Source organism: Glycine soja, chromosome 1 (assembly GCF_004193775.1).
Source record: "Glycine soja cultivar W05 chromosome 1, ASM419377v2, whole genome shotgun sequence".
NCBI lineage: Eukaryota > Viridiplantae > Streptophyta > Magnoliopsida > Fabales > Fabaceae > Glycine > Glycine soja.
The window spans coordinates 34,021,251-34,088,242 of record NC_041002.1 but is presented as its reverse complement, the minus strand read 5'-3'; the positions used below and the strand labels follow the sequence as shown (position 1 = coordinate 34,088,242).

At 34.4% G+C, this 66,992-nt stretch overlaps 1 protein-coding gene and 1 pseudogene across 1 annotated transcript; both read right to left on the bottom strand.

Moving 5' to 3' along the window:
* Positions 1–9,992: 9,992 nt before the first annotated feature.
* Positions 9,993–32,697, bottom strand: LOC114425472 (annotated as a pseudogene).
* Positions 32,698–41,740: 9,043 nt separating this feature from the next.
* Positions 41,741–44,975, bottom strand: LOC114415001 (NADPH-dependent aldo-keto reductase, chloroplastic-like). Its single transcript, XM_028379494.1, has 7 exons — positions 44,695–44,975; positions 44,292–44,342; positions 43,918–43,994; positions 43,727–43,814; positions 43,012–43,287; positions 42,550–42,792; positions 41,741–42,092 (listed from the first exon to the last, which is right to left on the bottom strand). Exons 1-7 carry the CDS (start codon positions 44,812–44,814, stop codon positions 42,006–42,008), a joined length of 942 nt encoding a protein of 313 aa, XP_028235295.1. The 5' UTR covers positions 44,815–44,975; the 3' UTR covers positions 41,741–42,005.
* Between the last annotated feature and the right edge of the window lie 22,017 nt (positions 44,976–66,992).

The window sequence follows — 66,992 nt, the reverse complement described above, 5'->3', positions numbered from 1 at the left end:
TAATGTATTCCAATTAAAAGCGAGAAGGTTACAATAATGTGCAACTCTGTCTCACAATGTTCAATTCCAATGATTTGCCAAAGAAGGTTGATGATAATTAATGTCTTTTTTTAATGCTCTCTCACATAAGATCAACATCTGAAAATGAATTGTTAAATTTACAAATTTCTGAATTGATATTGATTCTTAAATTAGAAAACATGTAACAATTTTTTAAGAGATAAAAAGAAAATTTAAAATTAGTATGATAGCTTATAAATATAAAATTAAAAAATAGCAGTTTTAAATAACAACGATTTTTGTAACATTCCATTTTTTCTAAATAAATTTAAAAAGCTTTTTAGTAAAAATAAATAAATATAGAGTAAATAATAGGCTGAGTACCCTAGGTATAAATAGCAATGTTAAGTCAGATGTCTCCTCTTCGCCTCATTTTCATTCTTCTTTTTTCTCCTCTCAAAACCCTTTCTTTTTCCCGCTGACCACCAAACCTGTCTCAGAAAAATGATGATCTCAGATTCATTCACCGTTGGATCTTCGTGAAATTTAAGCACCAGGTTCGCAACCCGGAGAATTCTCACCATTGGGAATTTAGATATCATGTTTGAGCAGTGAGAAATATCTTTCGCATTGTAGCCTTTTCCATTTCAGCAGAAACCCAAAACGGTCTCAGTAAAACTATGATCCTGACTTTGTTAACCGTTAGATTTTCATGAAATTTTGATATGTGGTTCGCTATCCCGTTCCGCACACCTTTACCGTTGGGATTTGCGAGATAATTTTCACGGAGAGAGAAAAAGGAATCTCACAAAGACAGTACAAGTGGAGGCTTCAATCCCTTCTCTGTATCTCTGACGTTTGGGAACTCTATCGGAGCAGTCAGAGAAAACAATTGGAGGAATCTCAGGGAACCGCTAGAGATGCTATTATCGCTGTTTGAAGACACGTGAGCCCACTTAGAGGTAAGGGATGAGTTATTGACAATTGGAGATTAGTGAGAACATATGTAGGGATCTTAGAGTATCAATTGGAATGAGTTTTGGGGTGTTTCCGTTATTTTTTATTATATCCTTATAATTATAATTGTGAATTATATATGTTTGACAAACCAATTGTTGTGAAATTAATATGCTATTGTGTTGAGTGTGAACCCTATAAATTGAGCATTTTTCTAATTAGTATGAATTGATGAAATAAAGTAAGGAGAAATTTAGAGTGAGATATTGATTTTGTATTTTCTCTTTTTTCATGTTTTTTAGGTTTTTTTATATAGTTTAAAATTAATATCATAATTGAAATTGACCAAAGTGTTCATATAATTATTTAGAATTTGTGCATTGAAAGCTTACTTTGAAATTTGTGATCCAATATGAAGTATGCTAGTTTATATATATAGAATTAGTTATATATTTATTTATATTAATATTTTATGTAAATAATATTGTAGAGTTGTTATACTATAATTCCAAAAATTATTAAGGGTTGGAGTTTGAGAATATTATGGTTAGATTTGATGAACATGTGTATGTTGTACCTTATGAATATCATTAAGAATGTTATGAGATGTTAAATTGTGGGTGTGATATTTGGTTGTGAATAAGTGAATGTGTTTAACACTTGATGTTACAATAATGGTATTGTGAGCTGTGAATTATACAATAACCCGACCAATGTTTATGCGCAGTGTTAAAGAGAAAGTGTAGGTTCCTAGTCAGGAACCAGTGTTAAATTGTAGCGCAATGTGTTAAACGTGTTTGAAACATGAGTGTGAGGTCATGGTATTGTGTAATTCATGAGCAGTGTTTATAAATGGAATATGTGATGAATTGTGAAATAACATGTTGCTTTGAGATTATAATATTGTTATTGAGATTGAGTATAAGAGTAAAGTTGAACATCTGTTAATTTGTGAGATACGTGTAAACATGTGATGGTGGATTGTGACACTATGAGATGTGAAATTGTGAATGAGTTTTGGTTGTGGATAAGTGTGTAGTTAACACTTGATGTGACATTACTTGTGTTGTAAGGTATGAATTGTACAATAACCTGACCAGTGTTATCTTAAGAAAAGCGTTGATGCGCAATGTTAAAGAGAAAGTGTAGGTTCCTAATTAGGAATCAGTGTTAAAGAGAAAGTGTAGGTTTCTTATTTAGGAACCAGTGTTAAATTGTAGCGCAATTGTGTTGAACGTGTTTAAAACACGAGTGTGAGGTCGATGGTATTGTATAATTCATTAGCAGTGTCTGCATGCAAAATTATTTTAGGGGTTGGACCTGAATTAGGAGGGAGAGGCCCTGACGGACTCTTCGGAGTGTAGGCCTCGGGGGTCACTGGGTTTGAGTGCTCCTTTAAGCCTTTGCTGATCCCATATGATTGAAACATTTTCGCAAAACATCGTGACCCTGACTGGTCTCCCTATGATCTTACTTAGTGAGAGTGACCTGACAAACCCATTGTGTGGTGTGCCTTGTTAGGTACTCCTAAGCGCCCCATGGTAGTTTTTCACTGACATGGTACCACATTGCATATAGGCTTGAGTCTTACTTAGCATAACTGTCTCATGTGCTTGCTAATTGTTTATTATGAAATTGATGTGTTATTATGTCTTGATCAGAGCGTGTGATTCTTGTGTAATGTGATTGATGATTGAAAAGTGTGATTGATGGATGAAAAGTGAACTTTGAATGACAAAGTGACGGAATTACGTGAGTTATGTGTAAGTAAGTTTTATTTGGTTTATATGATATGTATATCTAGTTGTCTTGCTTCTCTATTAGTTAGGAATGTGATAACTTACTCCCCGTGTGTTGTTTGTGTTTGGATCTTGTGATGATCTTGAACTTTGTGTTTGAGGGAGCAAACGACTAGGTAAATTGCTTTAAGGAACCTTGTGCTGAAGGACGTCGAGACACAACGCTCTGATAGGATGTGGCATTGGGGTATAGGGTTTTATATCAATTGTATGAAGTCTTAGACGACCTTGTTTGAGCCGAGATGACTTTATTATTTATTTGAACAAGTTTAAATATGATGTAAAAGAAAGTGAATATGAGTTTTTTATCCCTTTGAAAGGCTTGTATTTAAAAATATACAAAAAAATACTTTTAATTAATATTTGAATTTTTATTCCTTTATTAGTGTATATGTGAGAGGTAAAGGGTGTCACAGTTTTAGATCTTTATAATTCAAAAAGAATGAACAGCCTATTGATCCTTAATAGGTGAAAATAGAAACATAATTTATTATTCTAACGTTCTAATATTTTTTTATCGTTAACAACGGTGAGATCTTAAAATTTAAAGAACTGAGTTGTTTAAAAAAGCCTAGAAGAAAGTAGTGGTTTGGTTTGTAATTTTAAAATTTTAAAAATGGAAATTATGTATCATTTTTTTATGGCAATTTTTAAATTACAAATCGTTCTAAAAATATCTTCATCGCTAATACCTGTGAGGTTCTTAAATTAAAAAAAAAAAAACTGGGCATTTTAGAGAAAACATAGAAGCAAGTAATGAAGTATTTTGTAATTTTAAAATTAGAAAAAAAAGATGGCAGCTCTCTTAAATGCAGTGTTTTTCTTTATTGCTCCTAAAAAGCTAGAACAAATTCAAACAATTAGCAAATATCAAATGATGCCCCAAGAAATTATAGATAAAGTATGAAAACAAACTAAAATTAAAGAAAGGAAAGAAACACAACGTTAACAACCACTGAGAGAAGGTAAAGTCTTTGTTAATTCATCGGTGCAGCAGGAAGGTTGCAACATGTGCGCAAGAGAAATTCCTGAAATCAAAATATCATTTTTTTCTCTTCATAAGAATATCAACTCGATAAAAAAAAATTGGAAAAAATAATTACACAAATACAGCAATCTGAGTGGGTGCAAGCGTACTGTATTTATAAAAAAAGTAACTGCAATTAAACTTTTCTAATAATAACAACAAATGTAGAAGTGAAAATTAAGAATGAAGATTAAGATTTTGAATTTTACTGGCAGAACAGAGCAAACTAAATTGGATGTAGTGTGAAATACAACGTAACAATATCTCGAATTCCAATGAATCGATGAAGAGAAGAGAAACGGTAAATGCATACGAATGCTAAAATTAAGAATTTCATTCTTCGTGTGTAATCATATGAGAGAAAGGAGTGAAGCCAGAAGGCTGAATGAATGGAAAAGTTGTGTTGGCCAGAAATTTAAGGGACGGAAAAAATTGAACCACGATTTGGAAGAGTGAGTAGCTTTTGGATCATTTTAATTAATATGTATGTAATATTTAATATTATCAAGAATAAAATGTTCTTAAAAAAGTATAGACCAAAAAATAGTTAAAACTAATGGTATCACTTTTATATATTATTATAGATATTATAAGAAATGGAAACATATTTAAGTCTTAATTTTTTTATATTTAAGTGGATTGATCCACGAACCCATCACAAAACAAAATAAGGGCGTTTATTATTAGCATTCTCAGATGAAATGGTTTGAGGAAAAAATGCAAGTGGCACCAACAAATTGAAGTCATACATCATAGATTTCTGAGTAGAGAAGAGTGTCATGGAATAGCATTGGATAAAAAGGATTGATTTGAAAAGATGATTTACAGTAGGTAAGTGCACTATATATAGAGGTTATTTATAATAAGACAATATTACTATTGTTGGATCTAGAACATTAATCTAGCACACATCAAGCAATGGAAACTTGAATCACACACACAAACTCACCAAGAAACTCACCAAGAAAAATGGAGAAGATGAGCAAGAAAGAGATGGAAGAAAAACAGAATAACGAAAATTGCGTATTTTGCGGAAACGAAAAGTGTTTATCTCATAACAAAATGCTTCCCTTATTGTGAAATTACACTTATTCCCCTACTTATATCAGTAAAGATAGAATTACCCCTTTCTCTGATACTCTCCTTTAATTCTGTATCTATCCTTTAAACTCAACATTACAATAACAGTAAAAGAAAACAGCAAATCACTGATACAACACCCTCACAGCACTTAACAGAGATCTTCACTGCACTTCAATCACTCCCAATCTGCTCCTTAACTCTTTGAACTGATCAATCTTCAATGGTTTAGTGAATATGTCTGCTACTTGCACAGTAGTTGGACAACACTTAACACTTAGCTTGCCTTTTGTCACTTGCTCTCTAAGGAAATGAAATCGTGTTTCAATGTGTTTGCTCCTCCCATGAGCAACTGGGTGTTTAGCTAGATTGATGGCAGATTTGTTGTCCACCATCATTGTAATAGCACCCTTTTCCTTCATCTTCAGTTCACCAAAAATATTATCAAGCCATTGAGCTTGACATGCTGCCATAGCAGCTGCAATGTATTCTGCCTCATGAGGAGAGAGCCACCACTTGTTCCTTCTTTGAGCTCCACGAGATTGGGGCATCACCATAGAAGAACACATAACCTGTTGTGCTCTTCCTATCACTCTTATCTCCACACCTATCAGAATCACTATATCCCAGAACATTACATTTTTTGGCAGCACTGGGAAACAGAGTACCATAATCGAGAGTACCTTTCACATACCTCATTATTCTCTTGGCAGCAGGAAGTGAGAAAGTTTAGGATTCTCCATATATCTACTAATTAAGCCAACAACATACAATAAGTCAGGTCTAGTACAGCAAAGATACCTCAGTGAGCCCACCATTTGTCTATACAAAGTTACATCTACTTCTTCTTCATTAGGATCTTTCACCAAGTTCACACCAGTGGCAATGGGTGTGTCTGCAGAATTGCAGTCAACCATTCTGAACTTCTTCAGTACATCTCTTGCATACCTCCCTTGATACATGATCACTGCCTCATCAGTTCTCTTGAATTCAATTCCAAGAAAATAAGAAATAAGGTCCAAATCAGTCATTTCGAATTCTCTCGTCATCTCTCCTTTAAAGTTGGCAATTTCAGTCTCATTATTTCCTGTCACAAGCAAGTCATCTACATACAGGAACACTACAATCAAGTTAGTAGTATTGTTGCCCTTTATATAAACACCATGCTCAGTTGTACATTTGAGGAATCCAAGCTTCATTAGAAAGCCATCAATGCGCCTGTTCCAAGCTCTAGGCGCCTGCTTTAAGCCATACAAAGCCTTGTTCAATTTGTACACCTTTTCTTCACTTCCTTTTATTTCAAACCCAGGTGGTTGACTCACATAAACCTCCTCCTCTAGAGGACCATTCAAGAAGGCTGATTTCACATCCATATGGTGCATATGCCACCCTTTTTTACTTGCTATAGCAGTAATAATTCTCACTGTCTCTATTCTTGCAACAGGTGCAAACACCTCCTTAAAATCAATGTCAGCCTTTTGCAAGAATCCCTTTGCCACTAGCCTGGCCTTATACTTGGAAATCTCTCTTTTTGGATTCTTTTTTACCTTATAAACCCACTTTACTGCAATAGGTTTTTTCTTAGCAGGCAGAGGCACAAGTTGCCATGTATTATTCTTTTCAATAGCTTTCAGCTCTTCTTTCATAGCATCAGTCCACTTTGTGTCATTCATTGCTTCCTCCAAGCTCACTGATTCAGATTCAGCAAATAGAGCTAAGTGTACTAGCTCACCTTCCTCCCCTATTGCTGAATCATGTATCAATTCATAATCCTGTAACCTGCTAGAGGGTTGTCTAGCTCTCTGTGATTTCCTTACTCCTCCTTGGTCACTGTCATCAATTACTGCAGCAGAAGAATCACTTGGCTCATCAATAGAAGCTTCAATCACAACTTTTGTAGGCTCCTCTACCATCTCTTTATCCCAATTCCAGTCCTTGGATTCATCAACTACCGCATCTTTACTCACAAGCACTTCTTTGGTTACTAGATTAAACAATTTGTAACCACCAGTGGCATGATAACCCAGCAGTATCATTATCTCACTTTTTCTATCTAACTTCTTTCTCAACTGATCAGGCACATGTTTATAACAAATAGAGCCAAAAATTTTAAAATGACTAACAACTGGTTTGCGTCCAAACCATGCTTCTCCAGGTGTGATTTTATTGAGCCTTTTTGTTGGGCTTCGGTTTAGCACATACATTGTAGTGGAGACAGCCTCTGCCCAAAGAAATTTTGGTAGCTTCTTTCCATTAAGCATGCATCTGACCATATTCATCACTGTTCGTTTTCTTCTTTCTACTGCACCGTTATGTTGGGGAGTGTAGGGAGGTGTCACATCATGCGCAATACCTTCCAGTTCACAAAATTCATCAAATTCATTGCTAGTATACTCTCCTCCTTCATCAGTGACTATAGTTTTTATCAAGAAACCAGTTTGTCTCTCCACCATTCTCTTGAACTTCTTGAATACTCCTAGCACTTCACTCTTTCTCTTCAAGATATACACCCACATCTTCCTAGTGAAATCATCTAGGAATGATACAAAGTATCTACTCTCACCAAGAGATTCACACTGCATTGGGCCACACACATCAGAGTATATCACTTCAAGCTTTTCTCTTGCCTTAGTTTCAACAAATTTCTTAAAAGACTCTCTATGTTGTTTAGACTCAACACAATTTTTGCATAATTCTTTTGGTACATTTATCAATGGCAGCCCCCCAACCATGTTGTGAGTACTCAAGTCATGCAAGTATCTAAAATTCAAGTGACCATATCTGTAATGCCACACCCAATCATCTTCACTCACTATTGCAGCTAGGCATTTATGGCAAAGTGCTTCCAGATTGGCTCTAAATGTCCTGTTTCTAGACATAGAAACATCAAATATCAAACTGTTTTTACCACCTGAATCAAACAGTTTAAGTTTTTTATCTTCCATAATCACCTTATGGCCTTTCTCCACTAATTGTCCTAGACTGAGCAAATTGCTCTCTAGTCCAGGTACATAAAATACACCTGATATGCAGTACTGTGTACCATTCGGCATCTTGATCATCACATTTCCAACTCCTTCTGCTAGCATAGCTCTACCATCAGCAAACTTGATTCTATTTTTCTTGCTTGCATCAAAGTTGACAAGCCATTCTTTATGACCAGTCATATGTGTAGAACATCCTGTGTCAAGGTACCATTCATCAATGGTGCACATTTCATCTGCAGTAGTCACCATGAGCATCACTAGCTCATTTTCTTCATCATCACCTTTGGCAAGATTTGCCTCATCACCTTGGGAATCCTTCTTCGCATAACACTCATCTGCAAAGTGTCCCCACCTATCACAATTATAACATTGGATGTTCTGTTTATCAAACCTTTTCCTACCACCTCTTCCTCTACCATTGCTACCACCTCGATAGTAGCCTCTGCCCCTGCCTCTCTGCGACTGATCAGGTTTATTTTCAACATTATTCTGGCCTCTTCCACTACTAGAAACATAGCCACTTCTTCCTCTATTGTTCCTACCACGACCTCTTCCTCTAAAACCACTTCTTCCTCTGTTACTGTCGCCAGAATTCTTGTTACTAGATTGAGCCAATAAGGCTTGCTCAGCAATTTTCTTCTTATTTCTCTCTAGCAATCTAAGTTCTCTAGCTTCTAGTGAACTTTGCAATTCTTCTAAACTCATTTCACTTACTTCCTTGGATTCCTCAATTGCACATACTATATAATCATATTTTTCCAGTAGAGATCGAGTAATTTTCTCACAAATTTTTCCATCAGTTAGAGTCTCACCTTGTGTAGCCATCTGATTGGTGACTACCTTTACTCGTGCAAAGAAGTCAGCAATCTTCTCATTCTCTTCCATCGTCATTGAGTCAAACTGTCGCTGCAAAACTTGAAGTTTCACCTTCTTGATTCGATCTCCACCAGCATAACATTTCTCAAGTTTATCCCAGGCCTGCTTCGCTAAGGTCGCCTTCGAGATCAGATTGAAATTCGCATCATCTACACTCTGATGCAGAAAGAATATTTCCTTCGCATCCTTCTTCTTGCTATCCTTGTATGCATTCCTCACCGCCTCAGTAGCGGGTTCTGTTGGTTCCGCCGCTACGCCATTCTTCACTACCTCCATCACGTCTTGAAATTCAAACAATGCCTTCATTTGAATATGCCACCGTTCCCAATTTTTTCCATCAAGAACCAGCAATTGCGCAGGGACATTTCCTCCATTTGTGCTCAACTTCATTTTCACTCAATTCGTGTTCAATTCACTAAATCGATGAAGAACACTCACTCACACTCGTGTTTCCCAAATTGCAAATTGAAACCTCACTGATTTCACTCGTGTTTCCCGATCCCAGGCTCGATTAGGCTCTGATACCAAAATGTTGGATCTAAAACATTAATCTAGCACACATCAAGCAATGGAAACTTGAATCACACACACAAACTCACCAAGAAACTCACCAAGAAAAATGGAGAAGATGAGCAAGAAAGAGATGGAAGAAAGACAGAATAACGAAAATTGCGTATTTTGCGGAAACGAAAAGTGTTTATCTCATAACAAATTGTTTCCCTTATTGTGAAATTACACTTATTCCCCTACTTATATCAGTAAAGACAGAATTACCCCTTTCTCTAATAACTATAGCATTTATTTTCCAAACCCAAGTGTTGGCCGAACATACCTAGCTAGTTTATCAACTTTGAGTTTATACCAACTTCTCAACTTTTACTTAACTGTTTAGTATTCAGTTAATTTATCTGATAGTTTTGTCAACACTAAGGTCAAGACTCAAACAACTATGAGTTGTTTCCAACACGTCTATAGGGAAGGAAATACTATTGCAGATTGCCTCGCGAAAGAAGGATCATCTTCTCCACAGGATTTAATTATCTTGCAACAGTGTCCTAGTGCTCTTTTTCCTGTTTATGTTGCTGATGTTATAGGACACTCCTATGTGAGGTCCTAGTTTAGTTGTTCTTTCTTTGTCTGTATTTTCCCACTCAAAAAAAAGACTCAAACAACTGAATTCCAAAATGTCACGTTATTAATGTAAACTAAACTCGACATCTCCCATTACACATCTTAATTCCCAAATAATAAATGCATTGTAAATTATTACAATAATCCGATACGCTCATTTTGCATTAAGAGGGGAGAAAATGGCCTATATGGAAACTCTCCAATACTCATCCAAGAGTTCTTCAATTGTTTTGTACCCAGGAGATGTCTTGCTAACAAAACCATCTCCAGTAACTTCTCTCCTGCATCAGTAAAACATAAAGTAGAAATGAGAACTTGTCTGCATGTATATATTCACTGAATTTTTCTAACATGGATTGGCCTTAGCAGTTAGTATATAAACTGATTTTTAAATATCATACTTGTATAGCAAGTAAAATGCTACATGAAACAAACAAAAAAATCTTTTGCAAGATTTGGAACTTAAAATAACTTAATTTCAAAAAACAATAATTTTTCTTAGCTTGAGAAAACTTTATTTCCTTAATTAAGCTCTTCCCAAACGAGTAAACAGAAGATTGCCTGAAATAACTTGCCTGCTTAATGTCGGAGAAGTTGGCAAGCAAATCAGCAGGAATAGACCAATCAAACAGATCAAATTTTTCCTTGAGCCTTGCATCATTTGTGCTCTTGGGAAGTACACTGTGACCCATTTATAGTTCCCATCTAAGGGCTATTTGTGCTGGAGTCTTCCCTAACTTCCCTGCAGTTGTGTGCAGAACTGGATTTTTAAGTATATTACTTTCACTGTATCCTTTTCCCAGTGGTGAATAACCCTGAATAAAAACATTGATAGTGGTAAGTAGTAAGCAAAATTGCAGCTCAGAATCACAAAACTTTTCTATATGTTAACACTGAAATTGCTACAAGATGTCTACTATACTATTCCTTCAAGTTCTTTATATTCAGAGATATGTACTTATGGTAGAATTCATAATTGTTCTAAACGGATGTAAATTTGCACTCACTGATAAGTGCACTCCCTTGGATTTACAGAAAGCATGTAATTTTGGCTGCTGTAATGAAGGGTGCAATTCCACTTGGTTAACAACTGGAGGCACATTTGCTGACCCCTATATCTCGAGCCTTGCCAGAATTGTAGAGTGCCTCCATTGCTCTCCATGTGCTAGCTATGTCAGGTTTGGTAAGCTGCCAATTATTCGCACTGACTGGCCAATGAATCTATATAAGAAAATAGTCATGAAAAATCAAATTTTGAATTCAGTGACACTAATAGAAATTGATGTAGGAAGGAACGAATTTCTTATGATTTACATACAAGGTAGAGATCCAAATAGTCCAGCTGCAAATCCCGTAAAGTTTTATCAGATGCCTTTGGGACGTCTTGCGGCAAGTCATCAGTACACCTAAAACATGTGCAAATTAAATTGGGTATAAAGAATGTAATTACAGCATCAGAATGATAAAGTATGCAATTAGGTTTAAGAACACATTAGCAAGAACAGTTTGAATAAATGCCAGAAATCTGTAGACTTTGTTATTGAGGAAGTCCTTTGCTTTTCATAAAATTGTTCCAAGTTTTTGAACAACAATGTATGATCACAATAGTCCTTTGTCAGAAAAAGATGAAAAGCTATAAGGCTTTTAGAGTAAGAGAATGCTTATTTGGTGGACACAAAGATAATGAAGAAATAATGTTAAGATCCAAAGAAAAGAAAATCAGTATTTGTTGAAAGTTTGAAGAATTCAAAAACATCAATTTTTTGAGATTTTCAATAGATATTCTCCATAGGTGGCAATCCTACTCAAGGCATGGTTAAACACTAACGTAGGTGCTTCTCCTAGTATGGATTTAAACATGGATGGCCACTCTATGGTCAACGCCCTCCGCTAGCCCAACCGCCATTGGTTAGAACATTGAAAAAATGAAAAACAAACTGGCAACTGTAAAGATCATTAATGATGCTAATCTCAGAATTTCACATCTTTCTGTCCACCAATAAACTTATCAATGAGTTATTGTTACGGCAGAAACCAAGGAGGTGCAAGTAGGAGAGGATGGGCCAGAAGAAGTTACAAATGACAGGCCCAAGAGGAAGCATTGTTGCCCTTTGTACTTGAAGGATTATGAATAGATAGACTCAATTAACAAGAGAAAATATTATAGTTAGTTAAGGGAATAATTCTGTTATAGCATTGTTGGTTTGCTAGCATTTTTCTGTTATGCTTGTCGAGAGCTTGTCGGGCCATGGTCTGTGCAGTAGAATAGGCTATATATGTAAGAACACTCCTTGAACGAAAAGTAAGAAATAATATCAGAATTCCCTTACCTTCTCCCATTTCTGGAGGTGACCTTAGTCCTCGAGTTCTAAGGAAAGGTTCTGGTTCAGAACCTTAACAATTATCTTCCAAAGTTAGCATGAAAATACTTTGGAAAATACTTTAGAACCTTAACATCTTGGTGCATTCATTGCAATTTCCATGGCGGAGTCAACTTGCTCGAAGTCCAACATGGACCAAATCGAAGACAACATTGCTAGACTCACCTCCTCCCAGATCAACATGTCTACAAAGATCAACGACCTTCTCCACCGCATGGCACAATTGGAGACGAATCAACCTTCCCCTGTTTCTTCCGCCACAACCCCATACACTCAATCACCAACCTCGGCCCAACACCGAATGAAATTAGAAGTACCTCGCTTCGACGACACTGACCCCATGGGTTGGATCTTTAAGATCACCCAGTTTTTTTACTATCACTCTACTTCGGACCATGAACGATTGACCATCACCTCCTTCTACATGGATGGCCCGACATTGGCTTGGTTTCAATGGATGTCTCATAACACCCAACTTTCTTCATGGTCCGCTCTTATCCAAGCCCTCGAAGCCCGTTTTGCACTGTCCTCTTATGAGGACCCTACTGGTCTGCTTTTCAAGTTAACTCAGCAAGGTACAGTTACTGAGTACTTATCTGAGTTTGAATCCTTGGCCAATTGCATTGTAGGGTTGCCAGCCCAATTTCTACTTAGTTGCTTCATCTCCAGGCTCACCGTTGAGATTCGCCACGAGGTACAAGCCTTGCAACCTCTAATGCTAACTCAGGAGGCTTCCCTGGCTCGTCTCTAGGAGGAGAAGCTCATCAACTCTCGTTGTCCCCTTCGTCCCAAACGTCCTCTTTTGTTTTCGGGACAGTCACTGTCTTAATTTTCCTCACCCACGGGACCCCTGTTGCCTCGCGTAAACACAACTTATTCCTTGTCCCTTTGGAACTCTCCCTTTATTTTTCCTAGCAAACCACCCCTCATCCCCATCAAGCACTTGTCACCGAAGGAAATTACGACTCAAAGGGAAAAGGGGTTTTGCTTTAATTGTGACGAGAAATTTTCACGGGGTCGTCGCTGCTCCTTTAAGCTTTTTTTGCTAATTTCTAAGGATAAGGATGAAGACCTTCCCAAAGGCTCATTTCCCTCTTTAGTGCCTGATCCACTAGCGGACCCGGATACCTAGCCTCAAGCCTAAATCAGCCTACATTCTCTTTCGGGCCATGTAGCACTTGAGACGTTACGCTTATTAGGCCAGATTTCACGACAGTCGATGCTCATAATAATAGATAGAGGTAGCACCCATAATTTTCTTCAACAACAATTGGCATCAACCTAGGGCCTATGCACTCAACCCACAACCCTGTTAGACATCATTGTTGGCAATGGCAATGAACTCCAATGTCACTAGGTCTACAAGGACATTCCGGTGCATATCTAGGGCCACGTTTTTTTGGTCAATTTCCATGTCTTGGCATTATGTGGGGCTGATGTGTAGAAGCAATGACATTTTGATGTTTTGATGATGCCAAAGGATCACACGCTTCTCAAGTTTTATTCAAGACAAGAATCCAAGAATCCAAGAAATTCAAGATAATGATCAAGAAAATCTCTAGAGTCTTAGGAAGGGAATTCCAAGTTGAAACTGCAAAAGGTTTGGCCAAAGAATTCAAGTTAAAATGTTTTTAAAAAGAGATTTACTCTCTGATCATCGATTACCAGAGGATGTAATCGATTACCAGTGACCAAAATGCTTCCTGAAATGTTTTAAAATGATTTTAAATATTTTTGACAATATGTAATTGATTACACAAAGCATGTAATCGATTACCAGCAGTTGAAACTGTTTATAACAGCTATTAGAAATTTAAATTCAAATTTTACAATATGTAATCGATTACATCTGGATGGTAATCGATTACCAGCAGTTATTGAACGTTTTATAGCAGTTAGAATTCAAATTTTAAAGCTTGTAATCGATTACACAAATCTTGTAATTGATTAACAGAAGGGATTTTCAAAAATAATTTTCAAAAGTCACATCTGTTCAAATGGTTTTTGAATGGCCATCAAAGGCCTATATATATGTGACTTGGAACACGAATTTGCTCAGATTTTTTCTGCACAAAAGGTCTTATCCTCTCAAGAGCAAAATTATCTTATCCTCTAAAATATCCCTTGGCCAAAACACTTGCAATTCAATAAGGAATTATTTAAGTGCTTCATTGTATAATCTATCTCTTTCAAGAGAGATTTCTTCTTCTCTTCTTCTTACTTCTGAAAAGGGATAAAGAGATCGAGGGTCTCTTGTTGTAAAGCAATCTGAACACAAAGGAAAGGTTGTCCTTGTGTGGGTCAGAATTTGTAAAGGATTTTGCGAGATAGTGGAACTCCCAAGAGGGCTTCTTGGGGACTGGACGTAGGCAACGGACTTTATCGAACTAGTATAAAAACTGTGTTTGCACTTTCTCTTCCCTTAAACTCTTTTATTTTTTGTTGCTTAACATTTATATTCAGATTATTTAATTTGAATTATCTTTTAGATATTCATCTTTAAGGGAACTTGGAACTTGCATTAAAATCAAAGTAGAATTTTTAATTGAGGAAATAGTTTGTGATATCTTAATTCAACCCCCGCCCCTTCTTAAGATATCTGAGGCCACTTGTCTAACATGACATTGTCTTAGGAGCGCAATGGTTGAAGTTGTTGGGTCCAATCCTTATGGACTACAACGATCTGACCATGAAATTCTGCCATGAAGACAGGTTAGTGGAGCTTTGTGGTGATCGTGAAAGTGAGCTCACACTTGTAACCCCTCGCCAACTACGGCGCATGGTTCGTTCCAACACTGCTAGTGCATTCTTCCACTTATGCATAGAGCCTCTTCCAACTCAAACAACCCTTTCCTCAAATTCTACCCACAATCAATCACCTGCCATCTCCAACCTCATTAACCAATATCGCCACCTGTTCCAACCACTTACTACACTACCTCCACCACGTACCACTAATCATTTCATCACCCTCATTCCTAATGCCTCTCTAATTAATGTTTGATCGTATTGATACCATACTACCAAAAGCAAGAAATCAAAACCCAGGTTGATTCTATGCTGAAATAGGGGCTCATCCAACGAAGCACAAGTCTTTTTTCATCTCCGGTCCTTCTCGTGAAGAAACAAGATGGTTCTTGGTGATTTTGTGTTGACTACCGTGCCTTGAACTCCATCACGGTCAAGGATCGTTTTCCAATTCTAACGGTGGAAAAATTATTGGATGAGTTAGGAGGCGCTCGATGGTCCTCAAAATTGGACATACTCCAAGGTTATCACCAGATATTGATGAAGGAGGACAATGTGAGCAAAACGGCATTCCACACACACCATGGCCACTACGAATTTCGTGTGATGCCTTTTGGCTCGTGCCTTTCGTTCCAAGCTACAATGAATCAAATATTCAAACCTTATATGTGCAAATTCATCATCGTTTTCTTCAATGACATTTTAATTTATAGCACCACCTTTAACGATCATCTATTTCATCTAACAATTGCTTTCCAAGTTTTATAGAATGGTGAATTTCACCTCAAGTTGTCCAAATGTTGTTTTGCCCAGAATCAAATTGAATACCTAGGTCACTTGGTTTCGGTGACTGGACGGGAGTAGAACTAGTGTCGGAAAAGGTGAAGGCAATCCAACAATGGCCACCATTGCGTTTGTTCTGAGCCTTGTGCGGGTTCCTCGGTTTGATGGGGTTTTATCGTAGATTCAATAAAGTCTATGCAGCCATAGCAGTGCCATTGATGAACCTCTTCACACAGGAGAAGTTCAGATGGCCACTAGAGGCGGACCTTGCTTTCCAAACTCTCAAGGATGCCATCAGCAAGGCACTAGTCCTAACTCTACCCAACTTCACCATTCCATTCGTGGTCGAAACAGATGCTTCAGGAATGGGAATGGGCACAATACTATCACAAGGCGGCCACCCTATCGCCTTCTTCTGTAAGCAGTTTTGCCCCCAAACTCGTTCATGCGTCTACCTATGTTTAGGAACTCACCACCATCACCATGGGGGTTAAGAAGTGGCATCAATATCTGTTGGGCCACCGCTTCATCGTCCTCATCAATCATCGAAGCCTAAAAGAACTCATGGCACAGGTTATACAGACTCTCGAACAACAGTTGTACTTGTCTCACCTCCTTGGATACAACTACATGATCCAATATCACTCCGGAAAATATAACATGGTGGTAGATGCCTTGTCCAGAGCTTATGAACCCTCCACAAGATTCCTATTGTTCTTATCCATACCTCACTTTACCTTTCTTGATGAATTGAAGAAGGAGTTAGCCGCAAACTCTGAATTTCTCGTTCTCCAGAAAACCGTCAAGTCTAAACCAACATCATATCCTGATTACTCCATTACATAAGAACTTATTATGAAAAATGGGCGAATTTGGTTACCAAGTGGGATCCCTTTTATTCCAACTCTGTTATCAGAGTTTCACTAGTCCTCGACGGGAGACCATATGGGGGTCTGCTAAACTCTTGCCTGATTAAATGATAACTTTACTTGGGCCAATATTCACCAGGATGTTCGAAAATTCATTGCCAGCTGTTTAGATTGCCAACACACTAAATATAAAATAACTCATGCAGGAGGGTTGTTGTATCTGTTACCAGTACCATCGACACCTTGGGAATATTTGTTCATGGATTTCATTTCTGGCCTACCCGTGTATCATGGTCATACATCAATTTTGGTGGTGGTGGATAGATTCTCTAAGGGTATTCACCTGGGTATGTTACCCAAGCACCATGGCATGCCTCGTAGCATCATCTCTGATCGTGACCCACTCTTCATTAGCAGATTCCGCCTAGCACCCGCAATTAAACGACCAAACCGAAGTCGCAAACTATATCTTTGAGCAATATCTCAGGGCCTTTATTCATAATAAAGCGTCATCATGGGGGTGGTTCCTAATGTGGGCCGAATGGTCCTACAATACCTCATGCCATTCTGGGACCAATCTTTCATCATTCGAGGTAACCTTTGGCAAGAAACCTCCTAATATCCCACAATACATTACAAGCACCTCCAACTTTGAGGCAGTAGATGATCTACTCATACATCGTGAATCTGTATTTGCTTCCCTATGCAAGAAACTATTGAAAGCACAGATTCACATGAAGAAAGTGGCAGATGGCCATAAGAAGGATAAGGAATTTCAAATTGGTGACTGGGTGATGGTGAAGTTGAGGCCACACCGACAAGCCTCAGCTACAAGCCAATCTCACTCAAAACTGTCCAAACGCTTTTATAGACCATTTCAGGTGGAAGATCGAATTGGAAGGGTAGCCTATAAACTTCAATTGCTAGAACACTCTCGTATTCACCCAATGTTCCACTGTTCAATTCTAATACCATTTCACCCATCTTCTTCGATGATCCCGAAACCAGTAGCATTACCAACTTCAGCAATGGATAACCAACTTGAGATTTGCCCCTTAGCTTTCCTGGAGACACGGTGGGACTCTACACCCTCTGGGCCGAAACAACAGGTCCTAGTTCAATGGGTTGGGTTAGCTCTAGAGGACACCTCATGGGAGGATTGGTCTGACTTAAGGGCCACTTACCACCTTGAGAACAAGGTGTTGCCAGATGCGCACGGGAATGTTATGGCAAAAGCCAAGGAGATGCAAGTAGAAGAGAATGGGCCAGAAGAAATTACAAATGACAAGCCCAAGAGGAAGCATTGTCCCCCTTCGTACCTGAAGGATTATGAGTAGATAGACCCAATTAGCAGGAGCAAATATTATAGTTAGTTAAGGGAATAATTATGTTATAGCATTGCTGGTTTGTTAGCATTTTCTGTTATGCTTGTTGATAGCTTGTCGGGCCATGGTCTATGCAATAGAATAGGCTATATATGTAACAACACTCCTTGAAGGAAAAGTAAGAAATAATATCATAACTCCCTTACCTTCTCTCCCTTTTTTGGAGGCAACCTTAGTCCTCGAATTCTAAGGAAAGGTTCTGGTTCAGAACCTTAACAATTATCTTCCAAAGTTAGCATGAAAATACTTTGGAAAGCTGACTTATTAAATTCTATTCAATAAGTCCGAGTTAAGAAAAAAGAAAAGTGAAGACTCCCAATAAATCTATACCAAGTTATTGCATAGATAACCTTGGCAACAAAATAGTTTAACAAATATTGAGTATATATAAAAAAGACAAACCATAGCATGGAAGTGATAGACATATCTTCACCCTTAACTAGACCAACAACAAACAACTTCAAGGCAGCACCAATCTACAGAAAATTTACATTAAGTTAATAGATAGAGAGTAGAGTATAAAAACAGTGTAATATATAAGAGAGGATAAGAATTGTAACATGATATTACTTTGGTGTAGTTAACTTAATAGGATATTAGCTTTTTATACCTCTCATGCAGAACTATTGTTTTCTACTATTCATGAAGGCTTAAGCCCAAACTAAAACAAACTACACAAGTTTGAAAATAGCAAATTTCATTGCTTCAGAACAATAGAAATTATATTTGTTAATCAATATTATATTTATTATTATGTTTGTTTTAACTTATACTTGTTTTTCTATTTTTTTAGTACTTATTGTAATGTTATGCTTATAATGATTAAAAACGGGAGAAGATGAAAATTAAATTATATTTTGGGTGAATAGTTATTTTCGTCCCTGAATATGTAGAATGCTAACAAATTCGTTCCTAAATGTGCTGCATAGGTTCTTTCACTAACGATAACAAATGAAAGTTAACAGATGAATGAATTTGTCGCACTTTTTTTACTTTTGGGACTAAAATTTGAATTTTCATCGTTCATGAACAAATTTATCAGTGTTCTACACATTCAGGGACGAAAATAGTTATTTATCTAAGAAATGAATATTTAATTCATCAATACTAATGATTATTAAATTGGTTAATTTTAATTAATAATATCATAAATTTTAATTTTATTTCAAAAAAATTCAATAATATTAAATAGTTTTAGTGATGATTATTTTTAAGAGATAATTTTTCAAATAATGGGAATATCTCGTAATGTTAACAATTCAATAAATATATTTATTTTTATTAAAATTAGTACATATCATTAATAGATCTTACCATTAATTAAAAATAAAAAATAATAATTAATAAACTTAAAAGCAATCTTATATTTTTTATAAAAAATGTTTTTTATAAAACTGTTTTTTTATTTCTTATATAAATTACCAGAGAGGTAGTAATATGTAAAACAAAATATTCCCTCAAATTCATATTGATTAAATGATTAAGTTAACCATCATGTCGTTAGTAAGTATGCATTGGCTTAAAAAAAAACAAAAAGTAAGAATGGCATTACGCTTGAATTTCCTAGACAAGTGTCACTTTTTTTCTTGTTATTAATAGACAAGTATCACTTTTAATAGGCAAGTATCGCTTTGACAGTTATAAATGAAAAAAGAAAGATATTTTGAAAAGTGATCCACCAAATTATTTTGTAAAAAATAAGGCTTAAATGTAGTTTTAGTTTTTCTATATTTTTTTAAAATTTGTAGTTTTTATTCTTCTATTTTAAAATAAAGAATTTAATCTTCCTATTTTATAAAATTCACAACCTTTTAATCTCCTGTATTTTAAAATGGAAACATCTAATTCTCACCTTTATAAAATATGTAATTTTAGTCCTTTTATTAAACTGAAAGCATTGACTTGTTAAAATACTAATATTAAGTATAATGTAGATTAAATAAATAATCTCATATCACATCACTTAATTTGGGTCACATTAGATTAATTTATTATCAATCATCACATTTCAAATTTAATGGAAGAACTAAATTGTAGATTTTATAAAATTGAAGGACTAAATGTCTCTATATTAAAATAGGAGAATTAAAATTATGAATTTTAATAGGAGGACTAAATGACTCTATTTTAATATAAAGTGACAAAAATTACATTTAAGAAAAACAATTATTAGAAAAATTGCTACATATTTTGTAGCAATATCAAAGTGACCCAAAAAATATTAATTAAGTTTAATATTTTTCAGAGGATTAAAAAAAATTATATTTTAGACAATATTATTTATATGGACTAATTTTACTAAAATATCTTTATTAGGAGTCAAAATTGGAATAATTTTTTTATATTTCATTGAAAACTGAAAATTTTCAATAAATATGAAAAAAATTGAATAATGTTAGAATGACAATCAATATGAAATAGAGGATGAAAAAATAAAGAGAAAGTATCATATGAAATGACAAGAAAAGTTTTTATAGTAGTATTCAATTATGAATCTTCATATAGTAAATTTATTGGTTTTGATAATAATAACCTTAAATTCATATCAAATATTTTTTAATTGGTAAAAAATGTAAAACCTTTTATATTCACATTGCATTAACATCAAACTTAAAAATATAATTTTTGGTAATAAACTCAAAAATATACTAATAATATTATATGTTATCTTTTTAATTATTTTATTATTTTATTCCTTAAGTATTATTTAATTATAGGTGAAATTGTATTTTTCTAAAGAATAATAACAAATACAGTATTTTGTTTTGAATTTTAATATAATTAATTTTAATAAAAAAAGTAATCGTTAACTTACTGAGATTATAAAAAATGATTTAATTACAATTTCATTTCCTATGTTTTATTTGACAAGGTCTTGTATATGGAAAACTACAAGAAACTCATAATTGTTTATTTTCCGGTGAGATAAATGTAAATTGTGTCTATTAATTTACAAAATTTCTATGTGGATAATCTTTTTTTCTTATACTTATTAGGTTAAAATATGTTTTTCATTCTTATAAATATGGAAATGTTCAAAACATGTTCTTGTAAAAATTTTAATATGTTTTTTGTTCCCTCAACATTAAAATATGTTATTTTTTTACTTAGAGCAAGGTTTGAACATTTGAAATTACGTGCATGGCTTTTTTAAATCAGTAATATGCATAAAAGATGTAAAAAGAATATCACATTTATATCAATTATATATATAATCAATGTAAAAAGTCATCATAGTAGGTTCGGATTTACTTGAACCTACATTCGACCAAAAACCATAAATTTCAATTTTGTGAGGAAGAGAAAACATACTAAAAATTTTATAGGAATGAATTTTAAATATTTTCATATTTATAAAGATGAAAAATATATTTTACATTTATTACTATAAGAAAATAAAAATAGGTCCTTAAATTCAAATTTCATAAAACTTGGATGGAAAGAAAAAAAATGTGACGTGGAAGGACATAACTATTTTTTTTATTAGTCACAAGCTCTAAACCCTTCCCTAGTTGGGAGACCAGGTTTAAAATATTGATCACCTTGGTTTATTAAGCCAAATCGATTTGGAAGGTTTATTGTAGTTGGTAGATAACAGTTCTTTAGGCATGTTGGCAGGAGTTTGATTCTCTATTTGTGCGTATGAAGAAGACTTTGTTGGAAGAGACAAAATCTATTTTAGTGATCTCTACACCTCGAAAGTTAGTCTTATGACTTCGGCTATGAAGATACCTTCATTAAAAAAAACAATGTATCTATTAGAGCGACTGAGTTCATTCATTTGGAGCTTAATGAACTAAATATTTAAGAACTTTACTAATTTGTTCGTATCTCTCTTCTAATTTCTAATAAAGTCTTAAAAAACACAAATCCACCAATTTTTCAATTTTAATATAAATATTCACCATAAAATATTTTTAAATGACATATTAACATTAAAACATAAAAATATGTAAGTAACCTTCAAACCATTTAACTGATTATCAACAAGTCATTAGTTCGAGTGATATTGAACTCAATCCCATAAGTAAGGTGTCGCAATACCCTACAACGAGACAATGAAGGCAAAATAGATAAGTCAAAGCATTCGTTTCCTAGGGAGGAAACAAGTGGAGTCGCCACCAACATTTATTCGAGGATGTAGAAGCAAAGACTTTGACTTGACGTTTTGACGATGCCATATGATCATGCGCTTCTCAAGTTTAATTCAAGACAAAAATCCAAGAAATTCAAGATACATCATTAAGAAGATCTCTAGTGATTTAGGAAGGGAATTCCAAGTTGAAACAACAAGAGGTTTGGCCAATGAATTTAAGCAAAAAATGTTTTTACAAGAGATTTACTCTCTGGTAATCAATTACCAGAGGATGTAATCGATTACCAATGGCCAAAACACTTCCTAAAACGTTTTTAAAATAATTTTGAATATTTTTGAAGGCATGTAATCGATTACATGAGGATTATAATCGATTACCAGTAGTTGAAAATATTTACAACAGTCATTAAATATTTGAATTCAAAATTTATAATGTGTAATCGATTACACATGGATGGTAATCGATTACTAGCAGTTATTGAACGTTTTGTTTTAAATTTTAAGGCCTGTAATCGATTACACAAATATTGTAATCGATTACCAGAGGAGAATTTCAAAAAATAATTTTCAAGAGTCACATCTGTTCAAATGATTTTTTAATGGCCATCAAAGGTCTATTTATATGTGACTTAGAACACGAATTTGCTCAGAGTTTTTCAGAACAAATTGGTTTTATCCTCTCAAAAGCAAAATTATCTTATCCTCTTAAAAATTCCTTGGCCAATACACTTGTAATTCAATAAGGAATTATTTTGAACAATGGAGCACTCAAAATAATTCCTTGGCCAATACACTTGCAATACAATGCTCAATGGAATGCCCTAGAACTCCCTCATGATAAGCGCATGTCATGTTAGGGTTGTATCCTCTGGGAAACGGAGGTTGAGAAATATTTGTTGGGCTTATGAGTGCCATTGCATTATCGAGCTAATAGGGGAGTAAGTCAGTATATGGCATTGGAATTGGGGTGAATTCTACAGGCTTCTTTTCTAGAAAGTTCCTTCCCTGGTTGGTATTTTGACTGATATTAGGGGTGGTGTTTCGTCTTGGATGTGCATTGGGCGGATTTTGTGGCCAATTTGGGGATGGCCTTTGTGGATGATTGGGCGTTCTTGACTGGTAGGGTGGTGGGTTGAGAAGGATTCATATTGGCTGAGTATTGATATTATTGGACTAATGGGAAATTTAGCCATGTAGGAACGACAGTCATAACATGGGTTTCTCCCTCCTTCTTATTCCCTCCATTTGCCCTAGGCCTCCTATCACCATAATTCATCGAGCAGCGTAATCAAATTTGCCTCTTTTTAGGCCTACTTCAATCCTCTCACTCGCAAACACTAAATCTGCAAAGCTCAAAGGCAAGTAATCCACCATTTTCTCATAGTAGAACACTGGTAATGTATATCAATGTTATCATTGGGGGCGCCACTTTAGCAACCAAACCCCTCCACCTTTGGGCATATTCTTTGAAAGATTCATGCTCCCTTTTGCACATGTTCTGCAACTGTATTCTATCTGGAGCCATATCAGAATTGTACTGATACTACCTAATGAAGGCAACCATTAGGTCTTTCCAAGAACGTAAGACTTTCTTGAAATAAATGCATCAACGATTCTTCATTTTTCATGTATGCCCTCATTTTCCTATAGTTCATCTTCAAGTGATCTTGGGGCAAGTAGTCCCCTTGTACTTATCAAAATCCGTCACCTTGAACTTCAGAGGAATGACCACGTCGGGCACTTGGCACAACTCTGCCATGTCAACAAAAGCATAATTTTCGCCTCCTTCAATGACCCTCAACCTTTCCTCTATATGATCAAATTTCTCCCTTTCCACCATAGCAGGAAGCCCTCCTCCCATCGCAAAATGTAAGGGTTGGGGTTGTGGGTGATATTGAGCCCCCCCCCCCCCCCCAAAGTTTTTGGCAAGGGTATTCCACCAAATGCTTGCTCCTCAGTGGCATATCTGAGGTGAGGCTTGAAGTCGGCCAGAGCATGGTCCCGGGGTACTTCATGTGTCTACCCCATGGGTTGAGGGACCGGTGCATGACCAGACCAGTGTTGTTGGCTCTCAATGGGTATAGGAGTGAAGTTGTCGACATTCTCCTCGGGAGCGTGTGCAACATTGGGTGGTGCATAGTTGGGAGGCAAGCCATATGGTGGGAAGGAATGCTCGCTCTGGACCTGCACAAAATAGGGGCCGCCTGTACTTTCCAACGCTTCACCTCCCTAACCTACCATATCCGAGACTAGACAATTTACTTGATTGAGGCCAGGTGGGTGAGTTAGGTCCACCTTAGTGGAGGTACTTGCGGCAACGGCTGTAGCCGTATTGACCTCCATCATTTTTCTCATACTGATCATGGCTTCCATCATTGTGGTCATTTGCTCTTTCATGGCCTCCATGTTGGCCTTCATCTGTTCCTGTACCACCTCTATTTCACTCATCACTCTAGCATTGGCATGCATTCGGTGAGGGCATTGTAAAGCGTGCTCTTTTCTTTTTATTACAATGATTGCAGTTCTAATTTCAAGGAAAGAATGCAATGAGCAATGCAGCCAATGTGAAAAGAAGAAAAAAGCATGGATGTAGGTGAATGATACATTGTTGAAGTATTACAAATTTTACACAGAACATTCAGTAGAACATAGGATCGAATCAATTTAGATTTTCATTAAAACAACATTGTTCATCACATCTTGTTAGAGCCAAAGTGCAACTGGAAATAAAACATGGAAATCAACAGTCCTTGATTTTGTAAATTATTTAGCTCAATCATGTGTTGGCAGTAGCCAAAGAAGCTATGTAAACTCGATCCATCTTCTGTCCCAACTTTTGCAAGCTGGTTACTTCCATACTTGACCTTGACTCGATGAAAAACTTTTCTTAAAAGCATGTGCTTGGTTCGACCCTATGTTCACAAGAATAGAAATTTTGATTGCCAATACTTCGAAAACCTATCATAGAGATGAATGATTAGGGCATACCTATGCTATGCATGACAAATGAGATCAACATGAGACGACCGAAGAACTATCCTTTCCTAGTTAACAATGTGTTAGGTACCATGTTCATGTGATTTTCAATCGTTTTTCAAGAGAAATGGGTGTATAATCTCAACATGGTCTGTTTATAGCTATCATCATGGTACCCAACACATGTAACTAAGAATGTGGTGTAAAATTTATCGCTTCATTGTGAATTTCTTTTTGCTCATTTTTTTTTTTGTTTTTTTTGTGTTTTCTTCTTCTTCTTCTTTTTGTAGGGGAAAATGCAAGGTATGAGCAACTATGTGTCAGGATCATGCATGAGTGAACATGACATGCGAAAGATGAAAATAGAATTTGAGCAACTATGTGTCAGAATCATGCATGAGTGAACATAACATGCAAACGATGAAAATAGAATGTATGCAATTGGCAGAACAAAAGCATGCCAAATGAGGATGTATGATAATGCAAATGTAATGCATGAATACGATAAACAATAAATGCAGGACCTTGAAATGATGTTTTAAATCTTGAAAAGCTGAGAGAATCGTTAAGGTGTTGGACCTTGAAACGATCTCAAGTGATATTTCATGAAATAAAGTTTAGTTATAAGTTGGTTTTACCTTAGATTTGTTCATTAACTTTCAATCTTTTTAAAGGCAATTTTACTGCACTAGTGATGGGTTAAGATTGAGCATTACAAAGAAAAAGAGATTATCAATGATAGATGGTGAAGATGAATGTGCACATAATAACAAAGGGGACCCCTAAGGGTACATAGATCACATTCAATCCTTAAAAATAAAACTAACCGATGGTCGAAAGAAGAACACAGAACAAGAATGATGTAGGGAATGATCACGGTCGCGATTCAGTAGTGCCTCAGCTTTGTTTCCTCTTCTTTTTTCTTCTTTTTTCTCTCTTCTCTCAATTCTCTTCACTTCTAACCCCTGGAACCCTTTAAAACACCCCTAGGATGCCTATTTATAGGCAAAAGACCACCTTGGGGCAATTGCAGCTCGCCTAGGCGAGCTTAAACTTAACCCTGAAGCAAAGAGCTCACCCAGGCGAGCTAGTCCCTTAGCCTTGACATTATTTGGTGGCCCAGGCAAGCCAAATGTTGCCCTAGGCGAGGTGGGGCCTAGGAAAAACAAGGAAACAACCCTTTTGCCCTCCTTTCTTGGTATATTTTGTCTTCCTAATTGAAACACTGAATGGTTCCTTGCTTTGCACTATAACTGGCATTCCACACCATAAGTCGACTAACAAGGATCAAAAGATCAACAAACGATAGTCTCCAGACGAAATAGGGATATGACACAAGTCACATATGCTAGTCTCTTGGATGGAGAAAATATACTTGAGAGGGATGTAATACCTATAATTTTCGACTTAGTGTATGTGTGTGTCACAACCTACCCTTCCGCGGGAGGGCCGAAGCATTTGTCTCCAAGGTAGAAAGCGAGCGGAGTCGCCACCAACATTTACTCCAGGAAAACACTAGAAAAACCAAAAAGACAAAGGTCTGCAAATTTTGAAAATGAAGGTTTGGGAGTTGTTTACGTACGGGGAAGGTATTAGCACCCCACGTGCTCGTTACAAGGGACGACAGCCTCTAATCGAGTATGCAAAACATGACTTCAAAATTATGTTTTTTTTTTCTTTTTTATATTTTTTAGGTATTTTTCCTTTTATATTTTTTTATTTTTTGGGGTAGAGAATGGTGTTGCCCTTGCTCCTACGTATCCTCAGGTGTGATGAGGAAATCAGACCTACGTAGTTCTTTAGTCTGAATGTTTGTTGTGTTACGTTATTTTTATGTTTTTTTGAAAGATTGATTTTAATTGAGAACAAAAGGCGTTGGACCATAAAATGATCTTTTGATTTTTGAAAAGAGGAGAGAGTAGTTAAGGTGTTGGACCTTGAAACAGTCTTCTCAAGTTTGAAAAGTGGAGAGAATCGTTAAGGCGTTGGACCTTGAAATGATTTTCTCAAGTTTGAAAGGCGGAGAGAATCGTTAAGGCGTTGGACCTTGAAAAGATCTCAAGTGATATTTGATAAAGGGAAAATAGTTATGAGTTGGTTTTATTTTGTTTATTAAACTTCAATCCTTTTTTAAAGATAACTTGCGGCACTAATGATCGGTTAAAACTTACTTTACAAAAGAAAAACAATTATCGATGATAGGAGAAAGAGATGAAGATGCACAAAACAATAAGGAGGACCAATAGGGGTCCATGAATCATGTTCAAATTCCAAAAAGCAAACACTAACCGAACGAAGAACGATGAAGAACAGACGAAGAACGGTGAAGAACGGAAGTAGGAATCGATCTTGAAAGCGCCTCGGCCTCGTTGTTTCTTCTTTGTTCTCCTTATTCTCACTAATTTCACTAAAATGTTCTCAATATATGAAGTTGAACCTTTACCTCAGCCTCCTCACGACTATTTATAGGAAATGAAGGGTGGAGGTTGTTCAGCAACTCGCCCAAGCGAGCTCAGCTCGCCCAGGCGAGCTAGTTGCTTCCTCCAAAAGTAACTTTGCTCGCCCAGGCGAGCCGGTTACATCAGCCCTAAGCTTTCTGGTGGCCCAAGCGAGCCAGGAGCCTGAAAAATTGTAAAAATGACCCTTTTGCCATTGCTTTTGAGTATTTTCCGCATTCTTTTCTAACACGTCAAAAAACCTTTCAGATTGCGCAACAACTGGTGCCAAGCAGCTCAATTCGGCAAGCAAGAATCAAAACATTAGCAAATGAAGGTCCTCAGACGAAATTAGGGTATGACAGTTGCCCCTCTTTACTTATCTTTTATTAGAAATAAAAGGGAAGTAAAGATAAAGACACTAATTTCGTTTGAGCTATCTTGCTATTCAATCGGGCAACTAGCGGAAACCAAGGAAGTGAAACCGAGGAAACATAAGGACATTGAAGTTTTGTAGAGTGGAAGATATTTGAAGTTCTTCTTCTTTTTCTTCTCCTTTTTTTATATGCATATATTTTTTTCAAAGCATAGAAACAGAGGATGTCGAGTCCTACAAACCACAAAGACAAGGACGTTGAGTCCTATAAAAGACAAAAGACGTTGAAGCCTTTGAAATGTAAATGAAGGCATTGTCATCTTCGAAAGCATAAATGACTGAAGACATTGAAGTCTTTTAAAAGTAAATGAAGACATTGTCATCTTTTGAAAGCGTAAATGGCTGAAATCATTATCGTCTTTTGAAATGTAAATGAAGGCATTATCACCTTTTGAAAGCATAAATGACTGAAGACATTGTCGTCTTTTGAAATGTAAATGAAGGCATTGTCGCCTTTTGAAAGCATAAATGACTGAAGACATTGTCATCTTTTGAAATGTAAATGAAGGCATTGTCACCTTTTGAAAGCATAAATGACTGAAGACATTGCCGTCTTTTGAAATGTGAAGGAGCAGATGACCTTGATTGTCTCTGTAAGACAAAAGACTACGATAGTCTTTGAAGGTAAAGGAGCAGATTACCTTGATTGTCTCTGCAAGACAAAATACTATGATAGTCTTTGAAAAGTAAAGGTGGATGACATTGATAGTCTCCGCCATACAAAAGACTATGATAGTCTTTGAAATGATAATTGTGAGGACTTTGAATCCCTTGAAAGATAAAGACGAGGACTTTGAGTCCTATGAAAGATAAAAGCGAGGACTTTGAGTCCTATCGAAGATAAAGGCGAGGACTTTGAGTCTTATGAATGATAAAAGAGAGGACTTTGAGTCCTGTGAAACAAGCCAATAGGTACTAGTACCAAGGGGCTCAACCTTATTAGAAAACAAGAGGTTGACTCTTTGAGAGGACCTCTCATCCTCGAAAGATAGGACATTAGATTTGGGAAATTGGTATGTACAGAGAGGTCCATGCACTTATGATTTTCGGGATCTAGATGCATACAACCTTCATCTTGAAATGCTAGTAATGCAAAATGGTTTTGAACCATGAAAATTGTGTAATGCTCATGACATTCTTTCCTATTTTTTTATTTTGATTTTGATTTTTTTTTCTTTTTGTGGAAAACACAGATTGACTATCTCTTTTTTAAAAGATGTGATAACTCATGCAACCTCATCCCATCTTTTTTCAAATCCCTTTAGGGACTCCCTCAGAGTGTATGCTTTTTATTTAACCACTTGACAATTTTGGAGTGGCGGCAATGGAGTCATTTGACATTTAATCAATCAACCGAAATATGGATCCAAGGGTTTTCCCTTTTTTCTTTTAAAAACTTCAATTATTTTTCACAACAAGAGAAATATAAGGCTTTAGGACCAATCGTGTGCACCATTGAAGGATGGCAATGGATTGTTACACTTTGATATATGACCAAGTGAAACTTTCTTGATTTTAGATTATAGAGTGATGCCAATGGTCTGTCGATCCCGTTGAAATTTGATGACATCGGCTAATCACGAAAGAATTTATAACGAAGCTACCCTTGGATTCGAAAGGGATCCCAAAGGAGTTTTCATGAGAGACTAACATCAGATGTACTCTACTATCACAATTGTCTTCAGGCATCTTCCATGAGCTCCTAGTCAAATGAGTTTTCTTCTCAAACGTGCAAGTGTGAAACCTTGAGGATTCTTTTTTTCATATATATATTTTTTCAACAATCACAAGCATGTGCGGATTTCATTCTAGAATCCCAACTTAAAAGAAAATTAGTCATTCTTGATCTACATGGGCTTTATTAGGCTTGTAACATGGTTAGGGGTAAGAGGGCTATGAAAGAAAAGGTCACAAAGGCTCAAAGAGTGTTTAAGGGTTACATTGAGTAAGAACCTCAAGAGCGTTGCTTGTACCTTTTGGGTTAGGCTTTACTCCTTTTGCCTCATACATTAATCTTTCATTGCACTTTTGTGCCTTTCTTGAAGAATTTGGAGATCTGATGTCTTTTTTTTTTTTCTTCTTCTATTTTTTTTACTCGCCTTTGGCAAATTTTATTTTCTTTTTCTTTTCATTTTTCTATTTTGCTTTTGTTGTTTTTCTTTGTTGTTGTTTTTAGAAAATGAATATGCTTTGTCTTAGAGGGGTAGCAAACGATAAACTCGTGTTTAGGATGTTAAAACATGGTCATGTGTCATTTCAAATCTTGACTTAGATCCTTTGTAGTTTGGATTTTGGGGCAAAACCTTAATAGCACGCCCCTGATTGTTTTTTCTCTTTCTTTATTTTTTATTACCCTAATTTTTGCCTAGGCCACCCTTTCGGGTTCTTGACCTACTGGGTAAAAACTTCTGATCTACCCCTAGGTTTGCTTGAGGTTCATGCATGGTCCCTCTCATTGCCTCAATGTAGGGCTCTGAGGTACCTATTGTTGTCTTTTGTCGCGACCTTATAGTAAGGAAAAATGAAAGAAACTATGCAGATTCTCGAAAATGAATTTTCAAGGACGAGAAACATTTAAAGGATTTCAAATTGATAGATTAAGTTGAACGAATCATGTTCTTGATAACTCACTTTTCTCTCAAAAGAACAACTTTTAGGAAATATGAGGTCACATGAATATTTGTACTTTTTATTTGAAACACAGTCAATCAAACATTTTTTTAACTTTTTACTTGTCGTTTATGGCACCCTCACCAAACGTGTAGAACGCACAATTTCTGATTGAACAGACTTAGAAGTCAAACTCAGGAGCGCATGTCACTTGAGCAAACAAACCAACAGCTTACATTCACATTCTAGTCAAAGTTAAATAAGCAAAGATGTAATCATGAGAGAATGAGATAAGGACATCAAATTTATCCATATTATTAGCATTGTGATTGTTGTTTACATTAATGGCATAAACTTGAAAATCCTAATGAGTCATTGGAGACATCTAACAACATCCTTCAAACTGCCCCATGCATAGTGTCGCTTGCCAATGTCATAATTCACAAGCGATTATCCTCCTCAAAGTTTAGTCAGTCTGCATCAATTAGACTTTTCACCTTATGTTTCAAGGTCATACAATGCTCAGTCAAATGCCCCGGGACTCCTCCATGATAAGCACATGTTGCATTCGAGTTGTACCCTCGGAAAAATGGAGGTTGAGGAACCTTGGCTGGGGTTATGGCTACCATTGCATTATCGAGTAGATATGGGAGCAAGTTAGCATACGACACTGAAATTGGGGTGAATTCTATAGGCTTCTTTGTTGGAAAATTTCTTCCCTGGTTGGTGTTTTGGTTTGTGTTAAGGGTGGTGTTTGGTATTGGATATGCGGCAAGCAGGCTTTGTGGCTGATTTAGGGGTGGCCTTTGTGGTTGATTAGGTGTTCTTGACTGGTAGGGTGGTGGGTAATGAGAAGCATTGATATTGTTGAGCTAGTGAGGAATTTGGCCATGTAGGAATGGCAGTCACAACATAGGTTCCTCCCTCCTTCTCATTCACCCTATTTTCCCCAGGCCTTTTATTTATCAAAGTAGGATAATCAAATTTGCCTCTTTTCAGACCCACTTCGATCCTTTCGCTGGCAAAAACTAAATCGGCAAAGTTTGAAGGTGTGTAACCCACTATCTTCTCATAATAGACCACTGGTAACGTGTCAACTATCATTGTTATCATCTCCTTGTCCGTCATTGGAGGTGCTACTTGAGTCGCCAGATCCCTCCACCTTAGGGCATATTCCTTGAAAGATTCATGCTCTTTTTTACACATGCTCTGTAGCTGCATCCTATTTGGAGTCATATCAGAATTGTATTGATACTGCCTAATGAAGGCCACCATTAGGTCCTTCTAAGAATGGACCCAGGAAGGTTCTAGATTAGTATACTAGGTGATGGATGCCCCAGTAAGACTTTCTTAGAAGAAATGCATCAACAGTTTCTCATCTTTCGCATACGCCCCCATCTTCCGACAGTACATTTTTAGGTGATTCTTCAGGCAAGTAGTCCCTTTGTACTTATCGTAATCCGACACCTTGAACTTCGGAGGGATGATGACGTCAGACACTAGGTACAAGTTTGCCATGTCAGCAAAGGCATAATCTCCGCCTCCTTCAATGGCCCTGAGCCTTTCCTCTATATGATCCAATTTTCCCTTTTTCTCCATAGCAAGAGGGACTTTCCCCACTGTGAAATGCAAGGGTTGTGGTTGTGGGCGAAATTGAGGGCCCTCCAAAGTGTTTGGCAAGGGTACACCACTAACTGCTTATCCCTCAATGGCGTATTCGAGGCGAGGCTCATAGTCGGCTAGATTGTGGTGGGGTATTTCATGTGCCTCCCCCATGGGTTGAGAGACATGTGCATGATCAGGTTGAGGTTGTTGGCTCTCAATGAGTATGGGAGTGGAGTTATTTTCATTCTCATCGGGAGTGTGCACCACATTGGGAGGTGTATAGTTGGGAGGCAAGCCATATGGCGAGAAGGCATGCTTGTTCTGAACTTGTACAAAATGGGGGCCGCCCGTACTTCCCAACTCTTTGCCTCCCTCACCTACCATATCCGAGGTTGGATGATTTATTTGGTTAAGGCCAGATGGGGGAGTCGGGTCCACCTCAACAATGGCGCTGGTAGCGACAACTGGAGCCACATTGACCTTCATCATCTTCTTCATGCTCATCATGGCCTCCATCATTTGTGGTCATTGGCTCTTTCACGGCCTCCATGTCGACCTTCATCCGCTCTTGCACCTCCTCTATTTCACTTATTACTCTAGCTCTTGCACGCGTTTGGTAAGGGCGACGTAAAGCGCATTCTTTCCTTTTGATAACAATGATTACAGTTCTGATTTCAAGGAAAGAATGCAATGAGTAAACGCAACCAATGAAAAGCATGGATGTATGTGAATGATGCATTGTTGAAGTATTGCAAATTTTACACAGGACATATAGTTGAATTAAAACAACATGGTCCATCACATATTGCCAAAGTGAAACTGGGAATAACACATGGACATCAAAAATCCTTATTTTCCTGTAAATTATTTAGCTTAATCATGTATTGACAGTAGACAAAGAAACCATGTAACTCGGTCCATCTTCTGCCCCAACTTTGCAAGTTGGTTACTTCCATACTTGACCTTGACTTGATGAATTTTTCCTTAAAAAAAGTTCTTGATTCAACCTCATAATCCAAGGAATAGAAATTTTGATCACCAACACTTCAACCACATCTCATAGAGATGAATGACTCGGGCATACTTATGCTATGCACAGAAAATGCAATTATGAGATTGACATGAGATGCCCTGGGAACCATCATTTTCCTAGTTAACCATGCATTAGGTACCACGTTCACATGATTTTCAATCATTTTTTTAAGAGAAATGGGTGTATAATCCCCACATAGTAGGTTTATAGCCATCCTCATGGTACCCAACACATGACTTTCTTTTGTGTTTTTTTTCGTTTTTTTTTGTTTTGCAAAGGAAAATGCAAGGATCATGCATAACATGTGAATGATGAAAATAAAATGTATGCAGTTTGTAGAACAAAAAGCATGTTAAATGAAAATGCATGATAATGCAATGACTTATGCAAAATGCAATGCATGAATATGATAAATGCAGGAATGATATGCCCATTACGAAGCCATGAAGAGATGTATGATGCAATCAAGGAACATGTCAGAGTGAGTTTCCTATGCGCCCGCCTAGTTTAGGAATCTAATGGAAAGGATCCAAAAGTCCACTTCTAGTGATAATTCCCAGGGGTGGTTTCATGTAACCTTACTGGCTTCTAGAGATATCATCCTCTTAAGTAATACATTGTGACGATAGGGACTATCAGCAACAATGCATCACTAAAATAGGAAAACTCAAGATGAGGCTTCACTATTATCAAGCGAGTCAGAGACCCAGCATGACCACAAATCGACCTCCACTCCTTGTGGCTCACATAGACCCGGGTATAGGGCCTAATATCTCAATGTGTGTGCAAGGTGTAGGTGTCATGTGTGTGTAGAAAAAATATTTCTAACTATGAATGTAATCGATAAACAAACACACACCAAACACAACAACATAGCAAAGGTTATATACAAATATGGACAAAACAAAAGATAAAAGGGGAAAGGGAAACTAAATAAAGAAGTTATGATAAACATTTGCACACTGATTGAATGACCTAACTCTCTAACAACATCCCCAGTGGAGTCACCAACTGTCGCAACCTACCATTCGGCAGGAGGGCAAAAAGGCCAAAATAATGGGCCAAAGCGTTTGTCTCCAAGGGAGAAAACGAACGGAGTCGTTACCAATGTTTATTTGATGAAAATGCTAGAAAAACCAAAAAGACAAAGGTCTACGGATTTTTTAAAGGAGGGTTTGAAGTTGTTTATGTACAGAGAAGGTATTAGCACCCCATGCGCCCGTCACAAGGGACGGCAGCCTCTAATCGAGTATGCAAAACATGACTTCAAAATTATGTTTTTTTCCTTTTCGTATTTTTTAGGTATTTTCCCTTTTTATATTTTTATTTTATTTTTTAGGGTCGACAAGGGTGTTGCCCTCGCTCCTACGTATTCTCAGGTGGGATGAGAAAATCAGACCTACGTAGTTCTTTCATCTGAGTGTTTGTTGTGTTACATTATTTTTATGTTTTTTTGAAAGATTTGATTTTAATTGAGAACAAAAGTCGTTTAAGGTGTTGGTCCTTGAAACAATATTTTGATTTTTGAAAAAAAAAGAGAGTCCTTAAGGTGTTGGACCTTGAAACGGTCTTCTCAAGTTTGAAAGGCGGAGAGAATCGTTAAGGCGTTGGACCTTGAAATGATTTTCTCAAGCTTGAAAGCCTGAGAAAATCGTTAAGGCGTTGGACCTTGAAATGATCTCAAGTGATATTTGATAAAAAGAAAATAGTTATAAGTTGGATTTATTTTTATTTTTGTTTATTAAACTTCAATCCTTTTTTAAAGATAACTTGTGGCACTAATGGCCGGTTAAAACTTACTTTACAAAAGAAAAGCAATTACCGATGATAGGAGAAGGAGATGAAGATGCACAAAACAATAAAGAGGACCAATAGGGGTCCATGAATCATGTTCAAATTCTTAAAAGCAAACACTAACCGAACGAAGAACGGTGAAGAACGAAAGTAGGAATCGATCATGAAAGCGATTTGAAAGTGCCCCGGGCTTGTTTTTTCTTCTTCCTTCTCCTTCTTGTCACTAATTTCACTAAAATGCTCTCAATATATGAAGTTGAACCTTTACCTTAGCCCCCTCACGCCTATTTATAGGAAATGAGGGGTGGAGGTTGTTCAGCGGCTCACCCAGGCGAGCTGGTTACTTCCTCTAGAAGTAATCTTGCTCACCCAGGCGAGTTAGTTACTTCAGCCCTAAGCTTTTTGGTGGCCCAGGCGAGCCAGAGGCTAGCCTGGGCGAGCCAAGGGCCTGAAAAAGTGTAAAAATGACCATTTTCCCTCCCTTTTGATTATTTTCCGCATTCTTTTCCAAAATGTTGAAAACCTTTCGAATTGTGCAGCAGCTGGTGCCAAGCAGCTCAATTCAGCTAGCAAGAATCAAAACGTTAGCAAATGAAGGTCCCCAGATGAAATTAGGGTATGACAATGTGAATATATTCTCTTTTGAATATTTGTTTGTGATCAAATTGACTGTGGACTATGATTTAATTAAAATTCATAGTGTTAATTTATTTCTTGGGGATTAATTGTTTGAAATTTTTTGCCCGCAATTATTTTTCTGTGATATTTTGTTGTCTTTTAAATTATTTTTTTTATAAAAGAATATATATTTGATGATTGAAATTTATTTAATTACACAAATAGTAAATACCTCAAGTATTAAGTTTTATAAAAAAAATTATTGTTTAGATTTAATTCCTAAAACTAGTAGAAAATTAAATTCTATTGCAAAAATTTCACAATACAAGATTACACTGTGTAAGATAATTACACAGTATAAACCCCAAAGGGCCATCATGCCAAAACCGCACCCACCAAAGGGAAAGGGGACTGACCATGCAAGGCAAAATCTCTCCCCAACAACTTGGTTATCCAATTCAACACTTGACCCTGACTCCCTCACCCACCTCTCTCTTTATTTGTTCATTTCTACTTAGTGCACAAGTAAAAGCTCTCTGCTCTCACCTTACATTAGCCACCCAAAGACACAAAACAACCAATTTCCTCTCCTTTTTCTTGCTTTAACCGTGAGCCCAAAGGAGGAGAAGGAGGAGCCAATTAAAAATTTTGCACTTCACCTTGTGGGTGGTGCCATTGCAAGGCTGAGAAGCTTGCACTCTCATCTTCTTCTCTTCTCCAAATTGTGTGAACTGAACCTAGGGTACGGGGGAGTTCTTTTTATGAACTCAGCCCATGATTTCCTTGGGGAGGAGGCAACCATGGTGAAGTGAACCTCCATTGCATTGCATGTTGGAAAAAAATGGGTTTTTAATGTTTTCTCTCAAACAATTTTTGTAAAACTATGAATGTTTGAGTTGCATGCATGTCTTCTTCTTTTCTTTTTGCTTTTTTGTGCCTTGGAAGAGCTCCTAATACAAAGGAGACTCTATCCAATTTTATTTGGATTTTTGAACAAGCTTTGATTTTTTAAATTTGGAGCTATGAGAAGGGAGAAGCTAAAGGTTGGTCGGAAGACTTTGTTCTCTAGACCAATCTCAATGATTCAAGCCTATAATAAAATCTACCCATTTATGTTTCATGAATTTTTTCTTGTTTTATTCTCGAAAAAAAATTCAATAACTTTCATGTTGAAGCCCTTAAGAGATGAGGCCATGTTGAGACCCATATGTGACATACAAAGTGACTGTCTTGTTTTGCAAATTGTGTTTGGCAGTGTGTGGTTTTCTTTAATTTTTTGCTTCTGTGGTTGTCAAAATAAAAATATGGTTACATTTAATTGAAAAAAAGAGAAATTTCTTTTCAACCATGTATGTTATAAAAATTAAGGGTTTCATATTCATTTTCTAAAGGCCAAAGTAAAACAAAGTGGCCGCAAGAAAGACATTTTGTGAAGTTTGGGAAAAATGTTGGAAAGAAAATTTTACTGGGAATGATAAAATGAATTTTTGTACAACTTTTATCTTGATGAAAAGAGGGTTTTGTTAGAACTTTGCAAATCTTTGAACTATGTCAAACTAGAATACTCTTTGTCTTGCTGCCTTGTAGAATTTTTATGTATTTTCTTAGATTTTTGCAAATGAATTGGTTTACCTTATTGGAAAGATAAGAAAATTTTCTTTAAGGTTATATTAAAATTTAATGTTGATAATTGTTTTGCTAAATTCTACAGAGTCTTGAATTTTCTTTATTTTCTAAAGTTAAGGTTTTTAATGCATGGTTACTTTGTTATGTTAAAGTGTTATTTTCTTTACTAAGTGTTGTTATGAGGAATTGTTAATTTTGTCTAAGTGGTGTATGTTGATTTTAGTTGTGATTATATGAAATGCAATATGTTTTCTTATGATTGAAAGACCCAAGGAGTAGGAATCATGTACAATTATAACTGTAGAAAGTGTTTCTTTACTTGGAGAATGGGAGGTGTGACCTCGGGCATTTGTTGCATTTGATGATTTATGTGTGACCCAATTGACTTATAACTAGGGATTGTAATGAACTTGTATGTCAGACCTTGTGTGTGGTAGTTACAAGGACTCGAGCACGAGTCCCACTGTTAACTAGGACCTTGTTCTAATAGGCACAATACATCTCAAAAGATGTGGATCTTTATGTGGTGGATGTAAGGACTCGAGCGCAAGACCCAATGCTTACTAGAACCATGTTTTAGTGTACATTGTGTGTCTCAAAATACGTGCAATATTGTATGTTAGTTCACAAGAAATTAGGCAAGAGTACCTGTGTGGTTAAGATGTTTTCTCCGAGAGAGTAATGAGCTTGAGAGATATGCATGCAGGCATGGACTCGCGATGGAATGTTGAGATATTCTTCAAGAGAGTAATGTGGGGGATCATGCTGAAGTAGTGAAAGCTCGCTAGGCGACAGTAGATTGGCGGTTTCGCACCACAAGATGTGGATGAAGTCCTTGCTTTTGTTTATGATGTTAAGTCTGGAAGATTCCCGGACTTGGTTCGCCATTAGATGATGTTTAGTACCTGTGCAGTCGAGACCCATGGCAATGATAAAGTAAACCCTCAGTGAGGAGTGGTTGAGGAGTAAGTCCTCAAAGTTAGGATGGCCTTAGGGAGTAGTACCTGAGGTATGCTCGCTGGCTTGAGAGTCCTTGGGGATAACGATGTTGAGTTTGTGGTTTTGTTTCCAGAGTGTCGACTTGGCAATCCTGCCAGATGTGTGGCAAAACCATTCTATGAGAGCATTTCCATTGTACCATGGCCTAAAGTGTCCCCCAACAGTCATCTAAATTAGAATGTTGTACGATCATTGAGTTCTAGGAGTTCAAGTGGTTGCTAACCAATGTGATATATATGTTGAGTTAGTAAAAAATAGTGACTCCTTAATATGCATGTGAGATCTGGTAGATAAACACAATGCAGTGGTTGCTAGTCTTATGTGAATTGACTTGTGTTTTGGTTGGCGAAGCAGAAATACTCACCCTTTACATTTTTATTAAGGTCAAAGGAGCCAAAGCTTCTTCTTGAGATTGACTCTGGAGTTTGGGAAATATACTCCACATACTCCTTGACCACTTCATTGGGTACTTCAATTCACAGTGATGTCTGAAGCTGAGATCGAGGAGGCGCCAAAGTATGCGGAGTATTTCATATGGTGGGTATAGCCCACACTGCTCTACTACCTTATGTTGAGCCTATAGGAATCATTGAGATTTCGTCTTCATTGTCTTCTTTGGACATGCCTGAGTATGTGTCAGGGCCACCTTATGTCGAGGAAGACTTTCCTCAATATGTGCCAAGACCACCCCATGCCGATGAGAACTCTGAGCATACAGTGACAACCTCTCTCACCCTAGCACATGTTTCAGGGGATGAGATCGAGGAGGACCTAAAGATGTTAGAGCATTTTGTTTACCGAGGGTTCAAATCCCTCTCTTTCTAAATCTTTACCAAATTCATCAATATTACTCATCACAATGCATACCATTATTTCAAAAAAATTATATGGACTCTTTGATCATGATTTTTGGTAATACAAAAAATATTTGAAAAAAGCAGGCATGGAGGACCAGTCAAAGGTGGCAAAGGAGCCTCTTGATCATGTCATGAAGGATGACACAACGATATAGGCAGGAAGCTTCCCCAAGGAGGAGCCAGATGGCTCACTGAGGAAAGCAGTAAGGAGGATCCATATAAGGATATATGGGATGTTTCCTCATGAGAGTCCTGTTGTTAGGGATCTTTTAAACTGTCGACCTCTTGTCTCACCTTTTTTTCGTACAGTTTCTTTTTCAGGTTTGAGTTAGTGGTGATTGCTCTAGGGCTAGATGTCTTCCTTTCTTTTGCATATGTATGGGTATACCTAGGTTCAAGATGTTTTGTTTGCACTTGCAATCATAAGCTTTTTTATTATGTGTATTTTGGGAAAAATTCACATTCTAATGTATCTAACGGTTTCAAAATCAATACTTATTGTAATTAAGTGTTTTTACTAAACACTTTATTTTTATGTCACGTCTTGTATGAATAAAGGAATCAAAAGAAAAAAAGAATTGTTCAATCTTCTTAAGATAAAATGTTTCCTCAATCGTATTAATAAACATGATTATATTAAAATGAGTTTACATATCAAGAAAAATTGTATATTTATTCATAAAAGATTTTAGGATGTCACAAGGGGAGAATCCCACTAAAGGTAATCAGTCAGATTCTTTGACGGAGATTAATCATCGAAAAAATTGATAAATACTTTATACCAATAAATGATTACCCAAAAAAACTCATTCAAGTGATTCAACCATAAAGAAATGCATCCTCCTCCTTCTCTCATAACACGAGTAATTTTATTTCTCACATTACTTGCATGTTGCACATTAACATCACATCACTTTTAATCTTATGTTGCAGTTGCACCGTCAATCTTAACATAAAAGTATAAAAGATAATATTATTTTACAATACACATAATCAGGATTGTGCCTATTAGTTCCCAATAAAACAAATAATAATAATAATAATAATTTTAGTAAATTGCAACAACCTTCCCTAAGATTTACCCAAATTACACATACACTCCCTTTTTTCACCCTACACCTCAAACAGGATTAGCCCTATATAATTTACGGGTCATGTAACAGGCATGTGCATTTTTTCCTAAAATACCCCCATTTCATCTTCTTTATTAAGCCCCTTAAGCAAATTTTTTTTGCAAAGAATAGAAATTTCGAAGAATCATTATCAACAATTTTGACAAAAACAAAAATTGAACTAATAAATTTTCAAAATAAATTGCTATAAGCAAATTAAAACTAGCTTAAAAAATTAGATTAAATGGATACATAATCCCAAAGCAAGAACTTAAATCACTCATGACTCATCAATTCAGAACTGAACAACATTGTTTCAACAATCAAAAACAATAGTTTTGATTGATAATTAATTCAAGAAAAAGAAAAAAAGAAGCAAAGGCACACAGAAACCTAGCAACCCTTGCCCTCGAACAAAGCCCGACTCCATCATGGCAACATCACTTTCATCGCCAAAACCAATGTGCAAACTCCTCTTGTGGTGTGTGGCCTGAATAATGGGCGAAGATCTACACATGCGATTGGATAAACAACTTTCCTTAACAGTGTTGTCACGCACTGTAGTAGTGAGATCAAGGGGAAGAAGCCCTTCTTGGTGGTCAAGGGACCGCGGGGGTCCTTGCAACAGGGGAAGCAAAAGAGAGCTAGCGCACATTCAGCTTACATCCTTGCGATGGTGCAAGCGAGGGACTCATGGCACAACGAAAGTCGTCTTTTCATCCATTGGTCATCTCTATTTGAAGGAGAAATTAGGATTTTTTGCAATAAGCATTGTTTGGGCTTCATTCTCAACCACATCAATGTTTTTGTTCCATGGAGTTGAAAATAGAGATGACATTTGTTAGTTTGCAAAAAAGATGAAAACGTTAATCTAACTATATTTAAGTTTTGGATCAAAATTTTAACTCCATGTTGTTGATCTAAAGTTCACTTAAAACTATCACAACCATTAACCAAACTTATATTTCATAATAGTCAATGATTTTAATCATATATGATCTAATATTAATGTTTAAAACAATAATTTTATATAAATTATATATTTGTTAAATAGGATAAGAGAAATATAATTATTCTGATATGTATATATACACATATATAAAGTATAACCTTAAATATAAGCATAAGTAATAATTATTTTTAAAATTATCCTTTTAACTATTATTTTAAAGATAAAGGTTATTTAAAATTACTGCACACATATATTTATAATATTAAAAAAACTGTTTTTAAATTCTCACGATTCATTTTCAAAATTATGATTCATTTTTAAAACGTAGTGTAAAATTTCATTTATCAATTTGTTAAAATTTTTATAATTAACTAGATAATATTAAAACAATAATACAGAATTTTTTTAATTAATAATTAAGCATATAAACTAAAAAATAATAAATATTTTAATTTGTGTTATGCTAGTGAATTTCATTACCTATATATTTAAAAAATGTAAATATTTTACAATACTTTTTATATTATGATGAGTCGCATCACATCATATTACCATTAAGACTAGATGGTGGAGATTGAATATCAATTTATTTTGGCTACCAGACCTTTAAAATTCACTGCACTGGTTTCTTTAGATTGAATTAAAGATACAACAATTATAAATGAAAAATAAGTCTCGGTTACTTTGTGTTATTATGAACAATAGCTCTTCTCAAAATCTCAAACATACTTGAATCACTACAGCTGGTAGCTTTAAGATCTTAACAGGTAAAAGGCGGAATCAATCTGCTTGAGGAGCAGTGCATTTGTCAACATCTCTATGAAGCATATTGCTCAGAGTTCACCATCCCAAAGCTCTTCAACGGTCTTAAAGGCACCATAGGTCTCGTCAACAAAAAAAGTGCCCTTAATTAGTCTATCCTGCATGAGTAAATTCCATGTGTTAATTCAAAAAATGAAGCTTTCAACAAAAAGTAATCCTGCATGAGCAGCCTGTCCTGCATTTTATTGTTAAGCCACACAAAAGCATAATACAGTATAACATAAAATGTAGAGGAAATGCATATCAAGAGAAAAAAAAAAAACTAGATAATAAAAAGGGAATGCTTAATTCCATTCTCACTTTTCTTTTTTAAAAAAATTGTTTTCTAAATCAATTTTATACTACTGATCAACAATTATTTCTCATCCAAAATCTATTAAGTTTTGAAAATAATATTATCTCATCTTGTTCAACATCTTCCTCAATTCTACACTCTGCTCTGTGTCTTGTACCACCCTACCCTCCGCCAACAGTCTAAGCAACCTCATTAAGTTTTATTTGAAAACCAAAAACAGTTTTTGAAATTAAACACACCCTAAGTATCTAACTACTCGCCTGCTTAATTTCAGAGAACTTATCCATCACTTCTTCTGGAATAGACCAGTCAAACACATCAAAGTTTCCCTTGATTCTGGACTCATTAGTGCTCTTAGGCAGCACACTATGACCTGTTTGCAGTCCCCACCTAAGGGCAACTTGTGCCGGTGTCTTCCCCAATTTCTCTGCAATCTCTATCACAACAGGATTCTTAAGAATGTCACTTTTGAGAACTCCTGGTGAGCCCAGTGGAGAATATCCCTGAAAAGAAATTCATCATATAAATAGTTACATTACAAATATCAGAAGAATAAAGAGTGGTTGTTGAGGCACCATCAACTTAATTTGAGTATACACCAAATTCATTTTTACCCAGCTCTAGCCAATTTCACCAAAAGTGATAATTTTATTTCTAAGTCATAATTTACAGGAATATTAGGTCCTTTAAGTGAAAGTACATATAATGTATATCATACTTACAGACAGATGAACTCCTTTAGATTCACAGAATGCATGCAGCTTTGGCTGCTGCCATCCTGGGTGCAATTCCACTTGGTTAACAGCAGGAGGCACTCTTGCTATATTCATGAGATCTTGAAGCTTTTTTGAAGAGAAATTGCTAACTCCTATGGCTCTTGCCTTGCCTGAGTCATAGAGTGCCTCCATTGCTTTCCATGTGCTGGGAATGTCCGGTTGATCGAGATATTCCTTCTTGAATCCAACTGATCCGCTTTTCATGCGCACTGGCCAGTGGATCTAAAACATAAATCAATTTAGTTTGTTTGAACGGAGAGACTCAAGAGAGCAATTGATGAAATTGAAATAAACCCTTGCCCCTTGGTAACTAAACTAAGCATTATATGAATGTTTGAAAACCAATGAACTTTATTCAATTCAGAAACCATAAATGCTAACAATATACTCCCCTCCAACACTCTTTAAATTTAGAGATACATACTCTCCTACTGGGTTCCTAAGACTATTTTAGTGAGAGACACTCTCCTATTAGGTCTCATTTCCCAACCTAGTAGGACTCACATCAATTTCAACTAATAAAAAAGAGTACGAGGAAAAGAAAATGTTAAAAGATGTACTGCTAGTTTTCTACACTTTTCTAATTTGAATCTAGAGCACTTAACCTTCCCCCAAATTGCCAACATGAATTCACATATCAGTAAACATAATGCATGCATACCAGATAGAGGTCAAGGTAATCAAGTTGCAAATCCTGCAATGTTTTATCCAATGCTTTGGGCACATCTTCTGAAGCATGATCTGAACACCTGAAAATATAGCCAACAAAGCAGAGGTTCTTCCTTCAGCAACCAAACACTTACAATCTTTTCCAATATTCAGAGAGAAAACACAATTTTTAAGACAACAAACCAGAGTTTGGAGGTGATCCATAAGTCCTCACGCTTCACCACACCATCATCAAAAAGCTTCTTAAGAGCAGAACCAATCTATAAAAACCAAAATTAAGAAGAAAAAAATACATTAATTCGCTTGCAAAAATGACTGCTTCTCGCTATTTTTCAAAACAAGATTATATCACATAGTAGCAACTCCAATAAATTCTGAGGTAAAATAGCACCAGCTGAAACAACCCAGAATGAAAAATTAACAATTTTCACAATTCACATCTTTTAATTATTATTTCTAGTAGTGCAAAGGAAATATTATAAATAAAAAAATACAAAAGAGAAAAAAATAAACCAGAATTACACAAACAAGAGTAATCAAGTGAAAATTATTATTACCTCTGCTTGATTGTTATACGCTTGAGCACAATCAATATGCCTGTATCCAACCTGAAAAACCATAACCCGACACCAAATTTAGTTATCAATTCCACCTAGAAAAAATCAAAACTACAAAAATGTTTGCCCAAACATAAACAAAAAAAAAAAACTAAAATTGAATTTTATTTACATAGCAATGAAAACTATTAGAGATTTAACATCAATTAGCAATACGAAAAAATTAAAATATATAAGTAGGAGTACTAACCCTAAACTTACAAGAATTAGAACTAAACTCAAATCATAAGAAAAACTAAAACCAGTGGAGAAATATTCTTCAGTTGAATTAGTATTCTATTGAGAAATGAGAAAAGGCTAAAAAAAATGAAATGAAAATAAAAATAAAGAATTTGGGTTTTACCAGAATGGCTGTGGTGACAGCTTTGGCTACAACACCAGGCTCAGCTTGCCAAGTGCCTAACCCAACAGAAGGAATCTTGGCCCCTGTGTTCAACTCAAAGAATTTTATTAACTTTGCCATTCTTTTCTTTCTCAACAATAATAATAAGCACAATAATTAGTTAGAAATAGAAATGCATCCAACACTTCTAGTGATGAATATTATGAGTTCGGTTTTAGTTCGAAGCAATTTTGTGTATTTATAGGCAAAAAAAACTGAAGATGAAGGAGTGGACAGTGGAGGAGACGGTGAGGTTAGGTGGGTTCGATTTTCTATGGACAGTTCTTTTATTTATTCGTTCAATTGGAGAATCAGAGTCGTGTGATGAAACAGACGGCTCTAGTTTTATCTTGTAAATTTAACTGAAAACTGAGACTTGATATATGAACCGTACGATTTTCATCGACGGTTGGAACTTGGTAACTCGGAAATGATAGCTGTGGCGAATCTGAATCCGGGGTGTTTGGTCTTCACATGAAGACTCTCGAAAGTGAAAGGCTGACATATGCACACACGTCATTTACGAAAAAGTGAATGCGTGGAGACGCATTATTTTGAAGAGTTTAATCATGAAATTGATATTGTTTAATCAATGGATCAATAAATTTAAATTATTAGGATGAGTCTTTCTAGCAGTTATGTACTTTTGTTAAGTGTTAAATAAATGAAAAAAAAAAACGAAATGTCTTTTTTTATTTATTATTGTAAAGTATGTACTGTACTTTTTTTTTTACTAGATCCGTATTCTATATCCTGTACCTATTAAATTCACCTTCTAAAATTATAGGATTAATTTTTATATTATTTTGATAAATATATGTTAATAGATATATCAATGAATATATTTTATATACACACATGCGTCATAAATTATTATTATTGAAAATGTTATCTTTAGGTAGGATTCCTTTTACTCTATGATATCTTGTATGTTTCTTTTTTATTTTCTTTTTAAAATATTGATTTACTTCATTAACTTTTTTTTTTTTGCATGCTTGACTTGGGTAAAAAAAGTTAAATGAAATTGTTTAATTACAATAAATTTAACAATTAATTTGTTTTCACGAATTAAAATTATAATAAAAAAGAAAAATGAGAGAAATGTTTTGATGATAATAAAAGACTTGAGATTTAATAAATAGAATAATTTCTTTATAAGTTTTTAATTTTTTTAAATGAAATATTAAACGCACTACCATGTAAAAATATTAATATAATAATACATATTTCTTTGACATATTTTTTTTTACAAAATGTTGTGTGTACCTAGAGAGCGGGAGAAAAATTAAAGGTTATCTTGCATCAACATAAAAACTGTTTTTTTTTTCTTTTTTTAAGTCTTTTATCCCATCTTAATAATTGAAATTATTAAAATTATAAATAATGTTGGTATACAAACTAATTCAAATGTCAAATATTATAATTTTAAAAAAAGTCAACAAAAATAGAAAAGAGGTAGAAGATTAGAAAGAAAATAAAAACAAATAAAATTTAAAACAATAATAAGATAAATATATATATGGAAGAAAATAAATAGCTAAATTAAAATTCTAAACAAAAAGAAAATTAGACTTTATGTTTATAATATAGAAATATTATTTTTTTAACTCCTCTTTTAATATATATATATATATATATATATATATATATATATATATATATATATATATATATATATTATTTGTTGATTTTTATACAACAAATCTCATTTATTTATTTAAAAGGTACAAGTGACCAAGAAAAAAAAAACTAAAGCACCCCATTCCCAACAAATTTGTAACCCGTAGTATATATGTATGACAATAATAAACAAGAGAGTTTTGTCAAAACAAAACTATTATCCATAATATAAACCCAATTTTTGGAAGTTCCATGAAGATTGAAACCAATTAATCAGTGAATATTGAAGTCCTTCACGAGCAGAAACCCAATGATATATGTTTGTATCATCACTTTATCCATCAAAGCACTACGTCTTTTTAGAAGAAAAAAAAAATTCAACATAAAAGGTAGGTTAGACATCAAATAGTATAAGAAATTAAAAAAATCAAGAGAATTGAATAAAATGATGGAAGCTTACTTTAAAGAGAGGCTAAAAAAATTAGATAGACTAGTGAATAGTCTGATTTCTCTTAAAATGGAACTCCATCCTCCTATTTCTCTTTCTAGCTTATATATATTGAAACGAAGTGTAGTGGTTCAATTGCAATTCCCCAAAAGAAGCAAAACTCGAACAAGATAAAGATTAGCATTAAGACTCTCAAGAGGACTCACTTTGTCGTCCAAGTGAGCCCTCAGGACATGGTAATTCTTCATATTAAATCATTTTCTTTTACTTATTTTTTTTGCTTTTTATTTTTCTCGGTTGTTGTTGTTTTTCTATTTTTATTTTAAGATACCTATAGTTACATTTGTGTCAAATTTTATTCAATATTTCAATTTACATTTTTTTGATTTTTTTGGACCATTAATTTTATTTAGATAAAACAATTGTTTTTTAGTTCTTTTGTAATTTTCTCGCTGTAGGAGGTGTTTTTAAAAAAAAATTGAAGTACAACTACATTTGTGTCAAATGCCACCGAATATTTGAATTTACATTCTTCTGATTTTTTTTTCAGTTTTATTTGTTGGATCGAGTGGTCTCAGAATAATTAAGAAGGGGGTTGAATTAATTATTCATAAATCTTTACTAATTAAAAATTACTCTTCTAAGGCTTTTACTAAATTGTTAAGAGAATGAGGAGTAGAAGATAAACTTAACAGGAAGTAAAAGCGGAAATTAAATGCACAGCGGAAAGTAAAAGAGTAGGGAAGAAGGAAACAAACACACAAGAGTTTTTATACTGGTTCAGCAACAACCCGTGTCTACATTCAGTCCCTAAGCGACCTGCGGTCCTTGAGATTTCTTTCAACCTTGTAAAAATCCTTTTACAAGCAAAGATCCACAAGGGATGTACCCTCCCTTGTTCTCTTTGAACCTAGTGGATGTACCCTCCACTAGAACTGATCCACAAGAAATGTACTCTCTCTTGTTCTCAGTCAAACCCAAGTAGATGTACCCTCTACTTGTACCACAAAGGATGTACCCTCCAATGTGTTAAGACAAAGATCTCAGACTGTTAAACCTTTGATACTTTGTGAATGGGGATACAAAAGAATTCTTAGGCGGTTAGTCCTTTGAACACTTTTGTATAAGGGAATGAGAAGAATCAAAAGAATTCTCAGACTGTGTCGTTTTGAATTCTTTGACAAGGGAGAAGGGAGACACAAAAGAATTCAGGCGGTTAGTCCTTTGTTCTTTTGGAAAAGAGAGAAGAGAGACACAAAAAGAATTCAGATAGTTAGTCCTTGGCGAATTCTCTTTGGCAAAGGGAGAAGAGAATGAAAAAGATGAATAGCACAAGTTTTCAAGGTTTAGAAAAACCAGAAAACTTTGGAAAGCTTTTGGCAAAAGGAAGAAGAAGAAGAAGTTCAAAGAGACTCTAGACTTGTAAAGGATTGATTGAATAAGTGTAAAAGTATATTGAAAAGCAAATCAAAGTCTTGCTTTTATAGACTCTTCATGTCTGGTCAAGACAACCATTTAGAAGAGTTATAACTTTTTAGAAAAACTTAAAACCAATTTGAAAAGGTCAAAACTTTTTTGAAGAGTTACATCTTTTGATTTATCAGAAACAGTCATTGGTAATCGATTACCAAATAAGTGTAATCGATTATACAAAACTTTTATGTGAAAGGATGTGACTCTTTACATTTGAATTTGAATTTCAACGTTCAAAGGCACTGATAATCGATTACCAAAACATTGTAATCGATTACAACATTTTGAAATTAATTAGAACGTTGTAAATTTAATTTGAAAACTTTTTCAAAACAATTTTGCTACTGGTAATCGATTACCAGATACCAGAGAGTAAAAACTCTTTGGTAAACATGTTTTGAGAAAAACCATGTGGTATTCAATTTTTGAGAAAACCTTTTCATACTTATCTTGATTAAGCCTTCTCTTGATTCTTGAATTTTGAGTCTTGAATCTTGATCTTGATTATTGAGATCTTGAACCTTGAATCTTGATTCTTGACTCTAAACTTTCTTCTTGAGTCTTGAATTCTTCTTGATTCTTATCTTGAACTATTGAATTGTTCTTGATTCACTTGAGTTGTTCTTTGATTGATCTTTGATTCACTTGAGTTGTTCTTTGATTGATCTTTGAACTTTTTGTCATCACCTTTGTCATCATCTTTTGTTATTATCATTGTTATCATCAAAACACCTTTGAATCATCTTTGATTCACCATGAAGCTTTGTTTCTACATTAGTCTGATTAAACAATTTTCTTTTAATTCTTTTGTAATTTTCTTGCTGTAGGAGTTTTTTTAACAATTAGGTATTGTTACATTTGTGTCGAATGATATTGAATATTTACATTTTTGTAGACTATTTTTTTTGGCATTGGATTGTTAATTTTGTTTAGATTAAACCTTTCTTTTAATTCCTTTGTAATTTTCTCGCTATAAGAGTTTGTTTTTTAGTTACATCCGTGTCAAACGCTATTGAATATTTTGAATTTACCTTTTTCTGGAATTATTAGGTTGATGATGTGGAAGAATATAGAGACAACGCAAGGTGTTGGTGTTTAGTTTGTTGTGCAACGAATGCTAATTCATCATGGGAAGGTGCTTAAGGATGCCACAACTTTGGAGGAAAATAAAGTTGTTAAGTATAATTTTGTGGTGATCATGTTAAGCAAGGTGATGTAATGTTTTATTTTGGTAGTTGGATTATTTTTGTTCTCTTAATCTTTTTAAGAATGAAGAGAGAATTATAGATATAGACCATGGGATTATATTTTTAATGGTCTAGATTAAAAGAAAAAAATGTTATGAGATTCATATTAAAGTAGATTTTTTAATTCTTGTAAGCATCCATATTGGAAACTAACTATTGCTATTTAGAAAAAAAAATTAAATTTAAGATTTCATATTATCTCATTATTTTTTAATTGTTTCTTAAATAAATCAGTATTACTTAATCATTGTCATCTTCATTTGTTTTTAAAATCCCAAATTATCCCACTACTTCTTTTAATTTTATTTTTATTCTGAAGAACTTCAAATGTGTTTTTTTAAAATAAATATAAGAATTATTTTTTCAACAATAAAATAAATATATGATAAAGTCTGTGTTTTTTCTCTTTTATATGCAATATAATATAATATAATAGAAATGCATACATACATGTACATGTATGATAGGACTTGTGTTTTCACTAGTAATAGGACATCATGAATTGTCTAATTGATCTGATCAAATAAAATGATATCAATCAAATTTATTAGTATTTGATTTGTAAAATGCAATCACAAACATTGATATCAATTCATAAAATACAAATGAAAAATGATATTAGGTACAAAATATTATTCAACAAATCCGTACGAATCTTATGTGCCACTAACTGATTGGTGTAGTTTTTATTCTCTTTCCTAGAATGTTTAAGCAATAACTTGATTGAATAGTTTTGAATTCATGAGAGATTTTCTTACTAATTAGCATCACTGAATACAAATTCATGTATTAATATCTGAGTATTCATTAATTTATTTATAGTTATATTATTAATTATTAGAAATATTCTAGTCATTATTGATTATTGTAATTAAATATTTCATAATTAAATAAGTATCTTAAATACCATAAATGATAAATATATTTTTATAAATTAAAAATAAAATAAATTTATTTAATACTCTTTTTGGAGGAAATGAACATGGGATTTTCATGGAACATCACCCCATAAAATAAAATCTTCTTTTATATATTTATATATATATATATATATATATATATATATATATATATATATATTAGTTTTATTTTGTCTCTTGTATAGGTATTAAATTTATTTTATAATTTATATGAGAAATTTATTTTATATTATTTGAATTTTTAATATATTATTAAATATTTAATTTAAATTTTAATAAATATATGTTAGTAGATATGTCAATAAATCATTTATCCGATTCTTAGGTACTTATTAATTGAATTATTTGAAGGGGATGAATATGAAAGTGTCACATGTCATCACCTCATAAAATAAAAAACCATATATATATATATATATATAAAAGGATGAATCAAATTACACCGGTGTAACTTTGATCACTATTATACCATTTTTATATCTTAATATAAAATATAATTTTTATTTATTCAACCATTAATTATATCTACGTATTATCAAAATCGTTTATGTCAAATAAATTAATATAAAATTTTATGTATATGATTATGTGAAAAGAACTTTTAATATAACAGTAAGTTTTTAAAAAATATTAACCACTTAAAAATTATAAAATAATATAATAATTATAAAAAATACATTGATGTAATTTGATTCTTTTATTCTATATATATATGTTTATTAGATTTAAGATTGTAATGTAAAGTAAGTACTTGTTATACTTTTAAGATATTAAGCATACCTTAGTAATTTAATATTTCTTTTACTATTATTATTAAGAGAAAGAGAGGCGTTCTTGATCTCTATATCCCACTATAAAATTAAAAAGGTAAAGAGAGGGATGGAAATTATAAATAAATGTATATAGGTGTTTGAGATTGATTTTTTTAGGATGAAATTGAATTTTATATATAGTTAGTGGAGTGATTCTTATATGCAATTAAAATATTATAATAATATCCTGATAAAAAAAAAACTACAATAATAGTATAATTTATAATATTAGATACATAATAAAATAATTAAAAAATGTAAACTCGAAAAGCAAAATTTTCTTTAAAATTGTTGTAGATTACACATTATAGATTAATTAAATACTTTAAATAAATAAAATATTATTATGAGTAAATTTTATTGATCATCCTTCAAGTTTTGTAAAATTACCTAATAAATTCCTACAATTTTTTTTTTCATTTATAGTAACATTTCTTGTAGAGAAGCATTGGCCAAGCATGAAGCCTCATCTTCTGCTCTCTGGCGAGTTTTGGACTCTTATTTTGCTGATGCCCTAGTCATCTATAGCTTTCCCTTTTGTTGTTGTGTTTTCTTTCCTTCACCGATTAAAACAAAATATGTTGTTAATGTGTTTGACCTTAATTTCATTACTATATTTTAGTCTATGAATTTCACGGAATGAATCTGATATGTCAATTATAATATAATTGTTTATTATAAAAGTAGAAAATTATTCATATCGTATAATTAAAGTAAATATATATTAAATAATCTTCATAAAATTTAATAAGTTTATTCATATAAAAACATAAAATATGTCTAAATATAACTAATAGTTTGTCTTGTGTAATATACAAGATAAATGCTTATTTTATATAATTATATTTTTAATAAATAAATAATTTTAAATATAAAAATATATTGTTATTAAAATTTGTGATAGATAAATATTTTTTAACATATAAGTTATATTTTAGATATATGATAAATAATTTATATTGGGATACAAGATTATTTGAAGTTATTGTTAATTTTTTTTAAAATCATTAAAATTTAATTTAGAAATAGAGACAATTCGTTAAAAAAAATATTCTAAAAACACTCTCATCCAAAGAAAACTAAGAAAAATACTTTCATTGAATAATAACTCCTAAAAATACTCTTATTCAATGTATTTATTTTAATTTATATATAGTGGATTAGAATAAAAAAGCGCAAGAATCAACCTAAAAGCACTCTCAATGAGATGTTTGATCAGTATATATGATGTCATAAGTTCTAACATCATTGTAAACGCGTGAGAGAGAGATGATAAGAATGTTGAATATTAACAATATTCATATTTTAAAATTTTAAATAATCTTTTCTTATTAAATAAATTGTATGTAAGTTTTAACGACATTTTAAATAATTTGTTCTTGTTGTAAGTAACCTTTTTAACTCTAGGTTTCCTATCCCCCAAAATTTATGTTAAACTCCTGTAAAAAAAAATGAACCTTTTTAAAGTTGTCAACAAATTTTAAAAACTTTATTTATTTTTTTATCTAGTGAGGTACGAAGTATAATCTGTATTAGTAGTGATCAAATCTTATTTAAAAATATTTTATCACATACAAAATAAATATTTTTTTTCCAACATAATTTATTCAATATTTAATACTGAGATTATGCAAACAAATTTTTTGACAATTTCAATTTTGTAACAGCTTTGTAGAATCTAAAGTTAACACTGATAGAGATTAAAATATAAAAAATTGCATATATAAGAACTAAAATTTAGAATTTTAAATATAAAGAAAAAAAAAGTATAAATAAATATAAGACTAAGTGAATAATTAAATGTGTATTTTTTTCCCCGCGTTCACAACTTTGTAACTAGTAAGTGTTTGTGTTTTTTTCTTAGACTTTTTTGTAGCTTTCCCACTCATAAGAAGAAAAAAAAAAACCTTTGTAAACCACTAACTACTAACTAGCATCTCCTCGCCGGCAGAAGCTACAAAGTCTACCACTTTGGAATATTTATTCATTATGGATTAGGAATCTAATGAATAATGTTTGCAGGCCGAAATAGTCCAAAATAAATAATTGTAAAATTAATATTTAAATATTTTTAGTTTTTGTATAAGTAGAGTTATGTCATGCTAACTTAAAATAGTCCATATACAATTTCTTAATTTTTTTTAAAAAAGTTGTAAAGTAATCCTTGGTTCTTTTTCATATTTTCTTTAATTTTCGCTTTTCTAAACTTAGAAATATCTTAGAAATCTTAAAACCACGAAGAACTTCTCTTCAATCGTTGTATTGCTTCTTGTCGTAAAACTAGAACATTGAGTGAAATTGGAACCTAAATCGTCAACCATTGAATCTTTTTTCTTTTTTATGCTTTCGAAATAGAAACGAGACTACATAAAACTATATGATATTTTCCTAATCTTATATATTTACTTGGAGAAAGATGTTGAGAATTTTCAATAAACCTTATAAAATACTAAATGAGCACTAAAACACATTACGTCAGATTATCAAGAGGTTTTGAGGAATACCTGGATCCATAGAGCTTGATTAACACGCAGCGGAATCTTACAGCGGTCACGAACAATTGGCTTAATGATCTTCCTCAACTAAATCACATTCTTTCTTATGGGACATTCGTTTTCTCTTCAAATGGGGAGAGGAGAAACTGTTTATTGATTTGGTGTATTGGGGACCATAATCATGTCTTATGTTTTAAACCTATTAGGGTTCCCATTATTCCCTAATGGGCCAAACTGGTTTCCGCTCATTAAGCCCATATCAATTATCTGTTGGCAGTCTAATGAGCTCACTTCAATAGATCATTTTATATTGAACCCATTTAAATGTAAATAACTAATATAAATGTTATAATATAATATGTATCCCATATTAATTAATTAGGAATTATAAAATTCATAACAATCTCCCACTTGGGCTTCATATTAACCTTATACATTTATATCACAAAATTCTTTAGGCGCGCAACCGTACGTTATTTACTTTTAGACTCCTTTTATACAATCTGGTCCATCTCATACAGCAACAGGAAACCACAGCAGTTTTCATCATAATTTAGCTTGACTAAGTCACAATGATCACCACTGTTACTCATACTCGATGACATAGATCAAATATGGATAAGCGGCATGGAAATTACATACAATGTGATCTTAATCATGTCTATTTCCAACTAGTCCAAACTTTATTCTTTATAGAGATCAATCCAAAATGCATTACAAATATTGCACACAAACAAACTTATAATGAAATGATAAACTTCAACTTTATTTCTGCAGAAAATCCAAATAACAAAATGTTTGCAAATCATAAGATATAGAACATGAAGAAGACTCCCACTGAACTAAGGTACTATCAGGAATTACACCCATATAAACAGTGTGCTCATAAAAAAAAAACTTTAGTGTCATACCTTTAGTAAGTGGATCAGCTAGCATGGAATGAGTTCCTATATGTTCTATACAAATCTATATTTTCTGGATTCTTTATTTAACAACCAAATACTTTATGTCAACAAACTTTTATTTGGTTGAAGCCTTAATAAGACTGCTAAGATATTGTCTCAATAAACACCTAATGGTTACTTAATGTTGGCAACAACAGGAAAACCGGTTACAATAATTTAGCAATCATAAATTCTAGTATGATGTCTCATAGCAAAATATTAATTCCACCAACATGGTTAAATATGGATCCTTATGTAGAGTGATTGCTATTAAGACATTCTGAAAAATCAAAGTCAGAATACCCAATGATCTCTAAACTTCTAGACTTTCGATATGAAAACACATAGTTTCTTGTTCTCTTCAATTAACGCATAATACGCTTTACTACTTCTAGTGTTACATACCAAGATTACTCATATATCACCTTAGGATTCCCACAAAATAATTTACACATGCAGATTTGGGATTCACATAATATGAGTAATTTAAACCATAGTAGTAACAACAACAATTAAAGAAGAGAACAACAACCATGCAATGCACAAATAATCTTTATGGTAAATTTCAAGATCCAAACAAGATACCTAACACACCATTAATCCTTGATCTTTGGATTGAAAAAGACTAACTGCAAGTGGTACTCTCAATGCATTGATCAAACATTGGTGATAAGTCCTGTCAAACAAAGGTTGTCTTTGGACACTCCATTGCTCACATGAAAAACTTATATGATGATTATTCCGGTCAAATAATGATTGTCTTTGAACATTTCATTATTCACATGGAAAATCACACTATTTATAATCACCACATGTTTACCATTGCAAGCATGTAATTATTCTGTCAAATTGTGTCTTCCTTTGGGCCGAGCACAATTCACATGAATAATTTCATGCAACATCCATGTAAATTCAATCAAATAAATTTACGCAACAGAGGTTACTTTGGCAACATGTTGTTTCAATCAATTTAACAAAAAATACAAGACAATTTAATACAATAAATGGGAGGTCTTAAAATTACACAAATTTTCTTAAAATTACACAATTTAACCAAAAGAATCCTTTAAAGATACTAGAGAAAAGTTTTCTTTATAGTCAATGTCTTCCTTCTGAGAAAAGCCTTTAGCAACTAGACGAGCCTTATATCTCTCGATATTACCCTTTGAATCCTTCTTGATTTTAAATATCCATTTACAACCAATAGGTTTCACACCTTCAGGCAATTCGATTAGATTCCAAAATTCATTGTCATTCATAGACTTCATCTCATACTTCATGGCATCAATCTAATTTTGAGAGTTAGAACTGTGCATAGCTTGACAGAAGTTGATTGGATCATCCTCTCTTAAACCAAGACCATCCTTATGTTCTTGGAGAAATATAATATAATCATTTGAGATTGTATTTCTCCTCTCTCTAATGGATCTCCTTAATGACACTTCTTGAGGTTGTTGAGGTAGCTCTAAAGGTATTTGAGGGGGAACCTCATTGTTATCTTGTTCCGGAACAATGTCAATAGTTTGAACATTGTCTTCTATTACTGGAGTTGTGTCTTGAACAGTAATAGGTATGAGGACTTGATCGCTGTAAATAACAGGTTCTTCCTCAAAGACAACATTCTTTATGTTCTCTTCCTTCCCAAACTCAACTTCCTCAAGAAATCTCGCATTTCCCATCTCGAAAAAAGATCTTAAAGTGGGATTGTAAAATTTATAGCCTTGAGAGCGTTCAGCATAACCAACAAAATAGCAGCTAGTTATTCTTGAGTCCAACTTTCTTTCATATGGCCTATAAGGCCATGCCTCAGCTGGACAACCCAAAATATGCAAATGTTTAATGCTTGACCTTTCCAAGAAATTGTAGGAAAAGGACCACAAATGTCTGTATGCACTAGTTCCAAGACGTCTTTAGCTCTTTCGGCACCTAATTTCCTTATGTTTGTTCGTTTGCCCTTTATGCATTCAATACAGACCTCAAAGTCTGATAAATACAATGGGTCAAGAATTTCATCCAACACAAGTCTCTGAATTCTTTGTTTAGAGATATGGCCCAAACGCTTATGCCATAAGGTGGCTGAATTCTCATTCAATTTTTTTTTCATTTTGTACCATGTGAACTTATTTGCAGTATTTCATTATAGGAACTAACAACATCAAACATGTAAAGATTATCAATTAAAGAACTAGAACCAACCATATTTGAATTTTGGTAGAGACTAACTTTATTATTTCCAAATGAACAAGAAAATCCAAATTTGTCCAAACTAGAAATAGAAATCAAATTCCGTCTAAAAGACGGTACAACAAAAGTCTCAAATAAAACCAAATAAAATTCAATTTTTAACTGTAATCTAAAAGTTCCAATAGCTTCCACTGCAACCTTCTTGCCATCACCCACAAAGATGAATCTTTCATCATCACTTGGTGGTAGGCTCCACAGGCAACCCTGCATAGTCATACTTATGTGGGTAGTAGCACCAGAATCTACCCACCAAGTATCTTTAGGTACAAAAGTCAAATTAACTTCTAAACAAACTAGAGTAAGAAATTTACCTTTCTTCACACACCATGCGGCATACTTGGGACACTCTTTCTTTATGTGTCCCGACTTCTTGCAGAAGTAACAGGTAAATTCCTCATCCTTATTTTGCTTCTTTTGCTGAGAAGTCCCTTCCACAGCACCCTTAGTCTTCTTCCTTTTCTTATTCTGAGAGGTCGAAGTCAAGTGAGCACTTTCAGTCCTATCTCTTTGCAACCTCTCCTCCTCTTGCACACAGTGAGATATAAGCTCATTGAGGGACCATTTGTCCTTCTGAGTGTTATAGCTCACTTTGAATTGCCCAAAGTGTACATGAAGCGAGATCAAAACCAAGTACACGAGCAGATCTTCACCAAGCTCTAACTTAAGTGACTTGAGTTTTGATGCGAGATTGGACATCTCCATAATGTACTCCCTTATGTTCCCTTTTCCTTTATACTTCATGGAGATGAGTTTAGCCAAAAGGTTACTCGTCTCCGCCTTTTCATTTTTGGCAAAGTATTGCTCAATTTCCTCAAGGAATTTCTTTGTACTTTGACCCTCAGAAATAGAGCCCCGAAACGCATCTGGAATAGAGCGTTTCATGATCATAAGGCACATTCGGTTGGACCGATCCCACTTCTCAATTTTTACCTCATTAGAGGTTTCCGGAGTGGAAATGGGTCGTTCCGTCCTCAATGCCAAGTCCAAATCCATACAACCAAAAACAATTTCTATGGCTTCCTTCCAGACTTTAAAATTTGTCCCATTCATCATTGGGATAGAATTCACTTGAGCAACATTTGCAGCACTGGTAATATTAACTAAAGAGAGAACAAAATAATAAGATGTTCACAAATAATCAAGCAAGTCATATAAAATATATATAACATGACATGCAAATATTTCCCATAACAGATCCATCACAAGATACCTAGCACAACATTAATTCTAGTCTTTGGATAGAGAAATTAATTTGTAATTGGTACTCTCAACGCAATGATCAAATATTGACAATTAGTTCTGACAAATAATAGCCTTTCTTTGGACCGACTATTATTCTCATGAAAAAAAACTTAATAATTATCACATATTTATCATCGCAGGTATGTTATTATTTGGTCAAATTGCGTCTTCCTTTGGGCTGAACACAATTTGCATAAATAATTCCATACTAACATCCATGCAATTTAATTAAATCAATTTACACAATAGAGGTTACTTTGGCAACATAATGGTTCAATCAATTTAATTAAAATTACTAGACACACAATCAAATGGAAAAGATCTGTAATGGTTAAATTTGCACAAGTTTGCACCCAATTGTGATAGCAGTAAATGTTTGAAAAACTACATCATGGTAAATTAATTACGCACCTGAAACAAACATATCACGATACTATCACAAATTTATACCAACTGCATGAATAACATAAATTATCAGCTGATCACCGTTTCATAAAAAAAATTGTTGGCCCAAAAAAAATATATTTATGAAATTGTGTCACGTACTAAATGCCAACACCAGATACGTAGAACCTTTATCCCAAATAGAATAATATGTCAACAGATGCAACACAAACAAAACAAAAAATTGTACAATCCCATAAATCAAATGTAGAGGCCTTTTATTAATTCTAAAGAGGAGAAAAAATTTATGGCCATAACACATGAATTTAGGGGTTTAACAATTTTATTGATCAAAATAGTTTCTCCCCAAAATAAAATTAGGATTCATATAACCCAAAAAAAGATCAAGATATAATACATATCAAACAGCAGTTTTAAATCCTAATAATCTAACAGTAATGGTGGCTCTGATACCACTTGTTGAGAATTTTCAATAAACCTTATAAAATACCAAATGAGCCCCAAAACACATTGCATCAGATTATCAAGAGGTTTTAAGGAATACCTGGATCCATAGAGCTTGATTAACACGCAGCGGAATCTTACAGCGGTCACGAACAATTGGTTTAATGATCTTCCTCAACCAAATCACCTTCTTTCTTATGAGACCTTCGTTTTCTCTTCAAATGGGGAGAGGAGAAACTGTTTATTGATTTGGTGTATTGGGGACCATAACCATGCCTTATGTTTTAAACCTTATCCCCTAATGGGCCAAACTGGTTTCCGCTCATTAAGCCCATATCAAGTATCTGTTGGCAGTCTAATGAGCTCACTTCAATAGATCACTTTATATTGAACTCATTTAAATGTAAATAACTAATATAAATGTTATAATATAATATGTAGTCCATATTAATTAATTAGGAATTATAAAATTCCTAACAAAAGAATCATAAAACTATACTGATAGTATCTTGTTCAAAAAGAAAAAAAATGCTGCTCGATTTCCTTCATTTATCTATTTGATTTGCTTCATGTGTTGAGAAAGTGACTAAATAGTTAGAAGACCTATGAAATTAATTATGAATAAAATTCTATTAATTTTAATTATTTTTATCATCGATAATTAAGATAATTTTATTTTGATCCATTAGTCGATGATCAACAAAATAAAGCTTTCCATAAATGAAGAAAATTTATCTAAACTTGTTAAATTATTCTTGATTACCCAAGTTAATTTTAAAGTTTCATTTACACTTTATAAAAATGATATATGCCATTGTCCAAGTTAATCATATCATAATTGCTCAACTTTCACCTAATCACTTATTTATTTAGTTAAAATCCTGCCTAGCTAGCTAAATATGATAAGTACAATACGAAAACTCCAACCGATTTTGACCTCCACTTTAGTAGCCTCCATAGGCTTCATTGACAAGCATGTCATAAAAACCTTAAAGTATGATGTATGTCTTAACACCTATTTTTCCATAAATAACAACCTATTTTTAGAGCTATCACCTTGGTCCTATAATGCCAATTCACTTGCCCTTCCTAATTGCCCTTGTGCATTTAGCCCACCTAATAAGGAGTTCTAAAAGGTCCCACCCAATACAATCCCACTTAACAGGGGCCAAGGTTAAAGTTAGTCCAGGTGTTATGTGTTATATATATATATATATATATATATATATTCAATTGTCAAAAACATATATTTTTAATTTTTTCGATTTCAATTGGTGTAATTTTTTATTCACCTCAATTGGGATTACTCTTCGTCGATTTTAACAAGGTTATTTTTTTTATCGATCTTAGTTATGGTTATTTTTTGTCAACCTCAATTATGACTATTTTCGGTTGATCTCAGTTTGAATTAATTTTGGTTAATCTCGGCTAGCTGAGGTTATTTTTTATTGACATCGACCATGGATAATTTTGGTTGACCTCAACCAATACTATTTTTGGCCGACCTCAATTAGGTTGTTTTTAGTCTATCTTTGTCAAGGCCATTTTTCCCAACCTTAGCTCTGGTTAATTTTAGGCAAGGTTGTTTTTAGTCGATTTCGACCAAGGTTAATTTTGACTAACCTCGACCAAGACTATTTTCAGCTGACCTCAATCGAGATTATTTTCAGTAAACTCAACTAAGGTTATTTTCATTCGACCTTGCCCAGGGTTATTTCTGGTCCACCTTGATTAGGTTTAATTTTGACCAACCTAAGTTAGGATTAATTTTGATTGACCTTGACTTGAGTATTAAAAAAGTACTTCCTCCGAACCTAAATATAAGTAAAATTTATCAACTTTTATGCTAATTAAGAAAGTTAGTTAATATAATTTAATTATTCTAATTTGCATTTAAGAAATACAAAATTTCTTAAAGTATCCTTCATTGAAATTTGATATTAAAAATAAAAAACAATCATTACAAATAGATACTCAATTAAATTGAAAGGTATTTTGTGATAGTATCATTAAATAAGGTGAAAGTAATTAAAATTTACTTATATTTAAGCTTAACTTTTTTTTTCTTATATTTAAGTTCAAAATAATGTCATAATATTGAAACTTAAAGATCCATAAACCTACTTTAGCGAACATGACTTTTTTATCCTATTGACATTTTAATGGAGGCTTTTTAGTCCTATATATATATATATTTTTTTTTTTTACCTTGACCCATACTAAACAAGATCAAATCAGATCAGACCAAACCATTTTGATGGCTCAACCCATTTCATTTCATGTACATCATTTAAAAGCTTAAAGTTTGAGCATTGGTTGTGGAAGCAAAGCTTTCCAAGTTTATTTTGATGATGCCAAAGACTCAAGGCAAGAACCAAGAGTCAAGTAAGTTTCAAGAATCAAAAAGTTGTTCAATCAAGAATCAAAATTCAAGTAAAGATTCAAGAGAAGACTCAAGATATACAAGAACTTCAAGAAAATCATCAAGATAAGTATAAAAAGATTTTTTCAAAAGAAAATATTGAATAGCACAACTTGTCCAAAAGAATTTTTCAAAGAAAAATCTTTTACCAAAGTTTTTTACTCTTTGGTAATCGATTGCCATAAGGCAGTAATCGATTACCAGAAGCCCAAACAGTTTTATAACTATTTTACAAAGTTATAATCGATTACCATGGGCATGTAATCGATTACCAATGTTTTTGAACGTTGAATTTCAAATTTCAAGAGTCACAACTTGTGATAAAACATTTTCAAACTTTTGTAATCGATTACACAATATTTGTAATCGAATTACCAATGTTTCTAAATGTTAGTTTTTAAAATTTAAACATGAAGAGTCACATCTGTGTGATGTGTAATCGATTACACTATAATGGTAATCGATTACCAGTGACTGGTTTTAGAAAAATAAATTACCAAAAGTCACAATTCTTGAAGTGACTAGTTTCTAAAGATTTTTAAGAGTCACAATTTTTAAAGTGACTGATTTTTAAAGAAATATCCAAAAGTCACAATTTTTAAAGTGACTAGTTTTAAAAGAAAGTTATAACTCTTAAAGTGACTAATTTTGAAGAAATTACCAAGAGTCACAACCTTTAACAAGGTTTCTTCAAGAGCCATCAAATGACTATAAATATGTGACCATGACATGAATTTCACAACGATTCTTTTTCAATCATTCTCAACATCTTTCTCTAAGCTAAGTTTTTGTTCAAACATTTTCTTCGTTAAGAAAAGTTCTAAGGACAAAAACTTGTGCTTTTCTATTTTCTTCTCATTCTTTCCTTCTCCCTCTTGCCAAAAGAATTCAAAGGACTAACCGCCTGAGAATTCTTTTGATTCTCCTTCTCCCTCTTGCCAAAAGAATTCAAAGAACTAACCGTCTGAGAATTCTTTTGATTCCCCAAACAAAGAATTCAAAGGACTAACCGCCTGAGAATTCTTTGCCCAAACACTGAATTCAAAGAACTAACCGTCTGAGAATTCTGCGTAAGAAGCGGGTGGCTTCTTGATTGTAATAGTAAACACAAGGAAGGGTACATCCTTTGTGGCTCGCATCAAGTAGAGGGTACATCTACTTGGTTGTACAAAGAGAACAAGGGAGGATATATCCTTTGTGGCTCTTTGCTTGTAAAGGATTTTACAAGGTTATTGAAAATCTCAAGAACCGTGGGTTGCTTGGGGACTGGATGTAGGTACGGGTTGTTGCCGAATCAGTATAAATCTTGTGTTTACTTTCTTCTTTCCTACACTCTTTACTTTTCCGCTGTGCACTTTTTATTTTCGCTTTACTTTTGTCTAAGTTATTGTTTTTGTTTTTTACTTTCTCATAACTTAGTAGTAAAGTCTAATTAAATCTAGTAACTTTAAGAAGGAAAAATTTTAATTAGTAAAGGCATATTCATAATTAATTCAACTTCCCTCCATCTTAATATTGCTGAGACCGCTTGTTCAACATTGGCTTCCACCACTAATTTATTATACCAAAGGGAAGAGAAATGCTCCTACCAATTTTTGCTTATTAAAAATATCAAATATCAAATATCCTTAAAATGATTAAGAAACACAACTTTCATTCATAAATAGATTATTTTTAGATGGTTCTTTTATGGAGCATGATTAGCACGAACAACACTAACTGAATCCAATATACTCTGACCACTCGTGTTCTTGTCATAAGTTATTACACTAATAACTAATTACTAATAACATAAAAACTCCTTCTTGAGCAGTGGACTTGTTACATGGCTGCAACGTGTGTCCTTGGCAGAATAATATTACAATACAAACTTCTGGAGCAGTGGACTGTTACATGTGTTGCGTCTAGCACATTATTCGCCATCCAGAGTTCTTCAACAGTCTTATAGACACCATTTTCTTGAACAAATAATCCAGTACCGTCTATAAGCCTTCCCCGCGTGAGTAAATTCCACGTGTTACTCAAAAGTTGAAGCTTTTACATACCGTGTTGCATTGTCCAATGAAAAAATAAGTTATGCGTTGATGAATCCAGAAATCTAGTAAAGGGTAACTAATTCTTTTTTCCTTCTTTTATAATTATTTAAACGTCAAATTTCTAATAAAAAGTAATTTTGAAAAATATTTATTATTTTCATATAAAATTAAAATTAAAATTTATTTTAAATAATAATAACTTAAACTGTTATTATAATAACAACAAATATATAATTGATTTTTTCGTGATCGTCACCTTAATCATTATAATAATAACAACAACACATATAATTAATTTTATCCTAACTAAACTTAATAATAATAAAGTACATAATTCATTTTATGTGATTTTATACCAATTAATTTAATATATATATATGAAAAGTTCTAAAAAGGACTAGGACCCTTACCTGTCTTCGTCCCTGTTATCTTACAAATTATATAATAATAATAATCATATATGATTAATTGATGGTGTAAAATTTTACATACTTAAACACTTATTTTGTATCACATAACAAAATTCATGATAGGAAAAAAAAAGAAGAGAATTTTCAACTATATGAGGGATCACATTTAGAAGGAATCAACCACTGGTCCTCAAAACATTTCTCAAAACTAGGAACAGAGATTCTCATCAAATCTGTTACTCAAGCAATCCCCTCCTATTACATGAGTGCTTTCCTGTTGTCCTCTTCCTTGGGGAAGCAAGGTTGGAAATTTTTCACTGACCAAAATGCTATAGTAAAGAGTGTTCAAAGCCAAATATTATTCTAAGAAGGATTTCTTGAAAGCTAAATTGGGTTACAATCCAGCCTCATCTATTCTTTAGGGTGGTGGTTAAGAAAGGTCTTAGATGGCCATTGGGTGATGGTGAGAAGATAAACGTTTGGAACGATCCCTGCTTGCGTTCTAGTGATAACCCTTATGTCCAAAGTGCTCCCATTGACGGCTCGGAAGAGTTGAGGGTTTGTGACCTCATTGATGCCACGACCAACACTTGGAAGCAAGGCATTATAAAAGACATTTTTAATGAGAAGCTGAGATTATTAGAGGCATGCCAATACACTTCATCACGAGTGATGGTGAATTGATTTGGAATGCTAGTAGGAAAGATGCTTATTCGGTAAAATCTGCTTACTGCCTCACTATGGAAAATGTTATTGATAGTTCCCAATTACGCGTCCCCGGGGATTGGAATTCTATTTAGAAGCTCACATTCCCCAGTGCTCAGAAATTGCCTACCTACTAGGACGAGGCTTGTTACCAAAGGAGTGTAATGTCCTATCCCCTGTCCTCATTGCTTCAGGTGTGGACGTGCTCTAATACATGGCACCACGTCAGTCCTATTATTGCAGATGCCGAAAGCCTCAATGACTGCATCTTTTCTCTCCTTCGAACCCTAGATGGTGATCAGATTGCCAATGTCGCTTCTGTTCTCTGGTGCTTGTGGCAACGCAGAAATGACAATGTTTGGAATAATGTAGAGAAGCCTCCTCAACTATCTCTTAACATGGCAACTGGGTACATTCGTCAATCGCAGGTAGCCTGCAAACATTTTCATTCTTCAACCACTACTCGTGCTCTCCCGAATAACACAATCCCTCGCTGGATGAAACCTGAGTTAGGGTTCATCAAGTGCAATGTAGATGCGTCCATTTCTTCTGAAGCACGACAATTTATGCTGGGTGGTTGTATCTGCAACTCCAATGGTGAATTCATGTTAGCTCGAACTTCCTTTAGTCATGGGAACATTCCAGCAGCTGAAGCTGAAGCTTCAAGCTTTCTCGCAGCTGCCCACTGGGTTTCACAAATGGGGCTCACGCACGTGATATTCAAACTGGATTGTACACAACTGTATGACAGCCTCCGTTCAAATCGTCATAAGAATTCTAAGTAAAGGATGTATTGTTAAGCCTTGTAAGCATTATCTCAGTTCAATTAACAACTCATCTTTGAGTTTGATTCAATGACAAGCAAATCAAGTCACTCATCACCTCTCAAGGGCGTCTAGATTGTATGTTAGCCCGCATTTTTTTCAAGTCATTCTTGATTGTATCTGTTATGAATCAGCCATCAGACAAACCAAACCATGAGGAGGCAAGCACTAACAGAATAGGAGCAAGATTGCTGAGCTGGCATTGCGGGATTGGGCCCATGGGTGATCCTGTCGGGAATATGCTTTTTCTGTTAGGATAATTGTTGCAATTCTGTTATTGCTAGCTTTCTCTAGAACCTGCAAAAGGAACGAATATTTAGCAAATTAAGCTTATAAATTGCCAATCCATGTAATGAATTTGCAAGCAGAAATCAAAGTTTCCTTTCCTTATCTTATCCCTTTCTTTGGAGGAATTAATTCTAGGCCTCGAACTCTAGAAACACTAGCACCCATAACAATTTGGTGCCTTCATTTAGCTCCGATGGCGGACGACAAACTCTCCTTCGAGTGCTTGGACCGTCTCGAAGCTCTCATTGCCAACCTCATTGCCGCCCAACTCCATTCCATCGTGATTCTCGATTCCATAGTCTCCAAACTCAATGCCATTCTTCTGAAACGACATATCTCGATCCTATCTTCTTCATCGATCAACAGTCACCACGTTGACGAGGAAGTTCCCAACGACACTGTGGAGGAACTTGTCTCTATGGGTTCGTCAGAGTTGTCTTCAGAGGTGCCCCCTCTGCCCATAACACACGGTGCGGCGCAAGCGATGTGGTTGCCGTCGCGACCCGTATCGACGTCGCAGTTCTCGGCCAAGTTGCCCCCTCTGGTGACGAAACACGTGGTGGCGCCAGTGGTTTTGTCGGAAGTGTTTCGCATTGACCACCCACACTACCGCCACGGCCACGACCACTGCAACACGGTCCCCCTACGGCAGCGTCATCTGGCACAGCGGTGTTGCTAACGCGTTCGGCCCCTGCGCCACTACTAGATATTCACTTGCCTCTCTCCCACGACCACTGTATCCGCCGTCGTCACCCCCACCACCTCTGAAACCACCGCCTCCACCACGAGCATGGTCGGCGCGGGTTTGCGCCTTGTGGACCGTGATGTTCGGCCGTCAAGGTCTTGGCCGTGCAAATCGCTTTTCACAACTATCACTCCCTCTTGGAGCAGCAGCTAGAGCTGCTGGTGTTTCCACGAGCCACAACCAAGCAGAGGAAAGGCGCAGGGATGGGATTGATGCTCTACGGCACAGGTCACCACCCAGCCCACTCACCTTTAGGATGTTGGTAACCCTAGAGGATTATTATTGTCAGGCCCCAACCAGCTCAGCAACTTCACTCATGAACCTTTCTTCTTTCTATATTCACCCCCTGTTTCAGCTTGTTTCAGCCCAATTCACTATGGCCCAACTTTCATTCATGTGTTATTATTTTTTTTTTTCTAAACTCACCTCATGTTTTAGCTATTTTATTTTTGAACTGTGTTGTTTCGAGGTATGAATTTGAGGTCCCAACACCTTGAGGACAAGGTGTTTTTGAAGGGCGTGGGAATGTTATGAA

Bases quoted from the DNA above. Each gene is read 5' to 3' on its own strand.
- LOC114415001 (XM_028379494.1), bottom strand. From the start codon at position 44,814: ATGGCAAAGTTAATAAAATTCTTTGAGTTGAACACAGGGGCCAAGATT. The intron at 43,815-43,917 runs GTTTGTTGTCTT...CTATATTTTCAG, and splicing joins TGGATCACCTCCAAACTCTG to GTGTTCAGATCATGCTTCAG. The intron at 43,288-43,726 runs GTATGCATGCAT...TTTATGTTTTAG, and splicing joins ATTACCTTGACCTCTATCTG to ATCCACTGGCCAGTGCGCAT.